This window comes from Esox lucius, chromosome 6 (assembly GCF_011004845.1).
Source record: "Esox lucius isolate fEsoLuc1 chromosome 6, fEsoLuc1.pri, whole genome shotgun sequence".
NCBI classification, from domain to species: domain Eukaryota; kingdom Metazoa; phylum Chordata; class Actinopteri; order Esociformes; family Esocidae; genus Esox; species Esox lucius.
The window spans coordinates 18063869-18127744 of NC_047574.1; the positions used below are offsets into that span (position 1 = coordinate 18063869).

The following is a 63876-nucleotide window of genomic DNA, read 5'->3' on the forward strand; positions in this document are numbered from 1 at the left end:
AAATGCCAGGTTCTTGTGATGTAAAAGAATGAGACAAAGATAAATCATGTCAGAACTTTTTCCACCTTTAATGTGACCTATAACGTGAACAATTCAATTGAAAAACAAACTGAAATCTTTAAGGGGGAAAAATAAAAAACTCACGGTGCACAGCCCTCTTCAGATCACCCCACAGATGTTCAATGGAATTCAGGTCTGGGCTCTGGCTGGGCCATTCCAAAATGTTAATCTTCTTCTGGTGAAGCCATGCTTTTGTGGATTTGGATGTGTGCTTTGGGTCGTTGTTGTGCTGAAAGGTGAACTTCCTCTTCAGCTTTCTAATGGACGACTGAAGGTTTTGTGGCAAAACTGCCTGGTATTTGGAACTATTCATAATTCCCTCCACCCTCCACTTTTTGGTTCCAGCTGAAGAAAAACAGCCCCAAAGCATGATGCTGCCACCCCCATGCTTCACTATCGTGTTCTTTGGGTGATGTGCAGTGTTGTTTTTGCGCCAAACATACCTTTTGGAATTATAGCCAAAAAGTTTGGTTTCATTAGACCATAACACATTTTCCTAAGTGCTTTTGATGTTTTGCAAACTTCAGCCAGGTGTGTATGTTTTTCTTTGTAAGAAAATGCTTCCATCTTGCCACCCTACCCCATAGCCCATTCATATGAAGAATACGGGAGATTTTTGTCACATGTAGCACACAGCCAGTACTTGGCAGAAATTCCTGCAGTTCTTTTAATGTTGCTGTAGGCCTATTGGAAGCCTCTCTGACAAGTTTTCTTCTTGGATTTTCATCAAATTTGGAGGGACGTTCAGCTCTTGGTAATGTCTCTGTTGTGCCATATTTTCTCCACTTGATGATGACTGGCTTCACTGTGTTCCATGGTATATCTAATGCTTTGGAAAAAAATGTTTACCCTTCTCCTGACTGATATCTTTCAATAATGAGATCCCTACTAGTACAGCTTAACTTTATTTGTGATTAATCAGAGTCACTTTTAATGAAGCTAGGTGTGTAATGACTTCTATTTAACATGAGTTTGAATGTGATTGGTTAATTATGAACACAGCCACATCCCCAGTTATAAGAGGGTGTGCACACCTATGCAACCAGGTTATTGTAAGGTTTTTATTTTTCCATTTTTCCCCCTCGAAGATTTCAGTTTGTTTTTCAATTGAATTGTTCACATTATAGGTCACATTAAATGTGGAAAAAGTTCTGACATGATTAATCTTTGTTTCATTCTTTTACATCACAAAAACCTGACATTTTCACAGGGGTGTGTAGACTTTTATATACACTGTAATAACATTTCAATGGATATTTTACAGATCAATGGAGTTCTGTTGTGAAAGCAACTGGAAAGACTCAATCCCAATATTACTCAAATAACTGTTCCTTCATCTTGGGATGAATTCAACAAGACACAACATTTTTGAATGGTTGGATGGAAATATGCTAAAACACAATTTGCCTTTCACACTTCTTTTTTTTTTTCATGGAATTTCTCTGATGTTTCTCAGCACTATATAACTGGACATGGTCCTAAAACTTAAAATGGAATAAAGAAATTGCATAAGCGCTCCTCACATAAAACCTTTTGACTCCTTGAAAGGTTAAGGTAAAAACTATTATCAAATTCAATTTTGAAACAAATATTTACTGTAAGTTATTTATTTTGGCTAAAGAAATATGATTTGTCAAGAACTAAAGGAAGTCTTAGAATTGACAGAAACATCCAAATGTACTTATTTGAAGAATCAAGAGAGCATGTAAATGCTTAATTATCACTCCATATTTTGTCACAAGATAGAGCAGAAATACACTTGTAAGATAGGGAGGACATGTATTTAATGTTACAGTATAAGACAAGAAAGTCATGAAACATTCAAAGATCTACATTTAAACTACAGTTTGCAATCTTGGAAGCAATTTATTGTCCGTTTCAGTGAATGCTATTGAGAAATTGATTCTAGAAGCATACACTTAATTATAAACTGGGTGGTGTAAATCCTGAATGCTGGATGAACAATTAATACTGATAAATTGACTGATGATTCAATTAGGTCAGAATAGATGTTTGGTCGTTTTGTGGGAACGTTTGCCTACAAATTCTCTGTCAGTGTGAAGAAAGGCAGTGGCAGTAGCAGGGAAGCCCCACTACTAAATGTGTTTTAAATATCTAGAGCTCTCAGCAGTAAGAAGACTAGACAAATTGTTTCTGGACAATATAATGTAAGTATTGAATGTAGAAATAGTTGAAGTTGATCGATACGTTTTCCTTCATTTGATAATTTATTGAAAGGGTATTCACATAATTCTGAACTAATACATAAAAGGGCTGCTGTTAACCTGCAAACCTAGACAACATACTACTGGCAGGAGTCCCTCATTTGTTGTGTGGCAAGCAAACAACACCACTGTCAGATGTTCTGAATTGACATTTATGAAACTTTTGATGGTATACCTTTATAGTGAAGAGTCTCCATGCCCAGTTCATGTGTGAAACACAGTACAGTTTTCCTTGTACTTTTGTCCACCTTTTACTATGCCTAGTCAGTTTATTGTATCGACTCACATACAAATAATTCAATACAATAATAAAAAAAAAAATGTAAGCAGATTTTCAACACCCTATGTCATTTTTACTTGAATTGCTGAATTGGGCATGTGCACTAATTTGTCTATTGTAACCCAGGGTCGATTACTGACCGTAGGCTAGTTTTTCAAAAATAGTGCGCCCTAGTACTGATTAGACCAATCAGTACTAGTTGCGCACTGATGACCAACGTGCATAACCTGGAATCCTCAGAGGCTTGTCTGTTTTTTTATAATGCAGAAGTACTAGCATAAGCATATAACAATTTAATTTCCATCTTGTGTAAAGTTTTAACATAAGAGATGACTTTTAAAAGGTATTAACTTTGTAATGTAATGAGTTACCTTTCAAATGAATTTCCCCTTACACTGCACATAAGGCTATATAAAACCATAGTACGCTCAATATACATTAAGCTTTACAAAAATGTGACCAAAAAACATGCAAAAGACATTCTGCAGATGAAATGTTACATGTTAGGTTTGAAAAACTGACATTTTAACGGCCCCAGACTTCGTCAACATAGAAACATGCAAAAAGATTCAAAAGGAAAAATCATAAAAAAATCATAGAAATGTTTTTATGATGAAATGTTATTAGACGTTTATATTGTTTTGCCCATTAGAAATCATTAAAACTGTTATTTAATCATATTGTAAACACATCTCACTGTAATAAATGATCATTATCAGCATAAGCTGTTCAAAGCTCCGACACTGGTGTTCAAGTCCCATTAAAAAGCACATTTAATCTACTACTTTTATTTGTATTCTTCAGTTCAATACTGTTGACCTTCGGCTGACTGTTAGCCAAAAATCCTGGCTCCAAATTGCACATTGAAGTCTATTTTTCACTTTATTATCTAAAGAAAAGAAATGTTTGGGCACCAATAGTTTATAAAAAATATCACTTAAATTATACGTACATTGTCTCTTCTGATTTTCATCTTTAAATTGTTTTTAATTAACACTGTTCTCCAAGGTTTCTGTTCTGATTGCACACTCACTGAACTTTGCACATCAATAGTTCTTCCTTTCAAGGTAGTTTGAGGGGACCCAGCCTTTCCGAGGTTGCCCTCCATCCAGGATCTGGCAGTACCACCACCCATTAGGGTTTCTGTCTAAAACCTCAAGACATGTTCCCTCAGGGAATCCCATGGTTTCCTCATCTCCATGGTAATCTGCTATGGAGACATACACCTCCCTTAAGTTGTTGTGGATGAGTTGGGATTTGACTTTCACATTGGAAACTGGAAGACCATTCCATGGAAACCCCTGGCCCAGTGATTCAGAGCTGCCCATGACAGATATTTTCTGGCTTGGCATTTTGCTGTTAGGTGCTGGGCGCCGTGGGGGAGTACCAAAGGAAGCATTCCGGCGCACGGTGGGACTAGAACGTGGGTGGTCGGTGGAGTTGAATGACTCGCCCCTCCTAAGGGAGCCAACTGGGTTTGGCCCATCGATGATCGGCCCAGAGATGAAGACAGACTGGGGCCTGACAACCTGCTGCTGTTTTGTAACATTCTTTTGCTTGTGTAAGCCATTAAACAGGCCAAAGGACTTGGAGAGCACCCCTGTGGGCTTGGAAAGGATGGGCGGTGTGCTCTTCTTTAGGCTCTGGTTGATGTTGTTTAGGGCTTGGACCCTTTGCTCATTCTTCTCCAGGCTGTTTGACTTGCTCAGACTTCCTGGCTTGGTGGGGGTACCATCGGACTCTGAGCCAGCTGTGTCCTCCAACTGCCTGACAGGCTCCAGGTAGTAGGTTGGAACCCAGCCCTCTGTGTTGCCCCAACGGACATACCACCAGCCACTTTCCTGTTTCTCAAGCACCTCTACTTCCACTCTGGCAGGGAAGCTCATTTCTGAGTCTTGGACTTTTACATAGGCGTCTGTTGTGCGGTAGAAGCAACTGCCCTCATCTGAGTCTCCCCGGCTGCCTTTAGAATAGATGGAGGAGAGGTCGGAGGTGCTGTGAGATGACACAGAGTCCTCAGAAGAGATAACAGAGGCGGTTTCAAAGTCTTCTCCTCTGGAGGCCTTCTTTAGCTGCCCTGTAGGCCGCAATTGTCTCCTAAGGCTGCTGATATCCATCTTCTCTGCACTGGAGGCTTTAGCTAGTTGGGGCTTAGGTCTGACAACTGGCTTAGGTTTCGTGGATATCTTGATGTTGCCCATTTTGGGTTCCTCTTTGTCCTTCAGTTTTAACTGCTTCGGGGTGGACTCTGTGGAGGCAGGTTTGAAACTGAATGCTGTTGTCTCTGATTTAATTGGAGATTGGGAATGACTTCTGTTCAGCTCATGCTGGATCTTCTTCCCTTTTTTCCTTGCCCCCAATGTGCAATGAGCGTTTTCAGCCTTGCTAGTCTCCAACAGGGTGGTTATCTTTGCGGATTCACCAATGGATTGGGCAACAGGTATCTCTCTTAAAGGACTGAAGCCATCATTTTCATAGATACACTGTTCTCCTTCAGGCTCCTCCACTTCCTGCCCCAAATCCTCAGATGACCCATACCTCTTGAAGGATGAGCTGTGGAAGGAAGGGGCAGGAAGTGGCTTGGACGACAGATGAGAGCCCTTTTCTGAGGAACCCTCCTCGTTCTTCCCATCCACTGAGGACTCATCTGTCCTGAGGAACTCAAAATCTGACTCTAGATCAAACCCAATGGCAGGAATGTCATATTCTGGTTCCTCATACACAGGCCTCTCTGAAGATACAGGGGACTCTGGAGCTTCGGACCCAGGGCTGCTGGGAGGTGCGGTCTCCTCAGAGTCCTGCTTCTTGATTGGTGGGGCTGGGGGTGGGACTTTGGGCCGGCTCAGAGTGCTGGTTCTGCGGTTTAGGTTGGGTTTCTTTCTTTTGTCTATGTAGGAGCAGGGAGCCCAGCCCTCTTTCTCCCCAATCTGGACATACCACCAGCCACCAGAGTTCTTCTCAATCACCTACAAGACAAAACAGAAAGAAGACATGGATAAGAATATGCATTGTTAACTACATGCCGTATCTGTTCATTTACAGAATTTACCAGAATAGTGTCAAAAACAATTGCACATTGTTTGCCAAAGTATACTGTACATGTGAAAAGCTTACGTCTGCTTTCTGCCCTCCATTAAAACTGATGCCATCTGAAATAACGGACTGGAACTCGGCAATGGTATAGTACTCTGCTTCAACCGTAGGGGGATCAGGTGGTGAAGGTAAACTGAATCCCTGAGTGGAATATATATATTTTTTTCTGAGTTAAGAGCACTGCATGGCAAACAAAGTTAAAAAGAAACAATAAAAACTGGCCTACAACCCCCCACCCCCCCGAATGGTATCATACTGACCAGAGTGGCATCTATTCGAGGAGGTGGTTTTTGTCTGAGGATCGGGGAGCCTAGATAGAAGAAAATAAAATTTGTATTTAAATTCTGGGAGGGCATTTGTTTAACAAATCAATATACCTTCAACTTTTTTATTTGAATGACAAAGTACCAATCTCTATTCTGTGTGGGGCGATGCGGGCTATGGCTGGAGAGGCTGGTTCAGCTTTTCCCTTTCCATCCACCAAGGCCGCACCAGAGCTGAAGTCCAAGCTAGAGCAGGGAATGGGCAGACTGATCTGCCTCTTGACCAGCGAGGGGGTCATCAGGGGGGTTTCCCCAGTCTGACTGTCAGTTTGCATGTCTTTTTCACTAAGAGCTTTCTTGTTGAGCAGGTTACTGATCTCCATGATGTTGCCAATTATCTCCACAGGGCTAGTCAATGGGGTCTTGTTATTATTACTACGGGGAGAGAAGTCCTCCTTGACCTTCTTCAGGTAGGACGCCGGAGCCCAGCCCTCCTTATCCTGGTACCTGGAGAGAGGGAGGCAAGGGGAGAAAGTGGATGGAAAGGGGAGAGAATGTGATCTATAAGAACACCAACACTGTAAAGCCAATATAAACAGGCGACAGTATTTTGTGGTTGGAGCACAAATGATGTCCTTACCTAATGAACCACCAGCCCTCCAAGTTCTTCTGAATGACCTCCACAAGGACTCCTTTCTCAAAGGCAATCTCATCCTTCCCCTCGCTGGTGTATGGCTGCAACGTCATGTACTTTTCCTCTGTCAGGCCACAGAAAATGAACACATCCATTTTATATGTACAATACTACATAAAAGACAGTAATGTCGAGCTTCTAAAGTATAGGATTACTCCAACTGTGATTGTAGAACTGTGACTGTATATATTTATTAAAGTTAATAAATATATACAGACAAGAAGTTTGTGGTTCTGATTAAATGCTGTCTGATTTTCAGAGATATCCAACATTTTAATATCAAATGCTACAAATAACCAAAGAAACAAACAAATGAAGTCACTGTCCTCATACTGTAAATGCCTTCTTGCAACAAACAGTAATTACCTTGACTTCATACCAAATACTCAAACCCTGGTCACTTAAACATTTAAAATATTCTAATATCTTTTTTTTTAAATGACAGACTAATAGGGTGGTGGTCAGTCTCTGTAAACTCAGCAGATAAGGAAAATAGAGACACCATCTTGATTTGTAATTTCCTAAAAGGCCAGAGGGCACAGTCAGTGACAGTGTTTCCTGTCATTACGGACCAGAGGTCTCATCTTAACACACCATAAAACACAGGCAGGAAAATGGAAACTTTGCCCAAAAGGCTATAGGAGAGGACATGTCCTGTCTGCATGCTCATTCCGGCTGAATACCTCTGGAATCAATGAGTCCTAGTGGATGTCTGATAACTCTTATTTTCTCCACCCCTGTTTAGTTCCAATTGGGGATCTAGAAAGACTGAATAAGGATATTGTAAAATATAATGTTACTGGATATAAAATCTACCCATTGATGTGTAAATACTCTGAAGGCTATGTTTGTTTTGCCTGCACTAATCTATGTGACTTCCAGTCAATGTTAACTTTCCTGAGTCCATAGTCACCAGCGGGGGGAAACTCTGAATCAGATATTATGTTAACCACAACATGCACAGCCTGCGTAACTTTTATGAACTATTTTCCTGCAGTCAGCACTATTTCAGCTTTTTTCCACAGGCAAGATTTAGTTCCTGCAAGTTGAAAAAAAACGTCCTTTACTCTAGCAGCCGTTCATTTCTATGCACTGTGGACACTGTTGCCAAGTACAAACTCTTGGGCTGGACTCAAATAGCCTATCCATATATCCATACAATGGCAGCAACCCAAGAGCATCCCATGTAAAAAGTCTACTGAGTGCAAGCTTAGCATATTTCACTATCACCAACAGATCAATAGAATACAACTCTTTACTAGCCTTGTCTATTGGCAGACCTGTTTGTGCCCTACAACTTTGGTTGGTAAACTTCTGGCATTTTAATGTGTACATGTTTTACTTGCTCATAAAACCACAATAAAGCGCTAAGATATTGCATGTAAAGTGCTAAAATATCAACAACTTACAACCTCTTCCACAATTTGATTACATACTGCACTATAATTGGCATGTACATGTATTTATGTAACTTTACCTTTGATTTTAAGACTACCAAATTCAACTGTAGATACTGACCAACAACAGGATTGTACATATTTTCATTTTTTACAGGTCAAACCTTAAAAGCTGCCATTGTGTATATGAATAGCTATAGTATTGAGCATGGTGATGACATGGCAGGGCTGTAAATGAGCTAGTTCAGACTGATGTTAGTGGTTATTTCGGTTTGGATCATGACAGCGTAGTTGAAAGCATTATGACAATAAACAAGACAGGCTGTAGGCGTCAGAGAGAAGACAGGACAAGGTCAAATGGGGTCAAGAGAAGTGGATAGGTAAGGAGTGAAAGGGTTGAAGAGGGATAGAGGACGGGGGGGGGGGGGGGGGGGGATTCCTGTCACCTCGGCTATGTTGCCTGCTGACCGTCCCCCCCAGGGTCCATCTCCGGTCCAGCCTCTTCAGGTGGGCCTTACGTCGCTTAGTGACTGACCCACGTACATGGTGACCAGACAGAAACAAACACAAATGGGACAGGAATATGAAAGGTGGGAACATACCTCACAAACCACATGGACTTTCCTCCGGTTATTAGTTAGTCACATGGATAACATGGAAACAACAACACCACATTGCAATGGAAGGACAGGATGGTGACTGGGGTTAATGAATGTTAATCTTCTCTGTGGCTTGTAATCATTGTGGGTTGTTAGCCTAGTTTCCCCATCCTGTTCTGCAGCAGCATCTGGGGTGCACATTGCCGCTCGGGAATGCCATCCAATTAATAGACCAGCTAAATTCATTTCAAAGCAGCTCCCTGCCACAACAGGTCTGTAATCGTTGGGAGTTTTAGTTGAACTGAAATGCACTAGATGAGAATAGTTACGAGCTTCGGAGGGATCTTTTGTCAGATGCCAATACTACAGTATAAATGGTATGAACCAGGTTTATATGAATTCAAGAAGACGCCGTGCAATAATCTCTAACAAGGTTTAGCGGCCATTTAAGATTGCAGGTGTGTACACTGTCCCACATTCACCTCAAAAACAAAAGAAGTATAACATTCGTACATTAGTCAGTTCCAGAACTAAGTAAAGGCATGCCTAGTTGTTTGTTTTCATCATGACAGTCTTTTCCAATTAGGCAGTGCTTCTCTATTCAGACTGGTACAATCTCAAAATGTATTCCAGGTTGTTTTTGCCTTAAAAAGCTGCATCCAATGACAGCATCTTACATGGGGTTGGGGTTAGCTCCCTGCCGCGGAGCACAATCCACAGGGCTGACAGAGAGATGGTTTATGTATCCTGTCCTGAGACATTCCCATGACTGACTAGACACATAAATGCAAATTACACTGACAGTCCCCTGACCACTCTGGCAGACTCTCAGTGTCTCTCTCTTTGTCATTTTCTCTGCCACTGTGTATGGATGGTGCGTGTGTGTGTGTGTGTGTGTATGTGTGGTCTATGCATTGTGTATGGTGTGTGTGTGTGTGTGTGTGCGGTGTGGTCTATGCAGTGTGCATGGTGTGTGGTTTGTGGTCTGTTTAGTGTGCATGGTGTGTGTATGTGTGTGTGTTGTGCGTTTTGCGCATTCCTGAAGGTATGGGGTATGAGCAGTTTGAACCTTTAAAGAGCTGTCTCAATAGCAGAAGAATTTGTTTCTCCTCTTACAAACAGTAAGGGAGTTTCATTTCTCCATTAGACAGGCCTAGGGAGGAAGATGTCTGTTGAGAATACTGTGTAACTATTGGACTAAAGAGGCTTAATCAGTTCATCATGTACAATGTGTTCTACTTTTTCTATTTCAGTCAGAATCTCTGATGTACCAGTTAAAAATTTGGGAAGAAATATAATGTGTGACATACAGTATCATAATCTGTGAAATCCTATCCCCCCATTTCCTCTCAAAGCTCAATTGCTCTTTCATTTCAGTTTGGAACAGAAAAATGCAGGTAAATAATTTCCATCATTAAAGTTGCTGCCCTCCAAATTACATAACAATATACATTGTGGAGGTCCTGCAGGTAATATGCTTACGTAAAATAATTCCAAGTAAAGATGGGACCTTTTGCGAGACCTTTGAGTTTGATAGAGAGTGTTAAAGTATAGGTCACTGAAAGGGGAGTATCTATTGATATTGAGAATGGCAAATTTGTGACATTGCAACAAGACTGTAGCCTAAACTGAGCTGTCTTTTTGGAAATATTGTATGGTAACTTTTTGTTTGCATCCCAATGTAAAGTCAGCATGATCATTTGGAAAACATCCCAATCTTTATGTTAACATCCCAACGTTTTATAGAATATAGCAGCAAACAGAGCAACATCCATCACCATCTTCTAGTGTTGTGTAAATCTGAATGCAGGAAATTAAATGATTTATCTCCGGGAGTGGACGAATATGACTTTACTAGCAACTGACTCATAAAAATCCTCCTTGCAGGTCAATCCTGTACAGTGATCCAAACATGCGTTTCTTTCATTCGTTCACTGTCCCAAACTCCAGGGAGGTCACCTCTTTTTAGCATTGCATTTCTACACTGCTACTGTGGAGTACAGTATACCACTCAGTACCCCTCAGCCCTGAGTTGTGGCTTAGATCCTGGCACTCCATCTCCAGGCTGTTTGCTCAGGGCTGAATCTGGAGCTTGTTCGTTGGTGCTTACAGTGGCAGGAGCACAGGGAAGGGTGTTCACCCCAGGGGGACGTGGGATGGTAGCGTCAGTCTGTGGTCGGTCAAGGGTGGGGGTCAGACTCTTTCAGAGATGGGGAATGTTAGAGGTATAGACGTCATAAATGTTCTGGGGTATACACCTTCAAATGTCCCCTCATCACTGTGAGTGACATAGTTTAAAGTTGTCTGTTATGGTACAGCTTGCATACTGAATCCTACACATTGTGGACTAACTTTGTTTCTGTATTCATAGTGACGTAGAGCTCTTACCTTCCCCGGACTTAGAGGCGCCCAGATCCAGGTCGTCTTGTGTGTTGCTGTGGGTGTTCAAGTAAGTGGCAGGGACCCAACCCTGTTCCTCTGCTGTACTGACAAACCACCAGCCTGGGGGCACACAGGGAGGGAGGTATATAGAGGTAAGTTAAAACGTGAACAACTCTCCAGTTCATGCAGCTGGCAGCATATCACCCTGCATCCCACTGTTGACCAGCAGCATATCATCCCACTGCTGACCAGCAGCATATCACCCTGCCTCCCATAGCTGACCAACAGCATATCACCCGGCATCCCACTGCTGACCTGTAGCATATCACCCTACATCCCACTGCTGACCTGCTTCTAAGGCTAACCAGAGAATGGTCTTTGGATGGGAGACCAAATGCTGCCCTTTCGGTGTGCAAGTGAGGGGCATAAAATCCCAATGCAACACAGCTTCTTTAAACTCTGGAAATGAATGCTGTCAACTATAATGTACTGTACTTACAGGGGATGTATGTACAGCGGGGAGAACAAGTATTTGATACACTGCCGATTTTGCAGGTTTTCCTACTTACAAAGCATGTAGAGGTCTGTAATTTTTATCATAGGTACACTTCAACTGTGAGAGACGGAATCTTAAACAAAAATTCAGAAAATCACTGTATGATATTTAAATAATTAATTTGCATTTTATTGCATGACATAAGTATTTGATCACCTACCAACCAGTAAGAATTCCAGTTATCACAGACCTGTTAGTTTTTCTTTAAGAAGCCCTCCTGCTCTCCAGGACCTGGTCAATGACCTGAAGAGATCTGGGACCACAGTCTCAAAGAAAACCATTAGTAACACACTATGCCGTCATGGATTAAAATCCTGCAGCGCATGCAAGGTCCCCCTGCTCAAGCCAGCCCATGTCCAGGCCCGTCTGAAGTTTGCCAATGACCATCTGGATGATCCAGAGGAGGAATGGGAGAAGGTCATGTGGTCTGATGAGACAAAAATAGAGCTTTTTGCTCTAAACTCCACTCGCCGTGTTTGGAGGAAGAAGAAGGATGAGTACAACCCCAAGAACACCAAACCAACCGTGAAGCATGGAGGTGGAAACATCATTCTTTGGGGATGCTTTTCTGCAAAGGGGACAGGACGACTGCACCGTATTGAGGGGAGGATGGATGGGGCCATGTATTGCGAGATCTTGGCCAACAACCTCCTTCTCTCAGTAAGAGCATTGAAGATAGGTCGTGGCTGGGTCTTCCAGCATGACACCGACCCGAAACACACAACCAAGGCGTGGCTCCGTAAGAAGCATCTCAAGGTCCTGGAGTGGAGTCTTTGGAGTGAGCTGAAAGTCTGTATTGCCCAGCAACAACCCCGAAACCAGAAGGATCTGGAGAATGCAGAGGAGTGGGCCAAAATCCCTGGTCAAGAACTACAGGAAACGTATCATCTCTGTAATTGCAAACAAAGGTTTCTGTACCAAATATTAAGTTCTGCTTTTCTGATGTATCATCTACTTTAATGCAATAAAATGCAAATGAATTACTTAAAAATCATACAATGTGATTTTCTGGATTTCTGTTTTAGATTCCGTCACTCACAGTTGAAGAGTACCTATGATAAAATTACAGAACAGTTCAGTAGCAGTTCAATGACATTACTTCATTCACAAGAAATTATCTTTGGAGCATTCAAAAGTGCCTAAGAAATTCCAAAAACACTGTCATGTTCCGGGAAGCCATTTGTTGACAATACATTCTTATTTTCACTGTACATTATCCTTCTGAAAGTGACAAGGGTCTACTGTAGCCATGAAATAATTCAAATGGTCAATAGCAGTGTCCAGATATGCTGTGGTATTCAAATTTTGCTCAATTAGTACTAAGGGCACTAACATGTGCAAGGCAAACCTTCCCAGAACAATACATCATTGTCACTGGTCTACAACAAGGACCAACATTTTGTTTGTTCCAGCAGCATTGCTGATTATGTTTTTACTTTGCTGCACCATTGTTTCGAAACCCTTTGTATATAAAAAGCTAAGGAGTACAGCCGTTTCTGGGAGGATTTTACCAGCGAGCCTGGCACCAATGATCATACTATGCTCAAAGTTGCTTGGGTCACAATGTTTGCTCAATCTAACGTCTAAATCAACCAGAGACAGAACGCTTCAAAGCCTGTCTGTCTGCTTTATCAGCAGGCCTTGGCCATGTCTGTAGGAACGGTGAACAATTTCCAATAAATGGGGAGGTAACTAATAAACTGGCTATTAGCTTTATTCAAAGAATACATCACAAATAGATGGCTCACAAGTCTGTAACCTGGAGTAAGACAATGAGACAGTCTTAACCCAAACCAAACATGAAAAATCCTGTTTTCTAGTGATCTATCATGCAATTCCACCCTGTCCAATCAGATGTATTCTAAAAAGAAAATGCAGATAGCCAGTGTATGTTTGTGTTATGTTTAGCCAGAGGCATTTACTGACAGACAGATTGGATTGCAGTATGTCACAACAATATTAGCTATTTGATGGCAATTTAGCTTTCCAAACAAGGTGCATGAAGTAAAGAAAAAACAGAAGTAAGCCACTCTTGCAGGACAATGGAACTAAATTGTGTGTTCTTACTTAGAGGCTTTCAGGAGCTTTTTTTATTTAATTCTATTGTCCTCCAAGATTTGCTGAATTACGACTGTCGTATTCAATGCAATTCAAGTTTAACTGGACATAGAGACTGGGGCTCAGTTCGATATTGTTTTCAGAAAGGGAATGGCTTGGATTTTAAGGTGTTCATCTTGTGAAAAGAGAGTCCAATGTCATTTGAACAGAGATGGTTGAATGTTTTATTTCCCAGCCTAGTATTTACACATTTCTTCAGAACCGACAAATTCAACCATGCATGCTGCAGCAGCAGCTGCAGTTTTAAGTAGATACTATTTTAAATGTTTTGGGGGGTCAAAAACGAGGCCTTAAATGTGTGCCAGCACCCCTGCACTGGCAAAGGCTCAGGCCATAACAAACCATGTCAATCTTTACACCAAAGCTGTGGTTTTATACAAACCTTTCACCAATAAGTCAACCTGAGTGAGAACACTTTGCTATGGTTTATACAGTGCTTTGGAAAATAGCCTTAAACGTGTTAAGGCGAGGTTGGATGTTTGACATCAAAACTGTACTCGAAATTTATAAAAACATATCTGCAACATTGCCAAAAAGGAGCCCAAAAAAATCCAGCATCAATAGCAATCACATGGGAATCTGTTGGCAGTGGTCAAATGTCATAAAGCCAATAAGGAAATGCATGTTTATAAATCAACTGCTGCTCAAATCAAAGCAAATAAAGTAAGAAAGTGGTATCTACATTGGAAAGCCTTCAGCTAGACATAGATTATGGAAAGACAAACTGTCACTGAGTTTTGAGTTAATCCAAGGTATTATTAATGACTGCCTGTATTTTTCCACCTGGTATCCATATGGCAGGTGTTTAGGCTGTGTTCACTGAACCTCAAAGAGGCAATAAAAGTCTGGAAACAGACGCCCACTACACAACTGCTGATTGGCTTGACAATGCCCACTAATATAAAGTGTGAAATACCATTGAACGTTCTCTTGCCTCTTGAATACTATTAATATCAGTGCTACAACAGTTTTCTATTTCTCCATTTTTTATAGCACAAGTGATAGCACAGGTGTTTTGGCCAAATATATACTGTTTAATGAATTGGTGTGTATATGAAAATTGAGACAAAGTAAACATACATTACAGTTGTTAAATAGGGCAATGGGAGATGTGGAAAGTTTGAAGGGATATGTATTCTGGAGCCCAGGGTTCTGTAAATGTACAGTATTTGCTCAGTTTCATGCACATTGCGCAAATAGAAGTAATTGACTTGGCTACAGCAAAGTGTTAATATAGGACTAAGATATGTACAATGCTGGCTCATCAGAGGTGACAGAGCTTGCAAACTGTTGTTAGAATTTAGCGGTTATGTATTGTGGTTAAATAATAGAGAATCTGCAGAAATCAATGGAGAAAATGCATTCTGTGTCTATTGGAATAATGCACCATAGTTGTCCTATTTCAATGAATGTCAAAATTTTTCTCACTGTAATGCTGGTTACAAGCTGATATATACATTGAAGGGCGTGTCTACCTAGCAAAGATCATAGCTGTTTCTCAATGTCAAGGATCCTTCCTTGGTAGGACTAGTCCTTCCAAGGAAGGATCCTTCAGAGGCCAGGCTCCTCCTTAGCATTCAAAGAACACGTACCATGGAACAGACTACCATGTGCACGTCATTGCGTCATTACGTCATTTACGAGCTGGCAAAGCCGTGCGCATAGGATTGTGGGTAATATAGGAGCGCAAAGGATACACATATGCATCCTTTGCCGTCTATGGGAAATTCTCAGAACAAAGGACTCAGTCCTTGGTGGGATTTGGAGGATCCTCGACATTGGAACGGTCCTTCGACGGACTTCGATGACGTAGCATCCTCCAAATTCTGGCTTCAAAGGATCCTTCCTTGACATTGAGAAACAGCTCATGTTTCCAAGACGATAACCCCCCTGCCAGATGGTCAATGTAAACATTCCTGTGGTTATCAGGGCACCTACTGAAAGAGACAATCTAAACACAGATGTTCCTATTGCTCTCTTACCTAGGTGCATATAACTTCCAATGAAACATATCTTCATAATCCATTTAAAATATTACATTATTACACAGATTCCACACTGTCACAGACTGCAAAGGTAAACCCAGCAACGAGCTGCCCAGTGATACAGACCAATCAGGCTAAATGCCTTCTATGCATGCTTTAAGGTAAAACTGAACCATGCATGACAGCACCAGCTGTTCCAGACAACAGTTACTCTAGCTCTCTGTAGACACGTTAACATTTGCAAAGTTGTCAGTCAGTTAGAATACCAGTGCCCATTCCCAGAGCAACTGTACAACAAGCTGGCAGGTGCTTTCTAAAACAGCTGCCCCCTTTTACACACCCAATACCAATGGGTTTTAAGTAGACCAAATATAAGTGCTACCGTACCATTGTCCAGTAGCCATGAAATGCTTTACTAGGCTGTTCATGGGAGAAATTAACACCATTATCCCAGATATGCTGGACCCCTCCAATTTGCATTCCGTTCCAACAGATCCACAAATGACTCAATCTGTAGGGCATTCCATACTGCCCTCACCCACATCTACAAGAGGAATTCCAGTACAACTGAAGAATTAAGTTTATCACTGCATCGACACACATCACTAAACTCAGAGCTCTGGGACTGAACGCAGTCCACAGCACTGTGTACTGGAGGATCTGACGAGCAGTCAACGTACACAGCAATACATCCTCCATGCTGACAGTGGTTCCTCAGGGATGCATGTTAAGTCCCCTCCTCTACTCTGTTTATGCCGGACTGCGTGGTCATGCACAACTCCAACAGAATCTGAAGTTCTCTCAAGCGTGACGTCATCTCATTCCGCTAAGGTGGGGCTTATTGGTTTGCATTAACATTACATATTTTAGACAACATTAGTCCCATTGGATCTGACAAAAAAACGAATAATGCACTCCACAGTATTGAGCCCATACCAACAGGCAAGCGTGGTGGTTGTGTGACGTTCTGAGCATGCTTTTTTGCTGTCTCAGGACCTACATAAGTTGTAATCAGTTAAGGATGCTTGAAATCTGAAAGTTGCAATGACCTATAGCTTAGCACTGCTGTGTAGCCCTTTAGGCTACTTTGGTAATGCTTTGTAGCATGTTAGCCCACTAGCTTCTTCTGCTTATATGTAGACCTACATTGTAAGAAGGCAAACACTGCCAATGCTGATAGCCATTTCTATTAAGTGCTAGTCCATAAATATTCTATTGTTGTTGTGCATCAATATCACTCTCCTGTTTCTCCTGTCATATTACAGATTTACAACACTTACATTTACATCCACTACCTCCCCCTTACTGTTTGCTGTGTCGGTTTGTTGTATGGTAACAACAATTATACTGTACATCTGTCTCCTACTGGTCAATTCTGCTCCTTAACCTGGGGAGCTGGGAGAGTCACACCTACAGTATGTCTGAACTTGCACCTCATCCGAGACCCCCCCCCCAAATGGTGGCACAATTTTTTCAATAATCTACTTCGCTGAGGAACATCACCAAAAATTATCAGACAGCCTACAGGAAGTCCCCGCACTGCCAAGACAATCATCTCTTTCTCAACATCAGCAAGACAAAGGAGCTGATCGTGGACAACAGGAAATAAGACAAACACACCCCTGTCCACATCAACAGGGCTAAAGCAGGTCAAGAGCTTTAAGTTCCTCTGTGTACACATCACTGAGAAATGTACATGGTCCACACACACACACACACACACACACGCACAGTTGTGAAGCAGACACATCATTGCCTCATCTCCCTCAGGAGGCTGAAAATATTTGGCACAGGCCTTCAGATCCTCAAAATGTTCTACAGCTGCAGCACTGAAAACATCTTGACCGGAGCACTTGGCATGGCAACTGCACCAGAGTTAATCAGTGGGATCGAGCTCACTGCCATCCAGGACTTCTACACCAAGCAGTGTAAGAGGGAGGCCTTCTGATACTGCCAGGATTTAAATCAACAAAAAAGGTGAGTATCTGTTATTTAACCTCATATTACAGTGGATATAAAAAGTCTACACACCCCTGTTAAAATGCCAGGTTTTTGTGAGGTAAAAGAATGAGACAAAGATAAATCATGTCAGAACTTTTTCCACTTTTAATGTGACCTAGAATTTGAACAATTCAATTGAAAAACAAACTGAAATCTTAACAATAACCTGGTTGCATAAGTGTACACACCCTCCTATAACTGGGGATGTGGCTGTGTTCAGAATTAACCAATCACATTCAAACTCATGTTAAATAGAAGTCATTACACACCTGCCATCATTTAAAGTGACTCTGAATAATCACAAATAAAGTTCAACTGTTCTAGTAGGATTTTCCTGACATTTTCTTAGTTGCATCTCAGAGCAAAAGCCATGACTAGTAAGACTAAGACTAAGACTAAATCCGCAAAGAGCGTCCAAAGCATCAGAGGGATCTCATTGTTGAAAGATATCAGTCAGGAGAAGGGTACAAAAGAATTTCCAAAGCATTAGATATACCATGGAACACAGTGAAGACAGTCATCTTTAAGTGGAGAAAATATGGCACAACAGAGACATTACCAAGAACTGGGAGTCCCTCCAAAATGTATGAAAAGATGAGAAGAAAACTGGTCAGGGAGGCTTCCAATAGGCCTACAGAAACATTAAAGGAACTGCCGAAATTTCTGGCAAGCACTGGCTATGAGCTACATGTGACAACAATCTCCCCTATTCTTCATATGAATGGGCTATGGGGTAGGGTGGCAAGATGGAAGCCTTTTCTTACAGAAAAAAAATCCAAGCCCGGCTGAAGTTTGCAAAAACACACATCAAGTCCCACAAAAGCACGTGGGAAGGTGTGCTATGGTCTGATGACACCAAGGTTGATCATTTTGGCCATAATTCCAAAAGGTATGTTTGGCGCAAAAACAACACTGCACATAACCCAAAGCACACCATATCCACAATGAAGCATGATCGTGGCAGCATCATGCTTTGGGGCTGTTTTTCATGCTTTCTTCAGCTGGAACCCGGGGCCTTAGTCAGGGTGGAGGGAATTATGAACAGTTCCAAATACCAGGAAATTCTGGCACAAAACCTTCAGGCATTCGTTAGACATCCAAAGATGAATAGGAAGTTCACATTTCAGCACAACAATGACCCAAAGCACACATCCAAATCCACAAAAGCATGGCTTCACCAGAAGAAGATTAACATTTTGGAATGGCCCAGCCAGAGCCCAGACCTGAATCCAATTGAACATCTGTGGGATGATCTGAAAAGGGCTGTGCACAGGAGATGTCCTCGCAATCTGACAGATTTGGAGTATTGGTTTACGGGTGTGCACACTTATGCAACCACGTTATTGTGAGTTTTTTTTTAATTAATTTTTTTCCTCAAAGATTTCAGTAAATTTTTCAATTGAATTGTTCATGTTATAGGTCACATTAAAGGTGGAAAAAGTTCTGACACGATTTATCTTTGTCTCATTCTTTTACATCACAAGAACCTGGCATTTGAACAGGGGTGGGTATACTTTTTATATCCACTGTATATCTTCTATAGGCCAGGGTTTCAGTGAGACAAGAAATAGACAATAGTTTCAAATCCACAACTGTCTGGTTGTAGCCTTACTTTAGTCCACTGAACCTAGTCTTAATCACAAAAAACTGTGCTGTCCTGACTTAACTACAAAAACACAACAGTTTGTTTTGACAACGTCAGCAGTTGTCCTGCAAGGAAACCATTAAAATACAGCAGGACAAGTCAAATCAATTATATGCTGCAAGTTAACGTTTGACATAGCCCAGTTAATTCACACTGGATGTATCTAATTAGGCATTTAACTCCTAGACAAAATGCCTACGTCAGCCTCATTTACACAGCTTGAGACACAAAGCTTGAAAAACACAAACCAACGCATCTAAAACCATCCTCCTTTGTCTAATTCCCATAGAAAATGAATGATAAAAAGCAACGCTGGTTATGTAAGCCATGTGTGTTCTAATGTGGCTCTGGGGGGTGGAAAAAAAATGGTACTGCTGCTACAGTATGGATGGATATTCCTTGAAAGGAGAAAGTGGAGCAAGTGAGCAGATGTTTGGCTTGGACTTCAAAGTTGTAATGCTTTACTCGTACCCCCTTTGTCCCCCTCTGAGGGAGCACAAAATAGATGAACCTACAGTTACATGCTGAAAATGGCCTGAGCAATATTCGAGTCCTCTACAGTACCTGTGGTCTATATACACTATATCAGTTGTTTTGAGTTGTTTTGATCAACAACTCATTTAGACTAAAACATAGACACAGCAAGCAACTCTAGAGTTTACTACTGTGAATATGTGCCATATGTGCCCATTTAAACGACAATATGCAATGTTTTTAACAAAGACTTCGATGCCTGTACTGTTCAGCATGTTCGATTCATAGGATTCAAAGCCAATCAAATAGTGTGTCTTTAACTGCAACTAAGTACACATTTAAAACACAGAAAAAGTTTTTAGAGGTATGAAATAGAAATAGATTATGCTACAAATTTGATATAAACAGTAATGTAAATTTAACACAACATATATTTTCTGGGCTTGAGCTGATGTGCCTCCGTGCTAGTGGTGATATCTGATCCCAAGAGAAAACACCATTCATTTTAAGCATCTGCATTTATTGACACTGTACAGAGTATCCAATAGACTAAATAATCTACATCAAGTTTTTTAGAGCCATTTCCAGATTTCAAGGACAATTACAATAACCAGTGATGGTTCTGTTTAAAAATATATATATGTTGACCAATCCACAAAAAAACCTAGTCTGTCTGTAACAAAAGCCTGTTTACTAATAGTGTTAAAGAGCCCTATATCCACAACCCCTCTCCCCCATAAACACACAGTGTCTGATCAATATCGGATTTGAGTGCAATAAAGTTAATTGGAAACCGTAACTCCACTGTTCACGAAGAAGGGATGAATCAAAGAATATAATGGAGACAAAACATATGACACACCTAAAACAGCCAACAAACTGTTCCAATAAGTCACAGCTGACTGACACAAACCATTGGTTTATAGACATACAGGTAGGACGTTACAGAGGGCAATGGGGAGCCAGAGGAATGGACGAAACTGAGCTGCTGCCCTCTCAGACAGAAACATCCCTGGAGTTCATTTGGCAAATTGCTAATTAAAAAGCTGACTTGGAATAGAGCCAATGTAAACACTCACTGGTCAGAAGAGATTTAGAGGGATCTAGGTTGGACTGGGCAAGGCTAGCATAACACTGCCCTTCAGGTGTGTAGTAGACCCTGCAGACAAGCTGCATACCTCTACAGTAGGTTGGTATTTGTAAATGGTGGCCAACTGGCTGTATGTGGCCACTGGACTAAAAAGGCATACATAAATGAACACATTTTTAAGAGTTGAAATAGTAGACTACATAAGATAACATTCTGTTTATACAACTAAGTTGTGCATCAGCAATTTTCACTTGGCACTTCTATTACTTCATTTTAGCTACATTATTTTAGAGCTATGGTTCTGAGAAAACTACAGTACCTTAGACACGCTGTTAGTTGAGGAGGCATCCCGAGAGGTTCTATTAAGGCATTATAATGAACAAACCACTTTGAACCGCTAACTCTGGCAGGAAATGGCTTTTTCCATATTCCCTCTGACTCTCTCCTCAGCCCACACTTTTCTCCTCCCCAAAGCCATGGGCTCTTACTAGTAAGCTCCAATCTAACTCAGTCATGTAAAAAGACAAATAGGGGGATTGCAATACAAAAAACTGTCAGGGCATCAGGAAAACTATTTTATATTAAGTGAAGCTTTGAGTATCCTAAAAAAATGTATGCAACTCAATAAAAATGACAAAATCAAAAACATAGATCTAGCCCAATTATTCTGTTTTTGAGTGCTGACAGCATGGCATTCATGGCCTTAACGATTTTCCAAGAAATGTATAATATTCCAAGGAAATATAAATCTGACCTGTGTGCATCCACAACAGATACTGCCATTCTTAGGTATGTTGCTTAACCAGGTTACCCAGATACAATAACAAGAAACATCCTCTCACCAAAACATGGATCATAAACTAACACACCAACTGTGGCCAATATGCAAGGACTTGGCCTGGAAAGGGACATGGAAAACTCAGAAAGCTGAGACTGCATGTATACAAACTGACCTAGATTCAAAGCCACTTTTCAAAGTATAATATCCAGTCCGATGTAAGGAATTGGACCTTTCCTTATATGCACTGGACAATCATTTGCATTACAATGGCATTGTCCTTTGGTTATGTAAAAAAGGTCATTTCAATATCAAAGTGATTTTTACCACAAAAAACTACTGAAATACATTTAAATTCTATATTTAAATGTGTTATCTTTTTCACTGTAAATATAATAGGTCTATAAGACTGGTGCAGTACTAATACCACGGGATAAATAATGAAGAAGATGTAATAATAGCATATAACTAACTTGTTTACCACAAAACGTCTGGAATATGGAAATCTACTGCTCGGATGTCATAAATGACATCAACTTGTTATTTTTCTCTGAGGATTGGAGGCTAATCTTAATGGACCCTGAAGTCACACGCCCTTGGAACATTAAGCGGAGGTACAGGACTGTGGAGTGATGTCACTCACATTGCAGCTTAACCTTAGCTGTCCATATGTCAAGGCCTCAGCAATAGGCTTCAGCTACTGGTAATCATTTTGTTGAACATATATGTGCAATAAAAAAAAGTTTGCGGCATAAGACATTTTAGTGATAAAACAAGTAGCATGTTTACTTTTCCCTGGCAGGATGTGGTTTCTGGGACACAGAGTATAGAGGATTTAGGATGAACTTTGAATGACTGAACACTATTCAGGCCAAATGCTGTGCATTCTCCACTGGTTGAAATCTTATTCAGATTAATTCTGACCAGGGACACATTCACCCTGTAGCCACAATACATGTTCAGCAGCCATTAACAGCCCAGTCCCCATCATCATCCATCTAGCTACATGCTTATTATGAAGGCAAGGACTCAAGTCAAGGCCTCTGGCCAAAGGACATCAAGGTGTTTGAACATCCGCCTCAAAGTGACTCCCTACTGGGTTTAAATCCAACAGGACCAAGTAGTGAAAATAAACGGAGGAACTCGAAAGGGTCTGTACAGACACTTCAAAGGCGCCAATGGACTCTGTTCCTTTAGGCCACTACGGCATGGAGTTTCACTAACACCCAATGTGTAACCTAAGTCCGATTGCTTTTCTGATCACTGTTTCCCCTCTTCAAAGGACACATGAGGCCCATTACTGCTTTACTGTATGGGCACACTATTAAATACAGGATGTTAACTTCTGTTACTGGGCCTGGACGCTCCAGACGCTCCGGAGATATGAGGACAAAACATTTTCTTTTGTTATGCAAAAGGGAAAGGAAAACTAGAAAGGTTTCCACATGCTGAATTAGCTATGTGTGTTTATATGCTATGGTGCAAGAGTTAGCACAGGGTCAGAGTGTGTTTATATGCTATGGTGCAAGAGTTAGCACAGGGTCAGAGTGTGTTTATATGCTATGGTGCAAGAGTTAGCACAGGGTCAGAGTGTGGAGGCAAAAGTAAACACATACCAAATATCACACAAGACCCTCTGCAGTAAGGATCCCATAACAAGTGCAATATGAACATAATGTTTAACTCCTTTTGAGGGTCTTAAGGGCTGTGCCTGCAGAGTTTGCATTCCTAGCCCTCCATTTTCAGAGGTTAAACTGCTGACTCAGGCCCCTGAGCAGCTGTCACATGTAAATCCAGCATGTCTCTCTGTCTTTCCATTCAAGTGAACAGGATAATTAATGAAGGAGTTTAGGAAACATTCCTTCTGCGAAAGGCAACAATCTGGCCCCGGGCCTAAACCAACAAGGGGAAAAGAAACAGGCCTCTCTACACACCAAAGCAAGCCTCCAGATGGGGCTAAAGCACAGTTTGAGAGGGTGTGGACAAAGAGGGGAGATTATGCCAGCACTATACCAACCTACATCCCACTGCTGGTTTGCCTTTCAAGCTAGGCTGGGTTGGTCCTAGTTAGTCAATAAACGGGAGACCACACGCTGCTGGAAGTGGCGTTGGAGGGCCAGTAGGGGGCACTCTACCATCTGACAGTCTAAAGATGATCTACAATGCCCCAGGGCACTGATCGAACATAGCCCTATGTATTGGCACATATCTTAAGAGCAAGGGATGTTAACCCTCATGTCATGGGGTTAAAAAGATTCAATGTATAATTGATTAAATACTTGCCCTCAATGTTCACATAATATCCCATAATGACACACCACCTCTCCACCTAACAGCGGAGTGTTCCGGTACAAGTTCTGGTCCAAAGTGTTACGTCCAATTGTAAAGATCTTTGGTTGTTCCATATTATTATTATTGTTAGGGAATGGGGTGAAAAGGGGCAAAGGAGAAAATAATCTCTCATGTAGATGCTGGCCAAAAAGTGCGCATGCATGCGTGTAGACGTATGTGTGTGCTTGTGTAAATTGGTCACTCACCGCTCTCGCTCTTATCGATGACATCCACAAGTTCACCGGCCTTCAGGCTGATTTCCGCCGGCTCCTGCTTCTCATAGTTGGCCACAACCATGTACTGCTCCAGCAGCATGGGATCTGCACCATCCAAACCTGGAGTTGATGGGAAAAAACATGCTGTTAGCCAGCTCCCGGCCATGGGTCCACGAGAGCGACCGCTGGGCATCCTCTGTGCCATTGGCCAATTTGTCAGTAGACCTCAACCAATGGGAACGCACGCTAGGCTCAGTGCATCTTCCCAAGAGCCTGGCCATATAGCTGGATCCCCACCAGCCCAAAATCAGGGTCAGTGGAGAGTAAAAGAAAAGCCTGTAAAACAAAAAGTCTTCTAAAAAACATAAAGCAGTTAACTGACATCAAGCAGTTAGTTGAATAGAATCCATTCTGTAGTACACACTTCAGATTTAAAAAAAGAATAGATACATTTAGGTAGAGAAAGTGTGTGAGAAATGAGAAAGCGAGGAGAGAAATAAAGAGAGGGAAAGAGCAGGAGTAGCAGCGGGTTGTAGATGGGACAGTGGAGTGGGAGAGAGGAATGGTTTCCCCTGGAAAATAAACAGTCTGCTAAAAAGCCTCCTTCTCCTGGATGGGGCTGGAGCTGGAGGAAGAGTAGGGGGGTTGTGTACGCCAATCATAAGAGTCAACACCAGAGGCCTTAAATAGAACCAGATGAGTGGGCTGGAGTTGAGATCAGGAGGCTGGGCTTCGGGTGCTGTGAAACACTAGACTTTCATTCAGCCTGGTCAATGGAAAGCTTCTCTCCTGCCCACGCTGGGTTAAAAAGCACCAGCACGGACTTCATTTTGACAATTCTGTTCAACGGAACCATAAATGAGAAGTTTTTCAATTCCAATTCAGTAATATGTCATGTATGCAGATATATTATTATTATATTTATTATTATATTTATTATTATATTTATTTTATTTTCATTTCATATTTATTTAGATTTATTTACTATACAATCTGTGCAGACTCTGTTGCATTGTATGGCAGTCATGATTTTATGAAATATGAATAACGTAACATAAACCAGTTCACAATGATTCAACTAAACTTGAAAATACATTTCAGATAAAATGTAGTATATCTTTCTTGAATGAAGCACCTGTTGCATGATGTCAAAACAACAAAGACACTTCAGAAGAAATTTGCCCAACTACTGTATACTTAGCCTTAAAAAGTCACCCATAAACATTTTCAGCACGCTTAGATATTTGGATGGAAGCAAATGCATCAATGTTGTACTCGCTCTCAATATATGCTTTCTCTCTTAGCTGAGCTGATTACAGTATTTTGTGAAACACATGAAATAGCTGAATTAATGTCCCACATAATACATATTCATTTTTCTATTCAACCAAGGGCTAGTTAATGCCACTCATATCTAAATTAAACCTCACTCAAACTCTGGTAAACTCAGTGTCTGGAACATTGTCCAGAGAGCTCCAACTCAGGCAATGGAAAATAGCATGACACCAGTCCAGTAAATACGATAAGATAAGAAGTGATTGAGACTCCTTAGATTAAGATGCCAGTATAAAGAGATAACAGTGGCCAGACAAAAAATTAACATTAGCATTACATGTGGAGAGAGAATAAAAGATGTCAAAACACTACTAACATTAATAGCTTCAACATCATCAAAAATACAAGACCTGCTAACTTTTTGAAGTAATGTTGCTTCCTCATTATTTGCACACGGTTCTTTGCTCACCATGACAGTAAAATGCAAAAGCATTACAAAGTTAATATTGGTTCAACTTTGAGTGCAGCAGGATTGCAACCCCTTGCAGTATGAGTCACTGGTGGAAAACAAGCTCTTGAACTGACCATGAAGTAATGTGAAGCCTGCTTTAGAAAGACAGGAATTCTGTCTTTCTTTCATCTTAACAGTCTACAGTGGATGAGTGGTAAAGAATTATTCAAAGTTTCATGGTCTTCAGTTACACTTTATTTTGAGAGTCCCAATATTCACTTGTATATGTTCTATGTATAGTAATACTATCAACAAACTTTCAACAACCTATCTGTTGACAAGCAACTTCTTGTGTGCTTAGGTTAGGGTTAGGTTTAGATTAAGGTTTAGGCTAATGGTTAAGGTTTGGATAATGGCAAAGGTTAGGGAAAGGGTTAGGGTAGATAGTTACTTCAAATGGCATTGACAGTCTATAGATAAACTGCAGAGCATCTACAGATACATTTTTGGGACTCTCAAAATAAACTTTACCCTATCATTCTAAGAAAAGAAATGTTTTATTTATCTGATTTCTACATCTGGTGTAGGGCTCATACTTTGAAACGTTGTGTAATAGATATGGTAAGCATGTTGTAGCCTAAAACAAACATCTTGTTTGTAACTTACTGCACAAAAGTAATTTTATTCTAATCCAAAACAATATAACCATTCGTCAAGCTATTTAGTCACTCTGTTAAAAACAAGAAATACACAGAAAGGCAGTGTAAATGTAATGTAACAACACAAACAGGCAGTCTATTGAGGCAGCATTTCAGACACAAGGAAGACACCATAAGGACGTTTAAACACACATTGCTCTCTTTTTGCATCACAAACCTTTACAATTAACTTACTGTTACATAATCACATGACACATACGGATTTGATATAGACAGCGAAGGTCCCAACTCAAAGTTACACATATTTTACGACTTATTACGTATCTTGAAGGTTGCCGAAGTTACAACTAAAACATTGTATGACCATTGGTAATGGGTCGTGCCAAAAGGCCAAAGTTGAAAAAAGCAGCTGTGATCAATGAGTAGACCCTGCAATCACTGACCGAAATGTAAGTACCTAATCAATGTTTGATCAGTGTGACATTTGGGGGGATCGGGGGTGCTAATGTTAGCTAATAAAACATTTTTGTTTTATCTGACTTGAGAACGGTATCTTTTCAGTGTGATACATGTGGGATATATGCGTGTGTGATGCTGCTTTTAAGACTTGGAAGAAAAAAATATAAATATTCTCAACCATCATCCAACTTGAAATTCCAACTCAGAAAGTCTGGAAACATCCTAGAGCTCCAAAATTCCAACCTGAAGATAACCTTGACCTTTTCTTCAGAATTCCTTGTTGTCTGGATAGCACCATGAAGCCTTGGGATAATGTGCAGTGCAGGTAGAGGATATTACATCACACAAATTACATAACTTGTTTTCCATCATGTCTAATGCGTAATGACTACAACTGTATCAGTTGTCCCAAACAAACCCTTATCATTTTAGACTGTACCTAGAATTTTTTTTTGTCTACAGTCTGATAAATAACTCAGTTAAACTGTAAAGAAATGTCCCTTTTTAAAAACATTACAGCCTATGTAGGCTCCTGGATCTATTCTTTTATTAAGTCACTCCTGATCCATTGGAGAAGGTGTGTGAGGTATCTATTCTAGAAATGTCGCCTGCCTAGTGTGAGAGGCCTGTGAAGGAGGAGGCTGTAGATGGATGTGTTTCTGCTTCAATCATGCAGTGGGTGACTGAAGCCTGCTTCATAGAAATGTGATAACCCCACAACTCCCCAGCAATCTCCTTAGATGCTTTTCAGAAAGCACCAAGCAAGTAATTTCTAGTTGAAATATCCCTCAAAAACCTCTCTCTTAAAAAAATTATATTACGGTTTATTTACAACACAACATAATGCCGTGATATTTAGTAGAAATGCATCTTGTTACCGAACATGAACAAACGGAAAATAAAAAGAACACCAAGCAAATAAATCCGCAACGTTTGCAGTTATCAGTGAATCAATACTTAACATTCTATGCCGGAACAGAATTCTCAGGTCTGAATGGGGTACATACGCTTTGGATGCTGCACCTTTCAGTTACTGCTATCGAGATGTTGTAGCGGCATTTAATGTCTGAAAAGGGTGGATGTGTGGTCTTTTTGCACAATTGAACATATGATTAGGATATGAAGAAGCAGTGCATGAGATTTAGCTGCTGTACCACTGGTCATTCATGATTAATTTAGGATTTCAATTCACCAAATCTCTCGATACATTTCTTAAGAATCGCAGTTTTGAGTGCTACTGTAAAAATAAATAAAAAATAGATCATTTTTAGAAGTAATATCGGCTATGGGCATTACATCATGTTATGTAGCTAAAATGAAGTTAACCTGTCAGACAAAGATTTTCCCCAATATTTCAAAAATCCCTGATGTAGTTACAGTATATGATTTATTATCATTAATGATTGTTGCAGTTAATTACCTGTGTCAACAGACATATTGTAAAGCGTTCTTGCCACATGTTGACACTCAACAGCTGTTTAGCATTGAATACTGTCAGCCCAACCCTGTCCTTATAGAAGTTTTCTAACATGTATTTTCTGGCATACACTGTATATTATGAGACAAAGCTTGCATTTCACAACTCCTCCAACTAGCTGCATATTGCAGAGGGGTTGTCTTCATGTCAGGGGCCACGGTGGCAAACAATCATTGTCAGGCTTGGCTCTACCCTGACCCCTCATGATGGGGTTAACTACCACAAAAAGTCACTGAAACAGTCAGTCCATAGACAGGTAAAAGAGACCTCACAGTTTACAATGTATTTCTGCTACTCTTGCATACTGTATATGTATATCAGAGCCAAATATTCATATAGTATATTTACAGAAAATCTTAAGAATGGTGCATGCACTGTCTAACAATAGAAATTACAATAGAAATGTTAGTTCCATTTGAGTGTGAATGAAAGCCCTATCTTGGAGGCAAGATCAGTCAAAGAGCTCAGTATTCAATGTCCATCACGCAATATCTGTTAATCAAACAACAGCCTGCAGTTGTTTAAGTGATAGAAAAGCACACATTTGTCATTGTGATTTCCTGCACCGGACTAAAATATCTGCCCTTCCCCCTCACACACCCTCCTACACACTTACATACACATAGCCATGCAGACACCAGCTCACACACCCGCAAGCAGCCAGCCTCCCACCCCTGTGTGCCCCTTGACCGTCCACAATTACCCAATACTCCCCTAATACTCCCCCAACAAACATGCACATTTCGACAGTTCTACTTCCTACAGTATATGCTCCTTAGCCCCCCAGCTCAAATAACGGCAGCACGGCTGCAACACTCCCCTGGTCCATGTGTAACACTGAAATGGTTTCCACTTGCCACGTAAACCTCCTCTCCATCTGCTTTTCACATGCATGCCGCCCCTAAGCACTCCGACACTCTCCCACTCTCTCCCTTACTCATTATCTTTCTGTCTCTCTCTCTCTCTCTCTCCGAATCTCTCACCCTGTTTGACTCTGACTCTTTCTCTCACTCTTACTCCCTCTGACTTTTGCTCTTCTTCTGCAGCTCCCTTTCTCATCTTCTCCAAAAAATGTCTCTCTCTCTCTCTCTCCATGCGTTCCTGTTATCCTGTCACTGCAAAGCTGCTCACAGACCAACAGCACATTTTATTTACTTGTACTGAGTTGGTCACATTTCCTTCCAGTAAATAGTGTTTCAGCATGAACTTCATTATAGTTATACATTTTCAGACCATTTTATTTTGGATTTGGTAGATCTAGCTAAAACATCCAGGTCTTACCTTGTTAATAGCCTTGTTAGTCAATTGTGCTGTGAGAACTACTGTTTGTACTGACCAAATCTCACATGCCTAGACACCCATTCAGGCAAGGGGCTTTCAGATAGTTTCATGTCAATAACTCTTATAGCATTCAATACTAACTTGGTACAGAGCCAAACACAGTACAAACTGGGGTCTCCAGACACGCCAAACTCTTTTTATTTATTTTTATTAAAAAGCAACCCTGGGAATATTTTTTTCCTAAAATCACTATACTAAAGGTTATATTAAAGGAGACAGAAGAGTTTTTTTTAAAAAAAAGCTGTTTTTAACACGACTGCAGAAAGTTGGGCAATATGATTAATATTTCTGTCACTCCTCGTTATTTATCAAGACAATGATCCTATAGTGCAATAGCAACTAGAGAATTTTATACTGCCATAAACCCATTTACTAGCCATGTCAAACTCCAAATACAAAGTCAGTAGAATATGGCTTTTCATTTGCTAAACATAAGACTTAGGGAAAAATTCTTCAAAACAAACAACAACTGAATATGGCTGCAGTACAAACATCTGACATCAGGGAAAACTAAAGTTGTCATAGTAGAAAAACACTATGAGAGAGAGAGAGTTGAGTTAAAAAGCAAGAAAATATGCTGTGTTTAACATTATAATTAACATGATGTTTCGGTTTAAATTGCCATACAGCAATTTTCTTGATCTACCTCAGAATGTAGCCCATTTGAATGTGCATTTCACCAAATGCCCTCAGCCTGGTGACGTGAGCAACGCACTTGTACTTCAGATACGTTTTTAGGCTATGGATGACAATGAACAGTGTCAGTTACTCATTAGCTCAGTTAGAAGGTCAATCAATTATCCACTCTTGGGTTTTACTATGCAAAGTATTATTAATAATGCATTTTGTTACATTCATTGGCACAAAACATAGGCTGTAACTCATTCACTTTAAAATTCAGTTGATGTCTTTTTGTTTGAACCGACTGCAACTCCCTTTAAACCTTGTTTATTTTCACTGTGAAACAGTTTGTGGGGCTGTTTCCTAAAAGTATTGCGCGCTGGCAACAAGGTGATGTCTTGAGAAAAAAAATTTCTGCAAGTGTAAACTGTGAAATAATGTACCAGCTCAAGTATCCTTCAATACCTTTCGAAAAAAATAAGGTGAAAAGGTCCTGAGTCTCTATAAGAGACATTTTGACAGAGTTTGTCAAGTTATGACGTGGGCTCTCACATCCTACCACTAGAGGGCAGTTTCCCAGAGGTTAGTGGGCCAGGTGGCGGGTCAGATGTATAAGGTCACAGGTAAACAGTTAGTAAGCATGCATGGGTAAATATGGAGATTCATATGGCGTTTATGGCTCTTAACAAACTGGAGCATTTATCCTCAGTACCACGGTAATTCAACAATGATACAATCTGTCAATGTATCATTGTACTCACCTGACTGTATAATTACAACTGGAAGTAATACAATTACTGCATCAAAAACATTTTCCATTACTCATGCGTCAAGTGTCAGAAGAAACATTGCATCAGCCGCTACAGGCTCCAGTGATTCTGCACACCTGGACGGTGCACTTCTTGGTCCCAAGATTTCTCTTCCAGGCTGTATCCTATAAGTGTCTAGTCCTCTGTTTAGGCTGGTCCTGTCATCCCTTAAGGTGTTCACGGAAGCACTGGCACTGATAAAGCACAGTGGCCCAAGGGTGTTGGACTATCTGGATATTCAGTTGGCATGTTGCCAGGCAGGAGCGCGAGATCAAATTATATGGTGAAACACATGTACACCAGAAAGTGTAATAAACAATGTGCAATGAACTAGCTTGCCCATACTGTAGCTCTACCAGTGAGACATTCCTGATGCTGCCACTGGTGTGGTTAGACAGACACATTCTTAGCATAGAAACAGAATACAAATCTAGTTCTAGTAAGGTAGATAAGGCCTGCCAACAGCAGCTTACAGGCTATGCTAGCTATTTGCAATCTGTTTGGCAAAAATGCTATCTATTTGCTATCAGCCTACAAATACAACTGAAATAGTTATATAGTAGAGTTAGTTAGAAGGGCAGATGTCCTCAATTTTCAAAATTCCAAAACAAACCTTGCTTAGCTAACTCACGGTCACTATTTCCTTTGTTTCCTCTGATTGAAAGACAAAGACAAACTCAAAAAACACCTACATCAAACCACACCCTGAAACCAAGTCTTGACTGAATTCTGTCATGGCTGCATTTGTTAATGAGCAAGACAGAAATCAAGGTAAAATCAGTGCATTAGGTTACTCTTTATTGAAAAACGGCCGCTATGGTGTAAAAAAGATTCATAGAAAAGGTCATGTGCGTAATGTTTATTTAGAGTCAAAAACCTGAACATGTACTGTACTGCAATGTGACACACATATTTCTAGATGAAACACTGATTAAGTATAGTGAGCAACGATTTTGTTGGTTGGACTTAGTCAATTCTATTTTCCCAGAGATTTAAAACAACCACCTTTTGATGATCTGTTTTGAGTATTGTTGTGGAATTTGAAGGAAGAGCTAAACTGACATTGAAGAAGATATTTAAGATAACTAGTGGGTGGATGACAACCCAGCGATAGAGAGACAGAGAGAACGGGACAAAAGAAAGTGGAGAAAAAGGGTTAGGCAGTCATAATGACAATGCTATGACTGACTGTCTATGTCAGAGTTTATTCAGACTTGTTCAGATAGCCTGTGATTTCTGCAGCATGTCCATGCCAGGTAAACAATGGGAAACAGTCTGGATAAAGCATGCTGTAACCACCAGCAGTTCTGTGGCCTGGGGCAACATTTTCATGTTAGGGTACAGTTTCAGTAAACTCTTAGAGGAGACCAACAGCATGTAATTACGGGGACCATAAGCTGCAGCTACAGCACAAATACACCACAGACTCGCACACTCTCTCCGCTACCCCGGTTTAATAAAGTAATATCAAGTAAGCCCTGTTGCCGGAGAAAGATTTCAAAAGAAGATAAGGTAAGGTCACTAAAGGTTCCTCAATGTTCCAGTTAGATTAAAATGTAGAACCCTTGATTTAACTAAGGGACAATTTTGCGGACATGGAATTAATCTTCGACCTGGACTAAAACATCATGCTCAGGGAAGATTTCCAATGATCTTGATTTTTTTTTGTTGAGGACTAGGCTTAATCTGCGTCCGCAAAACCAGCCCAAAGAGTTTGTTGGCAAAAATATTAATATATTTTTTTCCAAAGCATTCCATCTTCATCTAAAAAGATGGAACATTTTGTTTACAGGGATAATAAAATAAGTCCCATTAATTCATCATTGCTCTTTTGCTCTACTGTAACAATTCAAAATGCTTCAGATGAGCAACTTTTACAACTGTGGATAACCGATTATTCCAGCCAACGTTTCTTGGAAGAAATGTAATATCTATCAGGGCCTGAATGTAGGCAACTGGCCTGAACTTCCATTTCATTATGTCAATGGAATTTACTGTTATGTAAAGGCACGATACCATTGAGTATAGAAAGAAATTAGGTTGGCGTTGTATCATCTTGGCAGGTTCAATTATGTTTCCTATTAGAGAGAAATAACCTTACTGGAGGTGACAATATAGATTAAAAAGAGACAGTATTAACGGTACTTTGGAGTAAATCAACTGTACTACTACTGCATAATACTTTGGTTCAACATGTTTTTTGTTGCAGAATCATTCATCGTTTATCATGTCCCATATTGTCAACCTTGTAACTGTGCGATCTAAACTTCACAGGCTGTGTTGTTCTAAGAATATAGCATGCCGGTTTAGTAAATGTATGGAGACCCGTACTGTACAGTCATACTGCACAGCTGCTTCCCCAGCTCATCTGAATCCTCAGCCCCACCCATGTCCATGTCCCCATGCACTGAGCCCACTCATCTCCCCAACAGCAAGCACCCAACCCAGGCACAGTCATTAACAGCATAGTTATTTTCTTAACCCTATAATAATCAGCCACGTAGAATTTTTCCATGTGTCCTAAACAAATAGTTATTTCTATGTTTATTTGCTAAGTGGGTCTTGTCATTCACTAATATAGGTGAGCTTTTGTGAGCAGTCTGTTGGAAAGACATACATTAGCCCACTTCATGTCAAAGCTGCTTTGACTTAAATGATGACCTAGTGATGTAAATCATTGTACAGCATCTGGGTAAGTTCTGGCCATCGTATTTTAGTTACAAAACTACTCTTGTGGGGTTTTGACTAGATGCAATACTTTGAACTCTGTATCTGATGTTGATAGGGGACTTTGTTATTTTATTTTGTAATTCGGCCCATCACATACAACAATGGAGACTCAGATACACTTTTGTTTTTGTCCCTGTAGGGTCCAGAGAATTTATTCCCAATTTTACCTAACCATAACCTTTACCCTTAACTTCAGTTACCTAACCGTTATGCCTAAACTTAACCTAAAACTATTTCTTAACCCTAAACCTTACCTCTAATGATTCCTAAACTGAAAACTAAGCCCAATTCCAACACCAATCTCAATTGTATATTTCAGAAATTGCAGTTTTCTTGTAGGAACCGGCTAAAAAAACTTAGTGGAAACAAAATTGTCTGGTTTTCTTTGGGAGCACACATGAAAAGTAACACTAGGATCACACACTCCTATCAGAGATATACTGTACATCAACACACGCACTTCATACATACATACAAAAGATGCTACATATGACGCGATACAAGACAAATGTAGATAACGTCTTACCTGACTTGCGTTTGGTTGATCCTCCATAGTCCCTGGAAAATAAGCAACACCAGAGTTTCATGGTCAGTGTGTGAAAGGCAGCCAAGGCAGAACAGGACCATGTTGTCCCACACAGGACTCTGTGCTGTACCAGCTAGGAGCCTAACCCTAAAAAAATATGCTCTCACACTGACAGGCACCCCACATGGAGCCAAAGAGAGAGAGATTGGTGTGTGAACAGTGTGTGTGTTCATAAGAGAGACAAATTGCTGTGTGAACAGTGTCTGTGAGGGTTCAGAAGAGAAAGAAATAGAGGAGAGTGATTGTCGAATTTATGTCTGTTTTTTGTGAATGTGTGTGTGTCAACGATATCCCCAAATAGTGGTGAAACCAGAAAAATTTCACTAAGTGACGTAATTTGTCAACTTCCTATTTGAAATGACAATTTGTTTAGTTAGGTTTATCATGAAAGTTAAAATGTTGGTTAATTTAACAAATGGGTTTAGGCATTATAGATTAGGTTTAGGTTAGGTTTTGAGGCTAACGTTTATGGCTCACATTTACATTTTAGTCATTTAGCTGAAGCATTTATCTGTACTTACATACAAGGTTAGGACACTTTTAGCTGGACATACAAGTTTAGGACACTTTTAGCCAGACATACATACAAGGTTAGGACACTTAGCTAGATATACATACAAGGTTAGGACACTTTTAGCCGGATATACATACAAGTTTAGGACACTTTTAGCCAGATATACATACAAGGTTAGGACACTTTTAGCCGGACATACATACAAGGTTAGGACACTTTTAGCCGGACATACATACGAGGTTAGGACACTTTTAGAGGAACATACATAAAAGGTTAGGACACTTTTAGAGGAACATACATACAAGTTTAGGACACTTTTAGAGGGACATACATACAAGGTTAGGACACTTTTAGCGGGACATACATAAAAGGTTAGGACACTTTTAGAGGGACATACATACAGGTTTAGGACACTTTTAGAGGGACATACATTCAAGGTTAGGACACTTTTAGCTGGACATACATAAAAGGTTAGGACACTTTTAGAGGGACATACATACAGGTTTAGGACACTTTTAGCCGGACATACATACAAGGTTAGGACACTTTTAGCCGGACATACATACAAGGTTAGGACACTTTTAGCTGGACATACATACAAGGTTAGGACACTTTTAGCCGGACATACATACAAGGTTAGGACACTTTTAGCCGGACATACATACAAGGTTAGGACACTTTAAGCTGGACATACATACAAGGTTAGGGTTTTATTCAATTTAAATGTTGTCATTCATTTAGCTGAGTATGTTGTGAAAGTGTTGTGTGTATTTCAGGTTTTACAATATAAATAATAACATCTAAAAAAGGTGACTAACTTTTCTTCTCCTTTGGAAATGGTTAAGACTTGGGGTTAGGTTAAGGTTTAGATAAACTTTGCTGTCCTCATTTATTTAGCTAGGTAAATGTTTGTGTGTCTGTGTGTGTGTAGAACATTTCACCAACTACAGTAGCTATGTTTATCTATTATACTTCCAATAATGTGTTTTTAGGTGTTTACTTACCGTATATTATAGTTTAGTACCTGCATAAAACTATGAAAGTATTGAACTAAGTGTAGTCAGACGTAATCTCCCTATAAGGATTACGGAATTAATTAAAACAACGCAAGATGCAAGCAAGCAATATTAATTAATACACTGATGGCAAGTAAATGTCTGGATAAGAGCATCAGCTAAATAACTGACATCTAAAAATGTAAAATGTCTGAGAATTTAATCATATAAGTGAATAGATTTACTTCACATTGTAAAATGTTTGATTACCTTATACTAGGTAGTACAAGATGATACATATGGATTGATGACTAGATGAAAACTGCGAGGGAGCAAACTGAATTATGCTTAACAAGATAAGGCCAAGGGCTATAATGTTACAGCGAAGAATGTTAAAAGGCAAAGTCTGGTGACGTGTTGTTGATCTGGGCAATTATGTTATCAGCTACAAAGTGTCTGTTGTGAGAGTCATGGTGGATCAGATAATTATCTCATCAGATACTATCTTTGTTGTTTATTTGTTATGTGCTGAACTCTGAATGCACATCAAGTTAGCTAGCTTATGACTTTTGACTGTATGGGGCAAGACCAGATATAATTACTAGGGCAATGCTGATTGAACATATTATTAATATTGTGTCCATTTCCAAAAGGTCCAATGGTTTGGTGACGATAAGCTTAAATAAGGGGCTCTCTAATGTCTTATCATCTTTGGGTCAAAAGTTTCTCCAGAACTGTGATACAACAACTCCCATGCCAACAAGTTATTTGGAAGGGTCGCAAGATGAAAACCTCTACTGTAACCAAACCACCAACATCAGGTTCTATGATTTGATGAGGCAAACATTTAGCTTTTTGGCAACAAACAGCCATTGATGGATCTTCCACCAGGACAATGATCCAAACAATACCTCAAAATCCACCCAAAAATGGTTCACTGACCATGGAATCCATCTTTTGCAATGGTCATCACAGTCAAGTGAACTACAAGGAATATCTCCATACAAGTATTCCATTGAAAACCTGTGGGGTGAGCCAAATAGGAGAATCCACAAGTGAGGATCAAACACTAAAGGACCTGGAGAGTTTCTGTATGGAGGAATGGTCCAAATCCATTCCTGTGTTCTCCATCCTCAAGAAACATTATTTAAAAAAGCTGAGACAGAGGCAACAAAAGACTGGAAACATTGTGTAATTCTAAAAAAACTAAACCTAGTGGAATATCACACAACTAATTTGGGTAATTGGCAACAGGTCAGTAGCACAATTGGGTATTAACAGATCATTCCAGAGAGGATGGGTCTGTCAGAAGTGAGGATGTGGAGGGGTTCACCACTCTGTAACAGTCTGTGCAGGCAAATATTGCAACAGTTTAAGAATAATGTTTCTCAAAGTAAAAAAAAAGAGTTTGGGGATCTCATCATCTACGGTACATAATATCATTAAAAGATTCAGAGAATCCAGTGAAATCTCTGTATGCAAGGGCCGAAAACCAGCATGGCTCTGGAGTAAAAGTGCATGGGTGCTAAACTGGCCTGCCTACAGTCCAGACCTGTCACCCATTGAAAACATTTGGCGCATTATGAAATGAAACATACGATGAACAAAGGAGACCCCGAACTGTTGAGCAGCTGAAATCCTAAAGCAAGAATGGGAATACATATCACATATTCAAAACTACAGCGACTGGTCTCCTCAGTTCCCAAACGCTTGCAGAGTATTGTTACAAGAAGACGTGATGCAACACGGTGGTAAACATGCCCCTGTTCCAACTTATTTTGTGGTTCTTTACCTAAGGTGCTAATTATTCTAGAGGGCTTGGTAAAAGAAAAAAAAATCAATTAATGTAAACATGAACTTCTCAATTAATCCACTAAAGTTTAACATAACACTGAACTGGAAGAATTTAACAGCACTATCATAACCACAAAATGTATGTTTCTATTACTACAACCAAATACATTTTTGAGAACAGTACCTCTAAATATTGTTGACTTTTTGAAACACAGTCAACTAAGCAGAATCATAATTATGAACACGCAAATGGTTACTTTTGCATTTCACTTACACATTTGTACATTGAATCTAGCCAAGATACATGCATATTCCAAACCCTTTAAGTTGGATCCAGATAAGATGCTTTCAAAAACATATCCATTCTGATACTTTTTGATTCCCAGCCAATATGTGGTGATTCAAAAAAGAAAAAACACCAACATTTGTTAGAAATACTTGTATGCTTGTATGACAACTTGTAGTGTATGACAACTTGTAGTGTATGACAACTTGTACTGTATGACAACTTGTACTGTATGACAACTTGTAGTGTATGGCAACTTGTACTGTATAGCAAATTTTGTGTAAAATGTATCCTTTCTTAGGGACCTGTACAGGAAGAATTGTACCTATGTAGAACTGGCCCCCTTTGTACAAGTAGCTAATTATTTATAGTGGACTATAAAAAATGCTAGAAGGCATCGTTAATGTAGCAATGGTCATAGTAAGGCATTATCGGGTCCATCTTAAGATTTTACACCTCAAACAACCCTCTCCCAGAGCAAAGGCTTGGAGAATCACTAAACCACTTCAGCCAATTCTTTCATGAGGGCCACTCAGAAGAACACAGCAATTCTGTCGGACAGTTGGACTCCTGGCCTCTGGAGCTAGCAGTTTATGGTATTGGGACGTAGTGGCATATGAAACCCATTACCATAGAGAGTTGGGAGTGGGAAGAGGGCCTGGGGATCATTGGAGGGTAGAAGGTTGGGACGGGGGATCGGAGGAAGGCTGGATTGGCTAAGCGTAGCGAGTAACCCATGCCTCAGAGCTGGGATAATACATTTGCCAGGAGAGGAATGCACACACACTTTGGCTAAACACACTCCTACCAATAGTAAAATGTAAAGGGGAAAGGGGGGATTCCTCCAAAACACTTAAAAATGTTGGATCCAGCTTGAGCTTTCTGCGGTGAAGTTAACCTTTTGCTCACAGAAACGTTTGTCACTTTTTACTTGACGCTTTCACTCAAGAGGAGGTTTGAGTGTATCATTAAATGTGAATCCGTCAGGGCCTATCCTGAGATTGAGTTGAGAATAACCAGCTGTTTGTGTCTAGCAGCAGCTCAGTCAATGTAGGTGGGCCCATTAGACTTGGAATGTGTAAGATATTAGTGTTTTGCACAACATTTCCTGCCAGTTGGGATCCAGCCAAGAGGCTGATTCTTCTTGAGGTATACAGTATGCAAAACATATATTTCTGTACTTAGTCCGCCCCCTGATTTTGTAAACCCTGGACTGAGGTAAATGTAGGTTTCCTGGACGTGAAGACATTATCATCAATGTAAAGTTGATATCCACAGAATAGTGCAGTTTGTGCCCTTGATTGAGAAGATGAATTAGTGAGAATGTATTGCCTTCTAGTATTGATTAGGACCCCCTTTTGCCTCCATATATATAAAGGTTTGTGTGTTCAGAGATGCCCTTCTGCACACCACTGTCGTAAAGAGGGATTATTATGAGTATTTGTGGCCTTTCTGTAAACTTGAGATAATCTGGGCAATCTCCTCTGACCTCTCTCATTAACAAGGTGTTTTCGCCCATTAAAGTGGATGTCACTGGATGTTTTTTTATTGTTTATCACAAAATTCTCAGAAAAATATTTTCTTTCTGAGATGCTGGAACCACCAAATCTGGCACAAATAGTCATACGGTACCACAGTGAAAGTTCTTTGATCACGCGTCTTCCCCATAATGTTTTGTCATAAAAACTACTGAAACTCTTGACCAATGTCCGCATTCTGTATTTACTGAGTTGCTGTGTGTGTGCTTGTGTGTTTGCATGCAACTTGCGAAATGCAAAGGCACAGGTCCTGCTTAAAAATACTTAACCTAATCGGTGAACACATGCTTAATTCAACAATAAAAAAAAGGCCTATGAACAATGGAACTTCCAGATCCATGTCACAGAAGATAAATTACTTGATGGCTAGATGAGTAATAAACCAACATCAATCTGCTTTTCTGCCAATTCATATAACATCTTGTATTATTAGGACTTACAGAAATGGTATGTTCTGTTTGTCGTTGACTGTATTTTTTATAAAATAAAACAGTTGTCACTAGCTTCTAGCACACATACTGATACTACTGAATATAGCCACTAAGTCAGATTCCATGAATACAAAATCAAAAATGTTTTCAATTAATTTAAGTTCAGGGTTCAGCATTATGTTACAATTTGCGTGAAGAGTAGGATATGGTTTAAAATAAAAATGTTAAGACAAGTTGTAGAAATAGGCAGTTCAGTAAACAGTATCGGTATACACCGATCAGACATAACATTATGACCACCTGCCTAATATTCTGTAGGTCCCCCTTTTGCCGCCAAAACAGGCCTGACCCGTCGAGGCATGGACTCCACTAGACCTCTGAAGGTGTGCTGTGGTGTCTGGCACCAAGATGTTAGCAGCAGATCCTTTAAGTCCTGTAAGTTGCAAGGTGGGGCCTCCATGGATAGGACCTGTTTCCCCAGTGGGGAATTTGGAGGCCAAGTCAACACCTTGAACTCGTTGTTGTGTTCCTCAAACCATTCCTGAACCATTTTTGCTTTGTGGCAGGGCATATTATCCTGCTGAAATAAGCCAATGCCATCAGGGAATACTGTTGCCATGAAAGGGTGCACACAGTCTGCACCAATGCTCAGGTAGGTGGTACGTATCAAAGTAACATCCACATGAATGGCAGAACCCAAGGTTTCCCAGCAAAACATTGACCAAAGCATCACACTGCCTCCGCCGACTTGCCTTCTTCCAAATAGTGCATCCTGGTGCCATGTGTTCTCCAGGTAAGCGACCCACACACACCCGGCCATCCACGTGATGTGAAAGTTGATTCATCAGACCAGGCCACCTTCTTCCATTGGTCCGTGGTCCAGTTCTGATTCTCACATGCCCATTGTAGGTGCCTTCCACAGTGGACAGAGGTCAGCATGGGCACCCTGACTGGTCTACAGCCCCATACGCAAGAAACTGTGATGCACTGTGTGTTCTGACACCTTTCTATCCGTACCAGTATTAACTTTATCAGCAATTTGAGCTACAGTAGCTCATCTGTTGGATCGGTCCACACGGCCAGCCTTTGCTGCCCGTGACCCTGTCGCCGGTTCACCACTTTTCCTTCCTTGGACCACTTTTGATAGTTACTGACCACTGCAGACCGGGACCACCCCAAAGGGTCTGCATTTTTGGAGTTTTATGAGTTTTGCTCAGACCCATTCTTCTAGCCATCACAATTTGGTCCTTGTCAAATACGCTCAGATTCTTACACGTGCCCATTTGTCCTGCTTCTAACACATCAACTTTGAGGACAGAATGTTCACTTGCTGCCTAATATATCCCACCCACTGACAGGTGCCATGATAACGAGATTATCAGTGTCATTCACTTCACCTGTCAGTGGTCATAATGTTATGGCTTATCGGTGTATAACAGCGAGTGAAGACCATTGTAAACGTTTACAATATCGGTGGCGCCCTCTAGTGATGGCAAATATATTGCATTTCTGGTTTCTGTATACTGCTTTAGTGGTGCAGTGTAGTTCCAGTGCAGATAGATGGCAATGAAGGAAAGTGTCTAAGAGGACTTGTGTGTATGAAGCCCTGACCGGTGCTCCGGGGGTGTCACCATGACCCTGCTGGTCCCCGATTACCGTTTGAAAGTCTCTTTCAAAAAAGGTTACCGTTTGAAGGTTTCCTTCTAAGATCGAGATGTTAGAAGTATATTCAGAATTATCAAACCATTTATTTTAGTGTTTCCCTCAGGGTGCCTTCTTCTGGACATTAGAATTGACATTAGACATTAGAAAATAAATGTTTTGGAAATACATGGGCAGTCAATTGATAACTATTTTATTACTCTTAAGTTCTTACGTGATGGTCAAACACATACCACAAAATTTATATATTAGTGTTCCAGTATTTTGATGTAATTGTTTCTTGTTTTAATTGGTACATAGAAAGCTAATCGTTTGGTTGGGTTGGACGGAAAGAGTGCTGGGCGTCACAGGAACTAAAGCCCAATTCACAGCCGGTGTATTTTACAATCATTCACATTTGCTGCAAAGTTAACAGTCAGACGTACTGCACGTGAATCTGACTGTTAACTTTAGGGGAATGAGCTAAACTCTAAAATAATCCATAATAGTGACAGAAATAAAATAAGACAACTGAATCCAGGTGTACATTCCCGCTTACTTGAGCGGTATCATACTTGACGTGTATGATCTAATGACTTACACCAGTAATCTAGTATGATAACGCCTTGTCTGACCTGAGACCTGAACCTAACCTCCCTTCCAGAATAACACTGAACAATAAGCTGGGATGTGCTGGGATCAGGTGTCCCCTCCCACATTTTGTCATTATTAAAACACCAGCTTTTGGCTGACCATCCATCATCTATGTGACATAAGGTCACTTGGAGATCAAAACACGTCAGTGTGGATGAGAGACGACTGCACCAGCTGCTAGTGTGTTGAGACACACCACTGATGAACACACTAATACAACATACACTTGGTATTAAACATACAAACATGTAAAAACCTAGTGGTTTCTGGGAAAGCTATGTGTTTATCATGGTCTGACTATTGTAAGGAGGGACACTGCAAAGTAAAATGATACGCACTCTTTCGGGGGGTTAAGGTCCTCGGCCTGGGTTTCAAAGAAACTCAGCACCTCCTCACACTGGGAGATCTGATTAGGAAGCCTCATCAAGGCCTGGAGGAAGAGAGGGGAAATGGGAGAGGAGGAAAGAGATGGAGTATAATTATTACAAAATGCTATAATGATGATTTAAAATGACAATACTCCATAACACATCATCAAGTCAAAGTTATCAGCCAATTCAATTTACTGTTCTCAAAATCACCATATGAGTTAATCCATATGTCAAAGCCTCCCACTACAAACAACAAAAGGTCTGTGTGCATGGGTATGTGTGTGATCCTGGTTTTACTATTTACATACTATTTACAATTATAATAAAACCAGACAATTCAGGTTTAGGGTAACATCTCTATCTGAAAAGATAAAAAAAAATTCTGGTCCCTAAATGATAGAAAACCAAACATGGATGTTTGTGTTTGTGAGATCCTGTATAGTACTGTATGGACGCGGATGGCACCGTTTACAGTAAGATGCTGTTTACACAGTGGCAGAGAGGATGAAGGGAAATTCTGTCAAAATGGGGAAGGAAGAGGGATTGCAGGCCGGAGCTGAGATAAGACAGAGGAAAACTGATAGAGGACAATAGCTACCCATAACCTTCTCTGACAGAATGACAATTTGTCTGTTTTGAAAACTCTGAAATAAACATTTTGCATAGACAGGAATATATACTTGTTATGGATATAGACACACAGACACAAGTTTGTCAAATAAAGCAGCAAAAGTTCACTGTAATCCTAACATTTATATTTAAAAAAAATTTAACCTCAGATCCATCCATAGACCCAAATCCAAGCAATTGAACGCCTGATGAAGAAGTTGGTCAGGTGGCCAGTTGTGTTAATTTCTCCATCACATAATAAATCATTTGATTCTGTGCAGGTTTTGACGTGTTTGGCCCCACTGGCAATTTCTGACAGCATACTGTGTGTAAACCCACATTGTGAAAGGAAATGAAAAGAGACGATATGAGAGAATTTCTTGTGAATACTGGTGGTGGAGACAGTTTCTGATGCATGTCACTCTATCACAGCAAACCATGCTGCATGACAGTCCATTGTTTCTCAATGGGTTCTACTGAGTGGATACTCGTAGGCTATGAATAGTAGAAAGACCTCTTGCCAAACATTAAAGAAGCAAATAGTGCATTTATTGCAAAAACATCATAACTTGGTCTTACTCTGCAGTAGTCATCAATATGCTTCAGCCGTTTTACAGCCACGTCCCTGACTTGACTTCGCCGAAATAGAACTTTACCTGAAAAGGAGACATGGCACCATTGAATCTGTAGGTGGAATAACACTAAAACACAGCCAAACACCTGGCAGTGGATCGTACAGCATGGAGGAGGCATAATGCCATATTATGTAGTAGGCTTATTAAATAGTATGTAGTACATGAAACAAGACATCATAAAAAACACTAAATGTCAAATATGTATGAAATGTGTATGTCCGTCTTTCTGTATTACTGTCTATGATGACAGTAAGATTGCTGTTTATATTTCAGTGAGTACATGCACAGAGCTCAATCTCAGGCTAAGTTTTACAGGGCAATGTAAACAACACTATCCAGACATCTGGGAGCTGCGCTGCTCTCAGAGAATGGCATTCTTCACTCCTCTGGGGCATTCTGAGGTTATCAGATTAGAGAGGAGACAATTATTCTCTACACCGATCTCCTACTGCCATACCACAACCAGCCTCCTGGCACAGCGTAAAAATTTGGAAAGTTGTTTTGGAAAGGTCCAGTGAAGAACAAACAGGAATAATAACACAGAAGCATGTCCGTTCTCCATGTTCTTGTCTTGCACTGTATTTTAGAGGTTCAAATAGCGAAGCTAATGTGAAACCCTATCATACTTGTTCAGGTTCATTAGGGGTTCAGAAGGATAGCTGTGTCCGTGCTGGACAGAAATAATCATTCATGCTAGCTCATTGGCTTAGTGCTGCCATATTGTTGAAGCAACATTGTTGGAACATTGTGTGATGTGTCAATCGTTCCAAGATTTTGGAGAAAAAAAGCAGTAAAAAAACATTTCGAAATTAGATTAAAATCATTTTTGCATGATCTGCTAAAAGTTGGGTTCTGATATTTGACGAGCACGGTAAATAGGACCAAAGTAGGTCATTTAATTTGTTCTGGTGGAGGCACAATGGGCCTACAGCTGAAATGTGGCTTTGTTGCTTGCAGCTATACTGTTTCATTGTAATGTCACACCTGCACCTTTAAAATGCTACTGTAGACAAATGCTTGATGAGTGCAGAATGTCCTTTATCCATGTCTGCAAGCTCACCTGGTAAGAAGGGAATTATTCTCTTTTTGGGGTCCTTTTGCCCTCCCTCCACTGGGAACTTGTCCAGGATCTGCATCTGGAAGTAAAAAGAAAGCATTTTTTCTTTACTCAACAGTCCTTATTTTAAATTATGGTAGAGTGTATATATTTTTCAAGCTCAATATCTTGTTAAATAATAGGGATATACTGGATAGTTATGGCTCAAACAAAACTAACCAGAACTAAACTAAAGGAGAAAAAGCTCAAAGTGGAAGAATCTAGATCAGATCTGGGGGAGGGAGAGTAACTGGGGCGGTCATGAACTTTAAGGATCAGACAACCTCTTAGTGAAATGACTACAATGTGGGATGTAATTACATAGTAGCTGTTCAGAGTCTGTCACCATACACAGACAACATTCAGTCACGTCTATACTGGGTGTGTATTGTTGTCATTGGCATGATCACATGAAGAGTTCTAGACATGTTCAGCCTTTCAATCAATCAATCAATCAAATTAATTTTATGAAGCCCTTTTTATATCAGCAGTTGTCACAAAGTGTTTAACAAAACACCCACATCCAGCAAGCCATAACAGTGTTGATGCTGTTGTGGAAATTTCTCTGATCGATAAAATTGCTATCACAATGCACAGTGGCTAGGAAAAACTCCCTAAAAGGGGAAGAAACCTAGAAAGGAACCAGACTCTGAGGGGTGGTCATTCCTTGACTCAGAGGCAGTTCTCAAACCAAGATCGCTGAGTCGTTCCATGCAAAAAGGAGCAACCAAATAATATAATAGACTTAGAGCAGCAGAAGGAGAGGCTGTTCTGTAGGGGTTAGATACATAAAAAAATTCCATTCCTCTGCGCATGCCTGTAGGTTTGCCTGTGTGTACAAGCGTGTCGTGTGCATGAACACATGAGGGCGTGCATCTGTGTGCGAATGCCTGTGTCTGTGAAAGTCTCAAGCGTGTATCTGTTTGCGTCACCCTCTCTGAGTTTCGGGTTTCCTGGACTAATAAATCATTGCAGTGTGCTTAAGTAAATAAATGCAATTGAGAGAGCCTACATTAACAAGCTTGCTCAGCTCCAGATGTGATTCTGCCCTGCCCTTTCATGTTCCAGATGTGCTCTGGAGAGGGACTGATGCAGTGAAAGCTATCCAAAACGTGCATAGGTATCTAGGCCAGAGGGACTGGACCAGGGCCAAAAAGGCCCAAAAGGAACAAGGTGCATAAACAGTTCATGGGCAACTTGGCGGCTACAGACAGATCTGTTTGGTTTTCTGGTTCAATATGGTTGTTTGAGAGGGTTTCCAGTTAAAGTTGGCTTGATTCTTTTCTTGTGGGTTTTTTCAATTTCTGCTTTACTGCTGCTGACAATTTAAAGCTACTTTAGACCTTAATTTGGTATTTCCCCATCCTCAGAAACAGAGACCATAAATTAGAACAGGTTTCCTTTGAAGACGAGTGCACATATTGTTATCCATTGAGTGGAAGCGGTAAAAGCTGAACATTAAGAAATAGACAGGTAAACGCTAATGACAAAAAAGCAAAGAGTTAATGTGTTGCCAAAAAAATATGGGATAAGCTTACAGTATGAGGGACATTTACATTAACCTGTGCCCATAAATTAATCTTCAAAATTATTGCTATGATGAGTGCCACCCACTTACGATAATATGCTATCTGCATTACTATGTGACATGGTGGAAGTAACATGCTCCCAGCAGGCTGGGGGACATTATCTTCACACCTCATCAGATCCCTGGCAAACAGAGAACATTCCTATGCTGGTATCCCACAGCTGAGACCCAAGTGGAGGATTTGTTCCAGATTTCCCAGGACAGGTGAGAGAGCCATCCCCATGGAAACTAAGTAACAACTTGTAATCACAACACAGGCACTTCTCTTTCTACATGTTACACAGACCTTTGTGATATGGCAGATTTAGTCAGTTGCCCAGGAGATGTTATATTTGTGTATAAAGTGTTTCCCCTAGCATGCAGCTAGGTTTAGTGTGTTAAAAGTGCTGTATCAGCCAAGTTGAGCCTGGGTGGGTGGCTAGCAACAGGTGTTTTGATGTGGTCTAGGGTAGCTCATTGGCAGAGTATGTTTATTGCAACACAGGGTGGTGGATTTAATTTCCAATGGCGGACCAGTATAAAATAAATATGCAAATACATACTCTCACCAATGGCTGTTTGATAAGCAGGTTATGGCACAGGTGAAAAAGCATACAGAGAACTCAGATTCTGCACTGTAAATGTACAATATGGCCAGATTGGTTACACTGTAAAGTGCACATCTCACTTAGAAAATGATTTGGAATACATCAGTCTCATTACATTGAAACCTCTACAATATGTAGTGTTTTACATTACAAGTCTATTCAGAATGCTTGACCACTAAAAGCAAATGTGAAACACAGGCAGAGTACATAAACAGACAGTACTGTTCAGCTCTAATACTGAAATGGATAAATAATGTTAGAGTGGAAAGACGAAATAGAACAACAATACCATGCTGGTTGTGTTCTAGTGTTCACACTACTTTACAGGTTTACTGTACGTAGTCCACAAAAGTCTTATACAGTTTTTCAGAGAAAAAGACTCCCACTTTATATACTACTAAGGAAGGCTTGCACACAAAGAAGTGGTCGATACTTTAACAGTTTATTAATTCTGTCGACCATTGGTCTGCAAGCCCCCGTTTACACAATTTCCCAGTAATTTTCCTTTGTTTTACATTTGGCAGTGACCGCAGCTTGGCCAGCCCAGTAACTCTTCAGAGGGAGAAAGATCACAGAATTGCAGTTCTTCATCTTTATGGTTCCGTAAATCACATTCAATCAAAACGTTACACCATGTGACAGTTTGAACATGTAACATACATTTCTGAATCATAGACATAATTAACAAACATTTTTTAATCATACACATAATAAAAAAAATACACATTTATTCAGTGACTGAATGTAATCTTTTTAGTCGAGCAAATTCATGGAACGTGACTCTTTCTTCAATATTTTTTGGTGAACAGGATGTCTATCCAAGAGAAGTTCTCTAGAACATTGCCCCCTTTGACCATGCCATGATGACGTGATTTACAGTACTTCATACTGAATGGAATGCCCTCAGAAATGGCAAATGACTTGTTAAAACAAAAGGATCTGCTCTTCGATAAAGAAACAGGGTTAGGTGGAGAGACACGCTCTCTCCCTGACCCAAATAGTCTCCACCTTGGCTCAGGAACAAATGATGTAATCATACCGAATGGGTGGGGACACAGAATCCTGTAGCCTACACCGCTACGTCACTGCCTTCATTGTCCATGAAAACATGGCCATGCTAAACCCCTTCCATAGCCATGCTAAACCCCTTCCATTTCCCTCAAGAGGCAAGGGAAATGCAGTGGCTCATTCATAGGGACAGCTAAACTGCACAAGTGCACAGCAAACAAATTCAAAAACCTAAATCGCTAGCTGAGGAGACACCCAGGATGACTAGCTTCATTTCCACTAATCTCAGGCACCCAGTTTTCACTGTGGGACTGCTTTTTGTAAACCCTACAGGCTTTTTGTCATTTGTGAACACTAAGGAACCTTGAGTGGAAACTACTGGATGTGCTTCGGTACAGTCATAATGATTGCCACAGAAGAGAGCAAAAAGGGCCTGGAACTTGTGTCCCCTAAACTTGCTCCATGCGGTTGTGCTGTTCTTCCCCTCCGCCACAATGAATGGTGCCCTTGCCATACAGGACTAACTGAACCGCAAGAGAAATGGAAAAACACAAATGCACCACTAACTATGGCCACTGGAGCACCTTTCATTGTCCTTTAGGCCTTCCCGATAGTCACTAAAACCGACTGAACGCCGACAGAAAAAACCCTTTGAGGAGGAAAAAAGTGAGGAGAGGAGCACCTCCACTGGTTTGGACTGCTCGCTTACTGAGGGAGCATGGACTTTACAGCAGAGCCAAACAACCCCTTTGAGGAAATCAGCTCGTCCATCAACACCCGCCTGTCTCACGCAGGTAACAATGACAAGCTCGACCATAAATGGCATTATGCTACAACTCTCAAGTTTGGTACAGGTGGGTTCTAATTGGCTCAAAGTTTGTTATTTTCAACATTTAAGAAAAGCTCAAATAACACACAAATAAAAATACATTTTACTGACCATTAATCTCGGGGTTTTGCCAAGTCTCTTAAACTACAAATAGACATCACCCTTATACCAATAAGCTATGTCTTGACAGATAAAGTCCCCCATTGCTCATCTTTACCAATAAATATTTAATTTATTTAATTCTTTCAATAAAACATACTGTATCTCAACACCACTATTTCGCCATATAAACTGGATGGCCAGGTTACACGACCAAAAGAACCTGCAGGTCTGGAAAATAGGTTGTGTGGACAGATGAGACCACATGAACGAAGATGAACTGCCAAAGTGATGGCAGGAGGACAACAAAACACTCTCAGCATACCGACTAATCTGTGAAGTATAACTGAGTGGGTGTTTTGGCATGGGCATGCCTGGCTGCCACTAGAACTGCCTAACTGCCACTAGAACTGATTGGAATTGAGCAATTCATATGATAGGTAACAAATTCAATGTGTGCAAAATTAGGAATTTATTTTGCATAACCTTCATGGCTGCATTTTTTTTGGGCAGTCAATGCTATAACGAAGCCAATATGATTTTATGTTGTGTTGTTAGAGATAATGGATTTAGTATGTATTTGGCTTTTGAGTTCTAACAAAAAAAAATCATTACTATTTGCTCAGCACTAAAATGATAAGAACTAATGAGATGTGATCATTCTTTGTGTATACGTAATCCAAATTTTGAGGTCAGCAAAAGATATGGGAAAAGTGAACCAGATGTTATTTTTTTTAAATGTATTTATGATGATTGCATCTATGAGGGACAGTAATAGTTATTATGAGTTTGGGACAAAGGCTGGTAACAAGTGCACAGAAACCATCATCTTAACAGACCAACATTCAGCTAATTTAGTGAACACTGGCTAAAAACGCTATATATATATATATATATATATATATATGCAGTGGAGAGAACAAGTATTTGATACACTGCTGATTTTGCAGGTTTTCCCACTTACAAAGCATGTAGAAGTCTGTAATTTCTATCATAGGTATTCTTCAACTGTGAGTGACGGAATCACATTGTATGATTTTTAAGTAATTAATTTGCATTTTATTGCATGACATAAGTATTTGATACATCAGAAAAGCAGAACTTAATATTTGACACAGAAACCTTTTTTTGCAATTACAGAGATCATACGTTTCCTGTAGTCCTTGACCAGGTTTGCGCACACTGCAGCAGGGATTTTGGCCCACTCCTCCATACAGAGCTTCTCCAGATCCTTCAGGTTTCAGGGCTGTCGCTGGACAATACAGACTTTCAGCTCCCTCCAAAGATTCTCTTCTCCAGTACCTTGAGATGCTTCTTACAGAGCCACTCCTTAGTTGCCCTGGCTGTGTGTTTCATGTCGTTGTCATGCTGGAAGACCCAGCCACGACCCATCTTCAGTGCTCTTACTGAGGGAAGGAGGTTGTTGGCCAAGATCTCGCGATACATGGCCCCATCCATCCTCCCCTCAATACGATGCAGTCGTCCTGTCCCCTTTGCAGAAAAGCATCCCCAAAGAATAATGTTTCCACCTTCATGCTTCAAGATTGGGATGGTGTTCTTGGGGTTGTACTCATCCTTCTTCTTCCTCCAAACACGGCGAGTGGAGTTTAGATCAAAAAGCTCTTTTTTGTCTCATCAGACCACATGACCTTCTCCCATACCTCCTCTGGATCATCCAGATGGTCATTGGCAAACTTCAGACGGGCCTGGACATGCGCTGGCTTGAGCATGGGGACCTTGTGTGCGCTGCAGGATTTTAATCCATGACGGCGTAGTGTGTTAGTAATGGTTTTCTTTGAGACTGTGGTCCCAGCTCTCTTCAGGTCATTGACCAGGTCCTGCCGTGTAGTTCTGGGATGATCCCTCACCTTCCTCATGATCATTGATGCCCCACGAGGTGAGATCTTGCATGGAGCCCCAGACCGAGGGAGATTAACCGTCATCTTGAACTTCTTCCATTTTCTTATAATTGCGCCAACAGTTGCCTTCTCACCAAGCTGCTTGCCTATTGTCCTGTAAACCCATCCCAGCCTTGTGCAGGTCTACAATTTTATCCCTGATACCTGTGTGGACAGGTGTCTTTTATACAGGTAATGAGTTCAAACAGGTGCAGTTAATACAGGTAATGAGTGGAGAACAGCAGGGCTTCTTAAGGAAAAACTAACTGGTCTGTGAGAGCCGGATAACTTACTGGTTGGTAGGTGATCAAATACTTATGTCATGCAAATTAATTATTTAAAAATAATTTTTGATTCCGTCTCTTACATTTGAAGTGTACCTTTGATAAAAATGACAGACTTCTACATGCTTTGTAAGTAGGAAAACCTGCAGAATCGGCAGTTTATCAAATACTCTCCCCACTGTATATATATGGTCACTAGAGCCAAGCAGAAAGTGCAGAGCATACTTTTGTAACCTGCCAGCTTCTAACCGAACAGTGTTATATGTGCCAAAAGGACAGATAAAAGAGCTGAGCCTTAGACGAGCCATAGCTTTTGGTGGGCACCAGTCACAAACACCCACTCACAGTGGTTTTGTGTATACTTAGCAGAAAACAAGAAATGCAGAGAGAAATCTGACAATATCAGCCTTCTAGACTGCTAACTCTCTGACAATGACGTAGATTATGAAGTACCTCTCAGATTTTGTATGGGGGGAAAAGTACCAATTATTACGGTGAAGCCTAGCAGGAGGCGGATGTATCCAACTGAGGGATCGTGTAGTAGCAGGAAAAGCCAGCCTTATCTCTCTCTCATCATGCTGCTGGTAGCCTCCCCAGAGGACATCTCTCTTTGCCTCCATTCCTCCTACCCCACCCCTCCTTCCTGATCATGACTTCCCCCTCATTTCCAGTCTGTGTTGAGATTGGGCATGCCGGCTTCCTCAGCTGGATCCTATGCCCCAGGGAGGTCGTAAATCTCACTGGCCTGGAAGAAAGGTCTTGAGGAGACTCCAACGCTCCATCAGTGTTTAGTGGAGGGTGCTCGTCACACTTTTTTTCATATACCGTTCTGTAAAGGACACAGCTGTTTGAAAGTCGGTGATATTGTCAATAGATTTTGTCAAGTCTGTGGTACAATAGAATCAAGTAGCAACTCAGCCGTCACCACAAAAATCTATGATATTTGGTTTATGTTTTATTAAAGAGCAGATGTAAATAATGTCAATATTATTGAGTGAGCTCCATTTCACTGAAGTAGCTTTAATCAAAACAGTATGAAAAAAACAAGACCAAAACAACAGAAGAATGTCCAAATAACCATCCATCCCAAATTGGATAACTTGGTCTTGGAGGATAAATCTAAGTATCACTTATGGTGTTTAACAATTTGATGATCCAGATTTTTTCCCAATACATCATTTTTATCATTTGTTGCCAAAATGAGCTACATTAAGATATTGACAAAGATAAATAACAATGTTAAAGATGCATTCCAGATCTTTTGCAAATAGCAAGCTGCAACAGGGATCTAGGCTAATGTTTACAGAGACAGTTCTCTTTCCAGCAGAACAGGACAGCATGATTTTCCCGGCTGTTAGCAAGGGCCTCAAGAACAAAGGGTTTTCTCTGCTACTGTCAACCCAGTCACAAGACTTGCTGAAAGAACAAGGTTTTATTTAGGGATTAGACTTGCCATGTATTATCACAAAACTTAAAGAACGGTACACTGATAAAAGACAGGCATGACTAAGTACATTTTGTTTAGTCAAGGAAATAAAAATGCTAAAAACGAATATGCTCCCAATAACTAGTTTAACTGGGCATAATCAGGTTGACAGACCTACCTCTGTGAAAACAATTGTTTTTAAGATCGGGTTTGTGCGGTCACTCCATCCAAGCAATAGGGGGAGGGAATGAGAGGTAATGTGTGTGAAATTTAGGGAAAACAAGGCGATTTGATGGAATGGGAAGTGGCTGGCGAGTTTTGTACCTTTGGGAGCGGAGAGTGAAGGTCATTTTGTTTCTCTGGTGTTTATGGTGTGTATGCAGTGTTTTTTGTCCCTTTTACTTTGCTTGGCAAACACACGTTTGTGTGGCAAATATTTTTGGAATTGACTAAGTAATAAGCTCCTTCTAATGAAATGGGTTCATTCTGAAAAAAAAAAAAAATTCTCTCATGAAAATTCTTTATTATCCATGAGCTGATGGGTTTTTCCCTGCTTCCGCCAGGAACCAGTGGTCTACAATGGGACCTTACAGTTGGGGCTTCCCCTTGAAACGTAATTTTGTGGGGAACACACAGGGCATTGAGGTTAGACATTCATGCAAATCTCATCTCATTCACTTATCTCATTCTCTTCTGCTAACCTCATTCACGTTATTGTGCACATCGCATTTTGTTTAAAGTGACTGTGAACAAGGTTACTCTGCTATGTATTTATTCTACCTCTTTTGCTGCTGACTGCATGGTGTGCAGTAGCCTGCCCAATGTTTGTGTAAAACAATTAGTGCATGTGGCACTAAAACACAATTCTCCAAGGCAGATCTTTGTAAAAGAACACAAAAATTGAGTCGTGACTACCAAAACTAAAATGCCAACTGGCCATGTGAAATAAAAGCAACACAGCTAGCATTAAGGATGCAGCAGTCACCATGCACCATGAGTCGGTACCGGTCAGCTAAATAGGACGTACTTATCTTTCCAAGGATAACAATTAAGTATCACAGCGATGGATGCATTTTTTCTTAACTCCCAGCTGCAAATAGGTTTTGGACTTGACTAGTCCTGAGAGAAATTGTTTTCCGTGCTTATGCTCATTGTTAGTTATCAATTAACATTTGGAGCGAATGAGTTTGGTCTGACATTATCTTGGTCGTTTGGATATGTCATGGTTGTGGTAGGACACAGGCGCAGAGTCTAAATAGAGGGTGTAATCCATGTTTAATTAAAAAGGAAGACAAAACAAAAGCCGCAACCAGTGACGTGGTTTATCCAATGCAAAGACAAAACCAAAATGAACCACACTAGGTGTGGCCACACAGAGAAAATAAATAGGGTCCCCAATTGGAGGCAACAATCTACACCTGCCTCCAATTGAGGAGACCAAAAGGATCGGAGGTGGCTAGAGGTGCCACCTTCCGTCCTGTCATGACTATGGCCCTAGCCCAGTGCAGAGATGGCTAGGGGCATAGCCAGGACATGACAGAATATCAGGGATTGCGTTTAATGGTGAGGTATACAAAATAACTGTTTCAAAGAAAGCTTACTTTAGACTATATTAAAGATGATTAAGTGAATGATTGTTCGACACAAGGAAAGTAAAACTTACCTGGAGATCAAAAAATGCACTGTATCTCCTGTAGATAACATGCGAAGTGGAGTCAGAATATGTGACGTTGATGAGGTACACCTAGCAGAAGAAACAAAGAATTAACAATGAAAGTAGTCAGGGTGTGTCAGTGATTGCTAACTATCACAGATGACAAAAGGCTTCCCAGGTGCAGATTGGCCAACAGTGCGAGCCTGCCAGAAGAGCTGGATGTTTCGAGAGAAATAGCTGTTCACTCAACTATATGTCTAACTCTCCATAGATGATATGAGTCAAACTTTCCATCAGATTAATATTTAAAAGGTTATCGGGCCAAAATGAAAACCAGGGGATATACTATGAGCAAGTGACGTCTGGCCCGTAAGTTTCTCCATGGACATCCTCAACCTTTCCCTGACCCAGTCTACAATATTGACTAGCTTCAGGTAGACTACCATAGCCCTGTGCCCATGAACACAAATGTATATGTTTATACAGCTATCATCTAGTAGCACTCCGGACCTACTCCAATTCGCAAAACACCTGAACAAATCTATAGACAATGCAATCTTGATCATACTCCACACTGCCCTCTCTCATTCAGACAAGAGGAATGCTAATGTTAGAATGTGGTTCATAGACAACAGCTCAGAGTTCAACACATAACACCCTCCCCATGCTCATTTTGACTTCCTTATACAGTAGGTCGACTACACGTTCTGAGAGTGGGCAACAACACATCTGCCACACTCAACGTTCTGCCACACTCAACATTCTGCCACTCTCACTCTGATAGAGAGCTTCAAGTTTCTTGATTTCCACATCACCAACATATGTACATGGTCCAAACATCCGGACGTTTGCCCATCAGAACCTCTTCCCCATAGGAGGTAGAAAAGATTTATCAAATCTTCAGTACTCAAAATATTTGTACAGCTGATTATTAAATGATATTTCCAAAAACTAGGCTACAGATACTAGAAATGCACTACGAAAAACCCTATTAAGCCTACAGATATAAAAACATCTAACCATTTGTACAGCATAGGCTATTTCTCATTACATAGACTAAAGTGACCATAAGTTGCTCTTTATGTAGATGCTAACCATGGCTTGACCTGGATCAGCACTAATACTGTAGTGGCCATGAGCTCTCAGCTGTGTCCCCCTCGCTCATGCAAGGAAGTCACGCTGGAACCAAAAGACAAAGGGTTGCTTCTTTCCTCTCTCTAAAACAGGATAGGCATTTTTAGTTGCTTAGCTCATACATAATGAGATTTGATGTATTTTTTCCGCAGGGAACTTTAGTTCCCAGGCAAAATCTCCTAATGTGACACCCCGGGGTTAATGCTTTGAACTGGGCTTAGGGACTTCAGAAAGGACTAGATACATTGATCCTTCTTCGGGTTAATTAATCCTCTTGGACTGGTGGTAGTGCTTAGAAATGTACAGAAGTTTTGGTTATTCTTCTATGATTTATATATATATATATATATATATATATATATATATATATATATATATATATATATATATATATACCCTATTCAAACCTTTTCAAAGTTAGGTCAAAAAACATTTGGTAATTGACTAAAATGACATTGCATAAAACATTTGGTAATTGACTACAATGACATTGCATAAAACATTTGGTAATTGACTACAATGACCATAATCTATTTCAACCTGCTGCTACAGTCAGACAGAGGACGATGGAGTTGTAGCCACCTACACATTTTGCACTGCAAATTGTATGTAGTCCTGCATTGAACACCACATAAAGTCACCTCCAAAATGAAAAACAAAACACTTGAGTTACGGTAAATTGTAATTTGACTCATGAAATATACTGTACTTCATTAAAGTTTCAAGGAATCAACCAATACTACACATTTCTCAAATTATAAATTAATGGGATGGGAGGGATCTCAGACCATTCCTCCACACAGAACATTTCCAGATTCTTTAGATCCTTCAGTCTGCCCTTGTTGACTTCTTTCATCAATTCCAACCACATGTTTTCAGTGGAATTCTAGTCTGGAGACTGAGTTGCCTTTACAAACTGTTGATTTTGTGGTCAATTAACAACTGAGGTCATTGACTTGCAGTATGGTCCACTTACAGACAGGTTTCAGCCTCTTGGCATACTGTAGGCAAACCGTTTTTGGGCAAGAATATCCTGGTAATGGGCTAAGTAATGCTGTTGATTATCACAATTATAGACTCATGTATTATTATTTTGATACAAAAGATACTAGTGTGCATGGTCAAAGAGCTCTATTTTTGGTGAGCCTCTAGCAGCAGTTCCAAATCAAGTGTCAGTTCTGTTTAGCAAACCTGCATTTTTGTTTATTGGATGACATGAAAATGAGCTCTTTGTTCAAGCACACCAGTAGTAATTTTGGCGTCAGAATGAGACAGACAGACATGTAATTTTCAAATCCTGGCTTATTCATAGATTTGTATGTGATCAGTCATAAAATACATGAACAGAAATGATTATATTCCATGATTTTTCCACTTAGTTTTGGATTTTATATTTTTTCCCAAAACATACAGGTCTGGAAAACCTGATTCCAGGATTTCCAAGGACTTTGATGAATTTATTAACCCTGTATTCTAAACATTATATAAACCAGATGTTTCATACAAATGACAATTGACTGAGAGTTGTGGTATATGACAACACATACCATAGGCATAAAAACTTTTACTGTTCCTTTGTAACCAGTTTATAATAGCAATAATAAACTACTGCACGGGTTTGAGGTAGTATATGGCCAAGGTAACAATGTAACATGGTACTATAACATATTGTAGTACACTATATAATACAACATTATTATAGTATTAACCAAACTTTCCCCCTGGGTATTAATAAAGTTCTATCTATCTATATTTAGACTGTTATATCCAGCATGCAGTGTTTACTAGAACGTTGTAGTATTCCATAGACTATAATAAATACTACAGTTATGTTATCTGTATTTGCATATGCTTCACCCAATATCCAATGTGGTACACAGAAGTGGAAAAACCTACAAATGCAAGTATAGACCATGAATTTTGTTCCCTACAGGTCCTAGAAAAGAGTAGAGCAATAGTCAATTTGGTACATTTGCTATTCTATTTGCCTTGTAAGTTTACTCAAAAGGAAAGCCCCCACTTGTACTTCAGAATTACCACAGAAACCCTAGAGTAGTTACTTAACTAGTATTTTTAAGCTATAAGACATGAGGGTGTGTGGTATTTTGCCAATATACTAGGGAAATGTGCTGTTCTTATGCACAATGCATAGCAATATACTAGCAAAAAAACGAAAACAAATCCCAAAATGCTTTATTGCTATTACAAACCGTTTAACAAACACAGCTTTCAGCCAATCAGCATTCAGGATTCGTACCACCGGGGTAAATATATATATATATATATAATGAATATCATCAGCGATGCCTATCAGGTGCCTATGAAAAGCGCTTATATTTGCCATGTTCCACACCCATTCGTGCCTTATTGCTTAATTATATTATTATTGTATATAGCTATATATTTACTACAGTAAACCTTGATACGGCATGTCACGTCTACAAAAACACCACAGTGAATATTACTGTGAAGTCCGCAAAACAACCACAGTGAAAACCCGTGTATAACTGCCTTGTCTGCAAAAAATACAACATTAATAGCTCAGACAAAATGTAAAATCTTTGTGTATTGGCGGGCAGCCTAATCCATTAAAGTAGGCTACCCTAGATAGCACTGAAACAAAAATTGTCAATTACTCACATAATGTTTGGAGGGATTCCGTCTCTTTTGCACATCAACAACGTTTACTTCAGTGACAGTTCGGAATTGCATCTTGAACTTCAAAAAAGTTCACACAATCATGTAATCCAGTGGTAGGAACGTATACGTAGCTATAGCTATGTCCGGGCATTCGTGATCCTCTATTGTAAATGTAAAAAAAAAAACAGATCAATCGGTAAACGTTCAAATGTTATTAAAATTACAATCAATGCCTACACTCCCATGTTTGTCAAGTAGAGTTTGACGTAGTAGCCTAATTGTCTTTAGAGTTCAAGAGTTTGGAATCCTGTTATTTTTCGCAGAGCAGAATACTCTAAACAACTATGAACACAGGGGTGGCAGTATTTTGGAGTACGCTTATAGAGCACTGCTCAGTCTCAGCCCAGCTTGGAACAGAAGTTGGACCATGTTGGACATTTTTACACAGTGCTGAACGAGGGGCGTGGTGTTTCTGGAGAATTAAACTTGTAGGGCCTAGCAATAGCCTAGTTTCCGCAAGAACAGAGAACATCGATTTACCTGCTACATCAATATTATTCAGTGTACTACATAAAATGTTCAAGCAGAATTATTAAAACACCCAATGCCTCTCAAACGTATTTACCCCCTTTGGTCACATTTATTGTGTTAAAACATAAACAATCAAAATGCATTAAATTCGGGTTGTGGCACAAAATAAGTCCATAATGTCTAAGTGGGGGAAAAATCGTCTAATTGTTCTAAATTAATTACAAATATAAAACAGAAAATAATTTATTGTGAAAGTATTCACCCCTTTAGTCAAAATTTGGTAGAGGCACATTTGGCAGCAATTTTATCCATGTATCTATTTGTATAAGTCTCCAACAGCTTGGCACATTTGCCTGCTATGATTTGCTAACTGCTAAGCTCCATCAAATTTAATGGGAACTTGGGTGAACAGCAATGTTAAACTGTTCTTTCCAAATATTCTCTATTGGAATGAGGTCCAGGCTTTAACTGGGCCACTTAACAACATTCACAGACTTGTCCCTGAAGCCACTCCAGCCTTATCTTGTCTGTGTGCTTTGTGTCGTTTTCATGCTGAAAGATGAATGTTTGAGTCTGAAGTCCTGTGAGAATCTTCAAGGACCTCTGTGTATTTTGCTCTGTTAATCCTTCCCTCATTTCTGACCAGTTTCCCAGTCCCTACCGCTGTGAGGCGTCCCTTAGCATGATGCTGCCAGCCCCACGTTAGGAATGGTGTTCTCAGGATGATATGAGGTGTTAGGCTTGCACCCCGGTCATTGTTGCAATATTCACACTGTCCTAGAGCTCAGCCGTGGAAAACTGTAATTCCTTTAGAGCTGCCAAAGGCCTTTTGGTGGCCTCCCTGGCTATTGGCCTTCTCCCATATCTTGTGGACGGCCTGTTCTGCTCAGATTCACAGTTGCGCCATATTGTCTCCATTACTTAATAATGGACCTTACTGTGCTCATTGGGATATTTAATGCCATTTTATTAATATTATACAATTTTTAGTGTTGATCAGTATGATAAACTCCATTGTAATATTATCACAAGAGGCACTATAGCTATCAAAAGCCCCAACAAAAATGGACTATTTTCATTTAAACCATATACTATGACATTTAATTTAGGAGCACAGTTTGTTTGATACATGATTCATGTTTGCTGTCGGCAGCACTTATTTTATATAAACTGTGCATTATTATTTTACAATATACCTTATACAAAAACATTTCAATTGTATTTTAGCTATATCTAACCTCTCATTCCCATTCACATTATCTCTTATCTTACTTTCCATCTCTCTCTCTCTCTCTCTCTCTCTCTCTCTCTCTCTGTCTGTCTCCCATACTCTCAGTTCTCATTCCCTTAGAAATCCCTCATCATGTCTTTAAAGTGTTGAAAAATATGTGTTCTTATTTTTCATGTTAAACAAATTAGACATAAATTATGCATAGTCTATCACCATCGACTGGTGTCTCCTAAAAAATAATGAAAAGTGTATGACTACTACACTGGTGGCTTTGTAATAATGCATACAGCTTCAGGGTGCAGAAAACGGGGTCATCAACACTAGTTAGATATGTTTATAGTTTGTTTCTTGAGGCTCAGTCTCTCAGACTAGCTTTCCTCAGTATTCTCCTAAAGATGTTTGTTTCTAGCCAACTTTGGCCCAAAGTTTCAAGGGTCGAGTCAGAACACTGGAACTTGGATAACTACACAGAACCAAGTATTTGTCTTTTTCCCCTTATCTCCAGAGTTTATTATTTAATACAAGCTTGCAGGCAATAGTTTGTACCAACATACAGAAAGTGTGCAAATTAAGAAGTAAGAAACACACATCTTATATAAATTGATATAAACAACCCAACCCCTCCAACTGTTCCTCTCTTCCATTTAACCTATTCTGCCTTTAACCTATTCTGTAAGTTTCTACTACTGTTTTCTCCTACTGCTATGACATAACCCCATGACCTTGGCTGTTTTCGCACATATAGGCACATTATTCTTCCACAATACAATGTATAAGAACACGGTCAGGTACAGTGTCACAAATCTCATAAGAGAACATTGTTCTCCCTCTTTCTGCCATTTGTCCACATCCTCTCATTTTTACTCTTCTGCTCTCTTTGATGTTTTCATCCATTGTTCGAAAAACACAGGTGAGCATACCTGTGGTCTACTTCCAAGTAGTGACAGCATCAGTTGTGCTACCCATGTTGGCACAGATGACATAAAGCTGTAGACACACAGATGAGACCTCATTTTTGTCTGTATAGAAGCAAGATAAGAAAAGTTTGTATATGAAGAATAGTGCCATCTGGTGGTCGGTTAGACTACCTAGGCCCTAGAACCTAATGTTGAATCCATTCAAATCCATATCAAGTCCGCTTATAAATTTGGGGATGCTGCAGTAATTAATATTTACCAACAGATGGCATAAACATGCCATAGTAGTTCTTTGTTCTGCCACCGTTGGTCTCTGGGCCACCCCACCCCTCTGGGAGTGTACTGTAGCTCTCAGTCAGTCATGTCAAAGGTTTCTCCATCCTGGGCAATCAGTTTCTCTTTGGACCTAGGACAGCAGTGGTCATTTTCAGAAAACCCCCTGGCAATTTTCAGAAAATTTCTAAAACCTTTTCAAAAAGTATTTAATGTGACTCCGACGCACTGACTGTTGTGTAGCAGGGCAGTATAGCTCTGTTATAATGTGCTAAAATGTAAAAAAGAACACAATGAAAAAATCAAATTTACATTCTTGAACCCCAAATGTTCACCTTTTAAAATAAGATATGAGTTGTCAATGCAGTAAGAAAACAAACCTGGTAAAAATATTAAGCATAAAAAGATATTGTCATATATAGTGAAATAAACAAGAAATCTTGATTCTGAGTTAATTCATTTATACCAGTAATAGTAAAGCCCTCAGTAAAGAAAGTTGTAATTTGTCCCTCTTTTTCCATCACACTTTTTTGTCCAAAACTTTCTTATTTGAGTGAATGTTTTTTGAAGACAAAAATGGAATTATTTAATTTGGATAGATGGGAAATAAAGGGGGTAAAACATTTGTTTCAGTGCACAATTAGAGGCTAGTTTATTAGGTACCCCATGTAATAATTTGTTGGACCCCTTAAAATTCAGAGAAGCCTGAAATCTTCGGGACATGGAATCTACAAGTAGTCAGAAATATTCTGGGTTGATGTGGGAACATGCTGACACAGTGGCATAACTAATTTGCTGCAGATGTACATTCACGCTGTGAACAGCCCATTACAACTCATCCTGCTCTGCTGGGTTGAAGCTGCGGCCACATGCAATCTGAGACTATTTCAGGAGCAGGCCGGAAAACAAGCAAACATTCATCTCATTCGTCCCCTGGCTACTACACACTACAGATACCGTAAGACTAGCACAATGCATTAGTTGAAGTCACAATTTCATGCTGTTAGTTGAAGTCACAATTTTTTTATGTATTTTTTGTTTTAGAAGAATAGAAAAGTATACGAGGGACTAATCCAAATAAACCCTTATTAAGTATAAGTAGGCCTAAATGAGATTATAAAAAACTAGCTGAACCATTAGAAGTGTATAACAGCGTAGTAACATCACATTATCAAAATGAACAATATTTTATGAAGCAATTCCTGCCTCGTTCTGCTGTAAGTCAGTGCCGAACGAGACAGATCACCTGTGCTGCCCACATAGCTCTCCATCAATATGTTCCAATGTAGCGATTGGTGTTTGGGAGCTGTTTGGAAGCACAAGACAAGCGAAGAAAGGTGTGAGATTATTAGTTGGTAATCTATGAGCAGATTAAGCCTGTGCCTCTCCTGACAGTATTTTCTCCTTTTGTATTGGTTAATGTAAGGCTAGGTTTGATGTATTGTTCTCTTAGACCTTCAGCGCATTTAGACAAAAGTGTCTGGGAACAAGATAAGACAGACTCACTGGTAGACACAGGCAGACAGACTCACATCTCTTTATTATTTTATGTCACCTCTTTCAACTTCTCAATCCCTTTTTCTCTCTTTCTCTCCCTTGTCTCTCTCCCTTACAGAATCTACAAACTCCCTCCCTGACTCACCCCTTCTCTCTGCCTCCTTTCCCTTATTACATGCCATTCAACATTGGTGATAAAGCTGCAATGGATAAACAAGTGACAGTTAGACCGACAGACAGACAGACAGACAGACACGGACAGACAGACAGACAGACACACAAAGAGAGACAGACAGACAGACATGTACAAATATACGTTAGTAGACAAAGCATGAACCAAGTTTAAGTATGCAACAAGCCACAAGCTGGATTTTTACATACCCCAACATGTACTGGCAGCAGTACTGCTCCGAGGGCAGAATTGTATGTTATTGGTTAACTCAATGGGTGGGGTGGATGTGGCATTTCAAACGGCTGAATGATCCGGCATGATATTAATCTGGTAGTGCTTGTGCCTTCCCTATCCCTTAACAAATTGAACCAGTCCAATGCGAATGAAAAATTCTAAGCTTTACTTTTGCACTTTATTTTGGAATATGTAGTTGTAGGATATTTGCAGTCAAGTTGTTAGGTAACTGAATAAAAAAACATATATGTCAAGAAAACGGGAGAAAAATGTATTAGTAATACGGTTAAATGAATGGAGTTGGATGGAATTGTTCATGCTTTGTATGGCCATAGGAAATCTCCCATTGCGGCTGCGCGTCAGCGAGTCGCCTACGCGCTAAAATACACAGTAAGGAGGTGGCAAAGCAGAAGCTGAACGTAACTATAAGAAACTAGCCACAATAGGAGTAAACTCCTGTGGTGGATTCCTAGCGTCTTCAATTTTTTACTTCAAAATAAAGGTTCCTCATTTAAAATGAATATTGATTTAAACATTAGAAACATTTCAACAAGATAATGCTAAGCAATGTTGGAATATTGTAAAATAATAATTATACATTATAATTTATTCAGAGAAAAAAATCCACTGTGTTTATATTAAACTGCATAATTACATTGACAGCATACAAACATGCACTATGTTTTTATATACATATGGACATATGGGCTGTGTAG

General features: G+C 40.1%; 1 protein-coding gene across 3 annotated transcripts; it reads right to left on the reverse strand.

Annotated features, from left to right (window-relative positions):
• Positions 1 to 1245: 1245 nt before the first annotated feature.
• Positions 1246 to 58701, reverse strand: sh3pxd2ab (SH3 and PX domains 2Ab). 3 transcript variants are annotated; one of them, XM_010870131.4, is made up of 14 exons: positions 58306 to 58701; positions 54541 to 54621; positions 45123 to 45198; positions 44007 to 44083; positions 42786 to 42877; positions 34535 to 34566; positions 24178 to 24306; positions 11000 to 11113; positions 8459 to 8542; positions 6562 to 6679; positions 6067 to 6428; positions 5919 to 5968; positions 5680 to 5799; positions 1246 to 5531 (listed from the first exon to the last, which is right to left on the reverse strand). In XM_010870131.4, exons 1-14 carry the CDS (start codon positions 58375 to 58377, stop codon positions 3612 to 3614), a joined length of 3327 nt encoding a protein of 1108 aa, XP_010868433.2. In that variant the 5' UTR covers positions 58378 to 58701; the 3' UTR covers positions 1246 to 3611. The 3 variants fall into 3 exon arrangements, with proteins under 3 accessions (XP_010868433.2, XP_010868434.2, XP_019903053.2); XM_010870132.4 differs by lacking the exon at positions 8459 to 8542; XM_020047494.2 differs by lacking the exons at positions 34535 to 34566; positions 44007 to 44083; positions 45123 to 45198; positions 54541 to 54621; positions 58306 to 58701 and having other exon boundaries at positions 42786 to 42870.
• Positions 58702 to 63876: the final 5175 nt, after the last annotated feature.

Coding starts and splice junctions, on each gene's coding strand:
- sh3pxd2ab (XM_010870131.4), bottom strand. CDS start 58,377: ATGCAATTCCGAACTGTCACTGAAGTAAACGTTGTTGATGTGCAAAAG. Junction 45,199..54,540: donor GTGCATTTTTTGATCTCCAG/GTAAGTTTTACT, acceptor TTTTACTTCCAG/ATGCAGATCCTGGACAAGTT. Junction 6,429..6,561: donor GAGGGCTGGTGGTTCATTAG/GTAAGGACATCA, acceptor CCCTCTCTCCAG/GTACCAGGATAAGGAGGGCT.